This window comes from Prunus avium, chromosome 2 (assembly GCF_965620075.1).
Source record: "Prunus avium chromosome 2, drPruAviu1.hap1.1, whole genome shotgun sequence".
NCBI classification, from domain to species: Eukaryota; Viridiplantae; Streptophyta; class Magnoliopsida; order Rosales; family Rosaceae; genus Prunus; species Prunus avium.
The window spans coordinates 4,835,552-4,907,640 of NC_142285.1; the positions used below are offsets into that span (position 1 = coordinate 4,835,552).

The 72,089-nt window shown below is 36.9% G+C and overlaps 3 protein-coding genes and 1 long non-coding RNA gene across 6 annotated transcripts; 2 read left to right on the plus strand and 2 right to left on the minus strand.

The window, feature by feature from the left end:
- Positions 1 to 1,099: 1,099 nt before the first annotated feature.
- LOC148296319 (uncharacterized) lies at positions 1,100 to 3,620 on the minus strand. 2 transcript variants are annotated; one of them, XR_015833539.1, is made up of 3 exons: positions 2,369 to 3,620; positions 2,186 to 2,264; positions 1,100 to 1,939 (listed from the first exon to the last, which is right to left on the minus strand). It is a non-coding gene; the product is annotated as an uncharacterized LOC148296319 (long non-coding RNA). The 2 variants fall into 2 exon arrangements; XR_015833540.1 differs by having other exon boundaries at positions 1,100 to 1,434; positions 2,369 to 3,606.
- Positions 3,621 to 4,926: 1,306 nt separating this feature from the next.
- On the minus strand, positions 4,927 to 9,404 carry IMP4 (Ribosomal RNA processing Brix domain protein). Of its 2 annotated transcripts, none has more exons than XR_002528791.2 (9): positions 9,147 to 9,404; positions 8,937 to 9,020; positions 8,633 to 8,742; positions 8,450 to 8,500; positions 7,279 to 7,422; positions 6,607 to 6,696; positions 6,067 to 6,173; positions 5,719 to 5,819; positions 4,927 to 5,348 (listed from the first exon to the last, which is right to left on the minus strand). XR_002528791.2 is itself a non-coding variant. In XM_021975050.2 (9 exons), exons 1-9 carry the CDS (start codon positions 9,256 to 9,258, stop codon positions 5,250 to 5,252), a joined length of 882 nt encoding a protein of 293 aa, XP_021830742.1. In that variant the 5' UTR covers positions 9,259 to 9,402; the 3' UTR covers positions 4,927 to 5,249. The 2 variants fall into 2 exon arrangements, 1 of the variants encoding a protein (XP_021830742.1); XM_021975050.2 differs by having other exon boundaries at positions 5,719 to 5,803; positions 9,147 to 9,402.
- A 10,112-nt stretch (positions 9,405 to 19,516) lies between these two features.
- LOC148296320 (protein LEAD-SENSITIVE 1-like) lies at positions 19,517 to 26,933 on the plus strand. The gene is made up of 4 exons (XM_088248479.1): positions 19,517 to 19,565; positions 19,842 to 19,935; positions 25,857 to 26,102; positions 26,876 to 26,933. Exons 1-4 carry the CDS (start codon positions 19,517 to 19,519, stop codon positions 26,931 to 26,933), a joined length of 447 nt encoding a protein of 148 aa, XP_088104605.1.
- A 7,775-nt stretch (positions 26,934 to 34,708) lies between these two features.
- LOC110768782 (protein LEAD-SENSITIVE 1-like) lies at positions 34,709 to 35,725 on the plus strand. Its single transcript, XM_021972635.2, has 2 exons — positions 34,709 to 34,895; positions 35,146 to 35,725. Exons 1-2 carry the CDS (start codon positions 34,808 to 34,810, stop codon positions 35,628 to 35,630), a joined length of 573 nt encoding a protein of 190 aa, XP_021828327.1. The 5' UTR covers positions 34,709 to 34,807; the 3' UTR covers positions 35,631 to 35,725.
- Positions 35,726 to 72,089: the final 36,364 nt, after the last annotated feature.

Consider the following 72,089-nt stretch of genomic DNA (forward strand, 5'->3'; position numbering starts at 1 on the left):
ATTGAGGAAGGATAATATGTAAAATGATGAACATGTTGTGAGAAATTATGTAAGAATGAGGTAGGTATTTATACAAAAAAAATTAGGAATTTTTTAGAAATTTTTTTCAAAATCATTTTTTTCAAATTAAAAAAAAAAATTGGTTGGCATCACCTAAATGCTAGGTGACGTTAGCTAGGCCCCATCCAAATATTTAGCCCGGGAGTGGCCAAAGGGCCACATGTGGCTCTCAATTTAGGAATTGGCCCTATGTGTAGCCGTCCCTATTTTTGTTACCCTTTGTGTAGCCCACTCTTGGAGATGGGTTTTGGGGATTTAGGGCTATAATTTAGAAATTGGCCCTCACTTAGAGATGGCCTCATAAACCAAAAAGGCATACAAAGACTAGCACGAATACAGTGGCCTGGTTAAAACATTCCAAGGAAAACTACATGGGACAAATCAAAAGGTAGGAAAGAGTACTACACATGCCATGGACTAACAAGAGAGTCTGACACAGGTCACTTTGGACTACAAAGAACTCGAAATAAACAGACAAAACACAACACAACTCTAAGCCCCGTGAAGAGCAACCACGACGACGTAATATTGTCAAAGAAAACCTCCTATGCACGCATAGTTCGAGGTACAGAACAACGTGTCGTGATCGTCAGAACATAGCGACCATAAATACTAAATACCAACTCCTCGAATCTTAATCTAGACCCATACTCGATAGGGCAAGGGGATCAAGATTGGCCTCTAGCTTTATTGGATGCCAAGCCCACAAACATTCCAGCGAGCACATCAAGGAGACTTGGGAGACCCCTCCAGGATGGTCTCCTTTGCCTTATCAACAAAACCTAGAACGCAAATTCGACACTCACTAGAAAAACTAGTGAGCACAAGTCTCCAGAAAGATTGCTCAAGAACAGTAAGGACTTGATCACCACTTAGTTCCCTAGCCCTCATCACAGAAAAAATAGACAAACTCGTACAGGTAGGTACAGAGACAGTGCCGGTCCTGAATTTTTCAGGGCCCAGGGCAAAAGTAAAAATTAGGCCCTATATATATTTAAACTTAGTGATAACTCTCTTATTTTTCAACCAAGATCTAATCTGTCCATCGATTCAAACTTCAATATATTAAAATTTAGAATAAAAGGCTACAATGTATAAACAAGATAAATACTTATAACAATTCAATAAGTTCTTTTTCATCCAGCAAAATAAGTTCTTTTTCATCCACCAACAAGCAACCAACCAAAAGAAAAAAATTCTCTACATGCTGAATAGCCTAAGCAAAATAACATCAATCTATATGAAACCCTTTTGCATCCTTAGCAACCAGCAAAACAAAAATGTCTTTACATTCTCAATAGCCAAAGCAAAGTGCAGCAGCCTACTTGAATCTCTTTGCATCCTCAGCAACCAGCAAAATATCAACATCACCACCTGCAAGATAAGGTGAAAAACAACAAAATCACAACTGAAAAGGTATTATGTAAATGATTTTCTTCTTGCATTTTGAGAAGCAAAATCCTCAATGATGCTTTCAAATTCAAGCTTTTCTAACATCTCCTTTTCAATGGATAAGATTGCTAGCCCATTTAGCCTTTCTTGTGACATGGTAGACCTCAAGTAAGATTTCAATAATTTTAATTTAGAAAAGCTTCTTTCTGCAGATGCTACAGTCACAGGTACAGTCAATAGTATTCTATAGGCAATCAAAACATTTGGAAAACAATCCATATCTTTTACAAACTCTACAATTTCAAGTGTTGTGTTTACTGCTGATGGTAAAAGATATTGCAGCACCTGTAACTCTGAAAACAAATCACTTGCATCAACATCAGAAGACTCACCATTTCTTAAAGTAGTTTCAAGCTTCAGACAACAATTTTTCAATTCCTCATCACCCAATGAAGTTAACTCCTACAATTTCTTCAACATGATTTTGCTGCTCAGATTCATTGACTAAATCTTCAGTTGAGTTATCAAGTGAACTATTTGTTTTGTTTTGAAAAAATTTATCCAGAGCACCCTTTTGAGATTGAGTTAAATCTTCTCTCTGTCTTTTTTTTTTTCTTTTCTGACTTCCAGATGGGTGTTTCTTAGGGAACATTGTTACACCGAAAACAGAAACAATACAAGGAAAGCCAATGCAATTTTAATACTTCAAAGAATAAATAAAAAACAACATAACCTGGAATTTGAGAAACCCCCTTTGAGAAATCGCTCTCCACATAAACAAATTTGCAATCAATTAGAGCTTAAAAGAATCCCTGCAAAGAGAATATGTAATTTCATGAGTTCACAAATCTACAAACAAACAAAAAAAAATCATATTTCCCTTTTCATTTGATATATCAAATCATAAAAAAATTACCTTCAATTGATAAAAGCCCACACTTTGGATTTTGGAATCTCCCCAATCTACCAACAGAAAAATTAATTTAGGGATTCACAACTTTGTAACTTGTAGGAGAGAGGCTTAGATGAGATGAGATGAAGGGGATTCACAACTTTGTAACTTGTAGGAGAGAGAGAGGCTTAGATGAAATGAAGGGGATTCAAAATTCTGTAGAGGAAGAGGAAGAATAAGAAGAAGAATAAGAAGCACCAGCAAAAGCGACGAACTGGAGGAGTAGAACAGATGCAACGTTCTTCTTCTTGAGGAGTGGAACAGATGTTCTTCTTGAGCAGTGGAATGGAACAGATGCAAATGTTCTTTTTCTTGAGCAGTGGAATGGAATAGATCCAAATATTCTTCTTCTTGAAGAGTGAAACAGACCATCGTTGGTCTTTTTTTTTCTTTTCAAAATATTAAATTAGTTAATAGTTATAATAATCTAATATAATACTTACTAAAAAAAAAAATTTTGGGCCCCTCTGAATATTGGGCCCAGGGCGATCGCACTGTTTGCCCCTGGCCAGGGCCGGGCCTGTACAGAGATGACACCCAACAACCAGAAACTACACAACGCAATTCCTTCAACAAAGACGGCGTCCGCACCCCGCCACATCCTTCCAAAAGTTACCCTTTGAGTCACAGCCATGGGCAGAAGCCCCAGACCTGATACAGGTGCAGCAGTCGTGGCTGGGCATCTAAATGGAGAGGTCGCGTCAAGAATGATCATGGCAAAGGCAGCCTCTGGAAGTGCCAACGATGACCCAATCCAAACCCAAAGGCAAGTGGAACGACAGAGAACGCAGTGACGATGCGAGTATAGTGAACCCAAATCAACCTAGAAATAATTGATCGAACCACCGCCGCCTCGAAACCAAAAGGACCAGACGATGTCACCGCCTCGAAGCCAAAAAGGACCAGGCGACACGCAAAGGAAACTACCACTCGAGAACGGAGAGAAAGACAGGAACGAGATCGACGCAATTAGAAGTAACGCATTGGACGACGGTGACGACTGGACGTGGAAGGGAAAAAACCCTAGAAATATCGCATGGCTCTCCTCGCTAGCGAGAGAGCGACAACCTGAAGAAAAGAAAAAAGCAATTTAAAATATGGTTTTCTCCATGTTTACAAGTGTTCTACAAATGTTAGAGTTTATGGCATTTTTCAATTTTTAATTAGGAGTAAATTGGGTTTCAATTTTAAGGATGATGTGTTAAGTTTAAATCTCTCAGATTAAGTTTTAATGAGGTGGCGTGTACATGACAAAAAAATCAAGCAGATCATGGCAGATAAAATTAGAGCAAAGGATTCGTATCCAACTTAAATAAGGACATTATACATAATAGGTAACAATAAAAAATCCAATTAAGGGGATCATTTAGTACATACTTTTGTGGAGAATTAAAGACTTTCATAGAATTAAAAACTCTAATGAGGGTATCCAAAAAGTTAATGACTTTTAAAGAATTTGTTAAGTAAATAACTTTTGTAGACTTTCAAGGCTAATTGGAGATGTCAAAAATCTGGTCAACTCACTAGTGACTTAAAGCATCTCCAATAGCCTCTTCAACCACTTTGGGATGCTTAAATAGGTGAGTCATATCATAAAAAATCTCTTTAACAGCCTTGTCAAACTCAGTTATCAAAGTTGCAACCACTTTCTCTCTCTTTAGGACTGGTAAGTTGAGTTTGGCTCTTCAAAACATTTAATTTTACTTTGGAAAAACAAAACCTATTTTGAAAATGTTAAAAACATGTTTTTTTATATATAATAAATACATAGACATTTTTAACATGGTTTCATATTTTTCATTCTTTTTCCTGATATTCCATTAATTGAATTGAAGAGTCTGTTGGAGCAAAAGTTATTCAAGTAGCAAATCAACATTTTCAAATTGCCACATAAGCCAACACACTTTAATTTGAAAGGTTTAATTTGCTACTACTATTGGAGATGCTCTTATAGTGACATCACAATGGGAAGCTAAACAGGCAAAAGCCTTCTCCAACGTTTATGTATGTCACATACTCACCTCCTCCAACCTCTCATCACTCGAGTCTTCCTTCGCTCTATGAGCGCCTTTATTCTAGGCAGCAAGCCAGCGTTGCAATCCCCATCTTTGGAGAAATCAATGACTTTAGCAAACCTGTTATAATTTCCCGAATATATCCATCTTTTTTATTTTTTATTTTTAAAGACATTTCTATTAAGAGAGGCGATAGTATGCTAAACTCACACATACTACACGGATACTAGGACTTGATCTTAGGACCTTGCCTGAGGAAGTAAATACTTCAAACCACTACACTAGTGGATCCTTGCCGAATATCTCCATCTTAAGTCCACAAATAAAGTCATGTCAAGCAAAGGGCGTTTGGTAACACATTGAAAGCACACTACGAAAATGAAAGTTAGTCTTATTGTAAAACATAGGTGATATGGGTATTCGAATGCATGATCTCAACTGCTGGGGTAACTGCCATTTTTTCGTTTTAATTAAAGAAAAAAGAAATATAACAAAATCATTTAGAGATGAAGAAGAAAAGAGTGAATGCAGATAAAATTAAGACAACTTTTTACAACTGTTTTCAGCTTTTAGTTTCAGAACCTTGTGTTATTTCTACACAACGGCCCTCATCTGTTTCTTTTAATTTAAAAGAAGCACAAAAACAAATGAAAATTACTAACATACCCTAGTTTCGAAGAAATCGGGAAAATAGTCACACTGAAGAAAAATCAGAAAAAGATTAAGAGGCTGGATAGTCTGATGATTGTATCAATGAGCCCAAAAGAGGTCAGCTGGTTGAATCATACAAAGGACTAGTTACCAAAATTGTAGGTAAAAATAGTAGTTTATCAATCCCCCATAAACTTCTGTTTCTTGGCTGTGTTCATGTATGGTCTGATAACCCATTCAGTCTGGGCTTCATTCTGATCCACTGTTCCTAACTTAATCTGCAACACAAAAGCAAAGAAGGTATAAACAAGTGTGAACTATTAAACAGTCTACTAGTCATAAACACAGAAATACCTCAAATAATTAAACACAACTTTTTTTTTGGGACCTTTCCTATTGGGAGGGGCGATAACATACTAAACTCACACACACTACATAGATGCTAGGACTCGAACCTAGGACCTTCCCCGAGGGAGCAATTGCTCCAAACCACTACACTAGTGGATCCTTTGCAAACACAATTTTTTAACTGTTATCCAGAGAACATCAACCACATCCACCATGTGAATGCAAAACAAAGCACAAGTGATATCATTGCAACACACAAATTTCTCAGAATGAAGATAAAATGAAGGGTGAAGTACTAACCTTAAAAAGCCTCAATTCAAACCGAGGACCAACCTCCTTCAGCTCAACAGATTTAGGGCCTCCGTGCTTCTCATAAGTATGATGCCTGTATGTTCTTCAAACTGTCAATGGGAAATGAAAGCAATGCATGTGCACTTATTTGTCTAAACAGAAATATCATGGCAATGTAAATGTTGGTCAATAAATAATAATAATAATAATAATAAATAGGTCGAACATGCCTTTCAAATTTAACGTCTCTTTTTGCTTTCCTAGGAGTCTTAGGAGTCAAAGCCTAAGAATATGGCTATCCCTTGTAAGCAAATTTATTTGGGTCTGATAGTTACAGATATGTGACAAACAACCAACCTGAATGAAATGTAGTCAGACTGATTGGCGAAAGTGATTATGCGTTTCGTGTCCTGCTTTGGCACTGGAAAGAGATGCTTTAAAATATTTGCTGTCCTCTCACCCAACTATTAACAATCAAGAAAAGAATATTATATATATAATAAAACACTGAATACGAAATTGATAGGGGCAACTCAAAAATATGGAGTGATATAATTTTACATAAGATTAAGATGTGTAGCAGGAGTATAGGAATTAGAAAAAATAAGAATGATTATTACAGGGAAAGCAACCAAGTGGGATACCATGTGCTTCCAACAGTGAAACACCTCCATGATTTTAATAGGTGGTAGGTAAGTCATAAATAACTGCAACTGGTTTCTTCGGAAAATAATTACAATTAATGATCCTGATCTCTAAAATGTTCTGTCAACCATGTCCCAGGGGTTATATATTTTTATTAGATCATTGGTTCTAATATATCTTGGCATAATATACAGAGTAAACTGAGTAAATTGAGCAAACAATACGCTGAAATCTTTAATTGAGGTATGATACCTTAGTCGTGAAATTGTTGAGAATCAAATGTGGATAAACCTGAGGCATCGTTCCCATGGTTTTCTTATCTTTGATGTCATGTCTTGTAACCTAGAAGTGAAATACTATTAGCTGAATGCCCATATTAATAAGTCAAAGCATAGATCCAGTAGGCATGAAAAGTTCTCAAAAGCAATGTCATGAAAAAAAAAACATTAATTAATTCATAAAAAATGATTTAATTTCAATGTTCTTCATGATTGGCATTCTACAATTATCACGGTCAATCCGTCTATATTTCTTTGCACTAGGAAGCTACTGCTTTTATTTTTATTTTTTTATTATATCACGTTCTGTCATCAACCAGACATTTTATAAGCATAATCTACCCTTGAAAATCACAAATTTGAAGACCCAAACCCATCTCTTTTCAAAGAGTTGTTTCCAGTAACCAAAAAATTTCCAATTCCTGACAGCAATAAAACTAAACCCTTTCTAGCCTAATTCAAACCTTTAGACCTTGTGTGCCTTTCACTGTTTATAATTGTATCCTTTCCTCACTTTTTCCTAAGTTTTGCTGCTGAAGATCCCTAGAAATTTACTGTTGTCTGGATTTCTTTTCTGCTGTACTACATCAGTCTTAATACCAAGATGCTTGTCCTACATTAACGTAAAGATTATCACACTACTTACCACATTGAGTAGTTGAAAATAAGCTGTTGGACCAAAAGGAAGGTGGCTTATAATCAAGCCATCTGGTACACCACGATGCTCATGAACCAACACAACATCTGTAAAATCGTGTGCACGGCAAGTTTCAATGATTTCAGAAATAACCTGCAGGATTTGAAAGAAAGAAAGAAATAAATGTATGCTCTACTATGTAAAAGGAGCAAAGCTTCAGAGCCAGGCAGGTATGTCCTTAAATTTGAAAGGTTGTCAGGAGGTACCAACTCTTTCGATTAATACATTGCAAGAATAAGAAAAAGACGAAAATATCAAAAAGAACCTAAGCAGTTACTTATATTCTGGAGTAAAGGGTTCAATCTATATATAAATTGTAACACAACAATTGATAAACAATGTAAAACACAAAAAATCACACACAAGATTTAACATACTGAATACACAGAAAACATCTTCCAATAACTCAATGTCAGGCAATGCATGGTTGATTCATAAGAAGGGATCAAACAGCATGACGCAGAAAAATATATATATTGCAAATAAGTTCAGAGTAGAGGTCCATCTATTTTCTCGTGTCAGCAATTAGATTGAAATGACATAGCTTTTGATGGAGTCAAGAATTCGTTAATGGTTAGAAGGCTCTTTGAGTGGGAAAAAATGATCTCCATCTTTTTATCCTCTTTCAGATTTTCTATTTTCCTTATCTTATTTTTTCTTTTTATCTTTATTTTTATCTCAAAGCTAAGATATTATCTACTGACATTCCGGAATTATGAACAAAATGGGAAATATTAGCTTATACAAGTGTTCTTACCAGATGTGCAGCAATTAAAAGAGCGTAACTAAGTGGCCTTAGCCAGCTACCAATCTTATTTTCCTATGCTTGTACACAATGTTTTAGCTAGTCCGCAGTCCACACTAACTGTAACTAATTCAGGATCTTGCAAATGAAAAGCTAAATACTTTTTCCAAGTATCTTTATCATACAAAGGTGTACTGCATATTTCTGGATTTAAATTGATCTCTTATATCTCAGATCTTCAGATAAGAACACTAATAACAAAACTTGGAAACTACCGTGCAGTCCAAATGCATCATGAAGCAACTTTGGATTTAAGTATAACCAAAAAGAGAGGAAAACATAAGTAGAAAAAGATAGGAAAAATGGTGCACCAACCTGGCCACCACGATTCATTTGTTGTGCATTGGGAAAAACAAGTTTCAGTTCCTGCAACAACGGTGTCATTGAACCATAATCAATAATCAACGCCAGCCTTGCATGATACCCACCAAAGTGAACACGAGAAGTGCAGCTAGGTGAAAAAATTGTATGATACGAAAATAAAGAAGCTATGCCAACCTTTGCAAATTGTATCAGCGGAGCACTCGGATCCCTGGAAGTAGTTAGTAAAATTTTGGGGTCCCTCTGTGATGCGTTTGCATACTCATCATCAATATGTGACCTTGGCACTAGGATTCAGAAACAAAAATCATGAAGAATCAACAGCATAATCAATTGAAAAACTAAAACACCTTCAAACTTCAAAGTATCGTCCAGAATATGATAAATTACCAAACACACAAGAAATTTAGCACTTTGATATATAAACAAGAACTTTCACAAATAATTTATCATTCACTAAAGAACTTCCATAGACCCATACCGGCAGTGTTTTCGTCCTCCAGATCAATTTCTTGACGAAGGGCAGCTTCCTCATTTCGAAGCTCAGTGGGTATTGGTTTTCCCTCTGCAAGAAAACAAAATGTCCCAAAATTGTTAGCAATTCACTGACCCAACACAGAAACTTCAACTTAGAAATGAAGAAAACATGCACAAACATATGCATCTATAGAGTATGAGAGAGAGGGCGAACCTTCTAGAGCTTCTCTGATCTTGCGCTTCTTCTCATAGAGCAACCGTTGTTTGCCTTCTAAGCTCTTTCTGTACAAGTACTCCCTCGTTAACCTAATTTTCCGGCGCAGCATACTTGCTCTCTGTAACAGAACCTAGAGGGAGAAAGTAGGGTTTAGATGATGCCCAGTGAGATAGTCTCTTGACTATTGGTGTGAGCCTGTGACTGGGGCCTGGAATTGAGAGAGACAGAGAGAGGAGGGAGAACGAAGGGAGAGAGTAGGGGTTTAGGGCTTTGAAGGGTAAGCATGTAATTACACAAAAGAGATCACCTTTTTTGGGGGTCAAAATCCAATTTAATTTTGGGAGTTTCACTAAAACACCTAAAACACTTTATAAACACACCCAAAATCCATCATTACACACACTTAAAACCCATTTATAAACACACCCAAAAAATATACAATTGTTCATTTTGGGGTTAATTTTAGGTGTGTTTCTATGTTTAAATAGTGTTTGAGTTTTTTTATATATACATGTCTAGGGATTGAGTTTATTTATAAATTTGTATTTAATTTTTTCTTATGTTAAATACATAAAAGGCCAAGGTCCAGAGTCCAGCCCATTAAGAACACAAAAAATAACAACAATGCAATTTTTTCTTCCGTAATTTGAGGACAATTTCGATTTTTTTTTCCAAAATGATTTCAAATCACATTATGTTTTAATTAATATTTATTTAGTGGAGAATTAGTATTTAAATATTTTGATTAATATCATAAATTACTTAATAAATAGTAATTAATTTTCTTGAATATTTTTGTGGAATTTAAAATTATTTTTCATTTCAGATATTATTTTTAAAATAGTTTCAATTATTTAAAAATCCTAGAAAATTATTTTAGTATTCCTAAAATGGATTTTAACTTCCAAACCCTAAATCCAAGTCTCAAACCCAAAATCATAGCTTCCGAACTTGTTCCAAAACCATTCACAAGCCTCGAACACTAACCCTAAACTGTATAGGGCACTTAGGACTCAATTAGGCTTAAATATTCACGTAACTCGACCTAGGGCTTTACAATTAAGGTTTCGATCTCAATCATAGGTTAGTACGACGTAACTCAATCTTGAGTCCTATTTTTTGCACTTTTGAAATATTAGTCTTTATTAAGCACATTGTAATAAAGTGTTGCACTTGCTACATTATGTTGAGGTTCAGCTCCAATGGTAACTATAACAATGGTTTTATATTATGATCAACCTCATGATTCCATATGTTAATCAGAACAAATCTTTTACAGAAATGGTTATACATGTGTGTCATCTGCTCCAACCAAAAAAAAAAAGGTATCGCCGCTCGGTTATATTTTTAAAGCATTTGAATATTTTAACAGTATAGCTGTGCGACTGTACTCTTTAAATATCGAATATTTTAACAGTGTAGCCAAGTGGCTATACTCTTTCAATATATTCGAATATTTTAAAAGTATAGCCGAGCGCCTACACTATTTAAAAAAAAGGGGCCAAATCTTTTCTTGTTAAGTTTAATATTTATAATTAATTAATATCTTATCCTTACTTAATTACTTTAATTAGTAACTAGCCTCTCCACACGCGCTTCCGCGCTTGTGAGAGGCTTTTTTAAAAATTTAAAAATTTATTTTAGAATTAAAAAAGATAATAGGTAGTTGAGTTCCATAAAAATAGGATCCATTATCTGATTTTTCTTTTATTTTTAATTTTTTTAAAATATGAAAAAGTGTGAATTTACCATATTATCCTCATTTAATTAATAATTTCGATTCTTAATATTTGCATTAACCAAGGGCATTTTCTGGTATTTTGAATGTTTCACCATTCTCTGCCTTTTCCTTTATATATATAGATTATGTTTTAATTATTAATTATTTAATAAATAATTAGTATTTAAATATTTTAGTTAATTTCATAAATTACTTGATAAATTGTAATCAATTATTTGAAATTATTTTGTGGACTTTTTGTTTAAATGTTTTTATTAAAAAAAAAAATTAGTTTTTAAAGTTTCATATTTTTAATTAAATAAGATATTATCCTTATTTAATTACTTTAATTAATAATTATATTTTAATTATTATTTATTTAGTGAATAATAAATATTTTAATATTTTAATTAATTTTCTTAAATAATTTGTGGAACTTAAAATTATTTTAATTTCAGATATTATTTTATAAATAGTTTCAATTATTTAAAAAATCCTAGAAATTTGTTTTAGTACTCCTAAAATGGATTTTAGCCTCCAAACCCTAAATCCAAGTCTCAAACCAAAAATCATCGCTTCCAAACTTGTTCCAAGACCGTTCACAATCCTCGAATTCTAACCCTAAATCTATTGTATAGGGTACTTCGGACTCGATTAGGCATGGATATTTATGTAACTCGACCTAGGGCTTTACGATTAAGGTTTCGATCTCAAACTTGGGTTAGTACGACGTAACTCAATCGTGGGTTCTATTTTTCCTTCGCACTTTTGAAATATTAGTGTTTATTAAGCACATTGTAATTAATTGTTGCAATTACTACATTATGTTGAGGTTCATCTCCAATGGTAACTATAACAATGGTTTTAGATTATGTTCAATCTCATGATTCCATATGTTTTTTTTTATGATTTATGTGTTAATTAGAACAAATCTTTTACATAAGCAGTTATACCTGTGTGTCATCTGCTCCAACCAAAAGAAAAAAGGAAAAGTCTAGCCGCGCGGCTAGACGTTTAAAATATTTGAATATTTTAACAGTATTCTTAAGAAAATAAACAAGAGAATATTTTGCTGAATACTTTGTTATATTCAATAAGCAATTCGTACAAGGTATATATACAGGAGTGAAGCTTCATCACGTCAGCCTTTTAAGGCTAAATAATCGTGATCCACTATCTGTGGGATTCTACTAATCTATTCTAGGAAACTAGATATATTACAATAATATATTACAATATAATTCTTAATACTCCCCCTCAAGTTGGAGAGTGAATATCATGAAGTCCCAACTTGTTACGTAGTGTCACAAATTGATCCTTCCCCAAAGCCTTCGTGAAAACATCTGCCAACTGGAAGTGTGTAGATACGTGCAATGGGCTAATTACTCCAGCTTGCAGTTTTTCTCGAACTATGTGATAGCCTATTTCAATGTGCTTTGTACGTTCATGAAAAACAGGATTTCGCCACAATATACAAAGCGGCTTGGTTATCACAGTATAATGGTGCAGGAGCTAATTGTGGAACTCTTAAATTTTCCAATACATATCGCAACCAAGTTAACTCCAAGCATGTATTTTCCATAGCTCGATATTCGGCTTTTGCTGATGATCTAGAAACATTGGTTTGTTTCTTGAATTTCCATGATATCAGAGAATTTCCAAGAAAAACATGATAACCTGTAACTGACCTTCTTGTGGCACGACAACCACCCCAATCTGAATCACAAAATGCTCTTAAGGCAAGATTGTTGGTAGCAGAGAATAAGAGACCTTGACCAGGATTACCTTTGACATATTTGAGGATCCGTATGGCAGCATCCCAATGTGGTTTTCGAGGCTCATGCATGAATTGACTTAGTGTCCGAACATAATAAACTATATCAGGTCTGGTGACAGTAAGATAAATCAATCTTCCAACCAATCTTCTATACTTAGTTGGGTCATTCAACAATGCTCCATCTGTGGGGGTGAGCTTCAACTTCTGTTCCATGGGAAACTACTTTGGGCGTGCTCCTGAAAGTCCTAAATCTTGTAGAATATCTAGTGTGTATTTTATTTATGACATGAAAATGCCTTTCTTGGAACGTGAGAATTCAATGCCCAAAAAATATTTTAAATCACCCAGATCTTTGATGCGGAAGCATTTAAGAAGAAACGTTTTGAGACGTTCAATCTCTTGGAGATTATTTCATGTGAGGAGTCACAACTACAAAAAACGAAATAGACGACGGGGATCCACCGTCGTTGTAATGCTTTGAAAACCGTCGTTAAATCGACCGCCATCTTTTTGGGTGTCAAACTACTACAGCTTTTCACCATCGTTGTTTATCTGTAAAGACGACGGTTTTTAAAGAAAATCGTCGTTGTTTAGAGGTAAAGATCTTTAATTATAGGATGAAAGACGACGGTTTTATTAAAAACCATCGTGTATTGTAGGTTAAGATAACGGGTTTTTATGAAAACCGTCGTGTATTGTAGGTTAAGATGACGGTTTTTTATGAAAACCGTCATCTTTACATATAATAGAAGACCCTTTTTTTTAAAAACCGTCATCTTTACATATAATAGACGACCCTTTTTATAAAAACCGTCGTTAATTATCTGAAAAGCCAACAGTTGGTTTATAAAAACCGTCGTTAATTATCTATAAAGACCATGATTTATTATGAAAACCGTCGTCTAATAAGTTCCCAAACGGCTACATTTTAGTTCTTTTTTATTTCATATGATGCTATACAACTATTTTAACTGGAAAACCAACCATAATTCTTTCATAAAACTTGAAGATTCAATAGTTATTACATAGTTAACCAATCTTTATTCTACAACAAACATAATTCCTACCAATTAAGTAGTACAATCTTTTCCTAACAAGACCTACGTACTCCTAATCCAAGCCTTCCTCATCCAAACAGACAAATGATGCACAATTGAAGTCTCCTCCATCATCCCTGTAAATAAATCAAAATGACAAAGAGAGAAAAAAAGCTAAGATTATAAACATATAAAATTTGGTGGAAGAGAAATTTTACCATTGGACCATATTTCCATAGAAAACTTGTAAAATGAGCATAAAATAGACCATCGAGAACCTGCAAAAGGAAAAATATATAAAGAAAATGATGGTGAAAAGAGAAGGTAACAAATTTTCAACAACAAAAAAACATACGACTCACATAGAAAACCTACAAAAGAAAAAGTTATAAATCTGAAAGCTTCCTCCTTATCTCCTGAGAACCAAATCAGAAAATCTAAAAAGAAACCATAAATAATAAAAAAAATATGTAAACAAACCAGACAAATCAAGAGAGACAAAATTTGAAATCAGGGAGACAAAGAACATACGAGAAACGCAAAGAGACTAATCCAAAATTCACTAGCAAGATATAGAAGGGTATTGAGAGATTAGGTCACTTTCAAATCAAACCTTTCATGAGGGTGTTTTAGAGAGCTCAGGAGGGCTTCAAGGAGGAAGAGATAAGGTTTTCAGAGACGGGGGAAAATCTGAAAATTTGTCGAGCGCGAATTCACTTAAGCAGCCTTTTTTTAGCGTGTTTTAAAAGACGACAATTGTTAATGAGAGATAAGGTTTTCAAAGACGGGGGAAAAAATTTGTCGAGCGCGAATTCACTTGAGCGGCCTTTTTTTAGCGTGTTTTAAAAGACGACAATTGTTAATGAGAGATAAGGTTTTCAAAGACGGGGGAAAATTTGAAAATTTGTCGAGCGCGAATTCACTTAAGCGGCCTTTTTTTAGCGTGTTTTAAAAGACGACGCTTGTTAATGAGAGATAAGGTTTTTAAAGACGGGGGAAAATTTGAAAATTTGTCGAGCGCGAATTCACTTAAGGGGCCTTTTTTTAGCGTGTTTTAAAAGACGACGCTTTTTAAAAAAAACCGTCATCTTTACATATAATAGACGACCCTTTTTAAAAAAAAAACGGTCATCTTTACTTCATAATAGACGACCCTTTTTTTTAAAAAAAAACCGTCATCTATTACATATAATAGACAACCATTTTTTTAAAAACACCGTCGTCTTTACATATAATAGACAACCCTTTTTTTTTAAAAAAAAACGTCATCTTTACTTCATAATAGACGACCCTTTTTATAAAAAAAACTGTCATCTATTACATATAATAGACGACCCTTTTTAAAAAAAACCGTCATCTTTACTTCACAATAGACGACCCTTTTTAAAAAAAAACCGTCATCTTTACATATAATAGACGACCCGTTTTTTAAAAAAAAAACCGTCATCTTTACTTCACAATAGACAACCCTTTTTTTAAAAAAATCGCCATCTTTACATATAAGAGCATCCACAGTGCGGGGGTGTAAATTCGGGGGTGTAAAGTGATCGGTTCATAATTGTATATCATTTTGTACCCTCTAGCTTATGATTTGGTTATGTTTTTGAGTTAAACTTGTGCTTTTAATCCTTTTTGTGTTTATCTTTCAGTTCATTGAGCTTTAGGTAATAATGATGGCTTTAGAGAGCATAATTCATGCAATTCAAGCATGTTAAGGCCTAATTTGGATGAATGGATGAAGAGCTTAAAGAAAAACTCATTTTGGCTACAGCCCCCTGCCAGTCCAGTTCCGTAGGTCATATTGCAAGCTTTGTTTCAACAACCTACATAGCTCGAATGAGGCCACATTCTTCATGAAAGTTGTTCCAATTGGTGTGTACTATAACATATCCAAAATTCAGCCCCATTGGATAAATCTGGAGTCCGTTACCTAGCAAACACAGAACCATGCTCAGGATGGATCTTATCAGCGCGGAAAATGAGTTAGCAATTTGTTTCGGCCTTAACTTCTTCCTCCGACCTTGGATTAGCCCAAATAACATATGGCTGGAAAGAAGACATTCTGAACTTCAATTTAGAGTGCTTAAAGTCCTAATTTGATTAAGGGAAGCCCAAGTTGTAAGCCCTTGAAGTTGCTGGTCATGCTGACCTCAGCATGTGCTGGTTGGATGCTTGGTCATGGTGACATGAAGATGAGCTAGGGCTGCTGGTGGGATCTATTGGTGAAGTGCATCAACCAATTCAAGATTTTCTAATACAAGTGCATCACCCAATTTAGATTTTCTAATACAAGTGCATCAACCATTTCAGATTTTATAAAACAAGTGTTGTATGCATTAGCCATATTGAATTCAGATTTTCACTTCCCCTAGGCCTATAAATAGGGAAGTTCTCTAAGCTTGTAAACACACCCCAAGGGGGGGAGCTCTCAAACACTTCTCTAGAGCTCCCTTCCCTTCTCTCCCTCAAATTCTCTTAGTTTCTCTTTCTAGTTTTCAATTGTTATAATGAGATCTTTGTGCTGAAATTTTCCTTTAAGTCTTTCCAAGTTCTACTTTAATTTTCATTGTTATGTAAATTCTTTTCTTTAGTTTCAAGTTTGATTAGTTTCCAAGTTTCAATTATGATTTTTGTTCTTATTCATTATGCTTATAAGTTAATATGCTAGTTTGAATGATTGATCACCATTTAGGCTTGCATGTTAGCTATCTTGGTTTGAATTAAGAGTATACACCATGCTTTAATTCGAATTGAACTATGAATAGGAAGAGTATGTATGGACATTCGACAACAGGGATTAGATACATGCTTGGTTGTTTAAATTGTTCTTCTATGCTTAATGGGTTCCTAATGCTTAATTTTAGGTTAGACAACAAATGATCAAATTAGGGAATTAGGAACACAAGGTTATGACCACACACCATGGCTTAATCATACATTAGCTAGAATCAACCCGTTAATCTAATTGAACTTGGGAACTTATCTACTTGAGTTAGTTATTTTCTTTCTTCCTTGTTTTATTTATTTCCTTTCTTTTTCATTTCTGTTTTGTGTAGGGAAAATGAATTGGATCATTCAATCACCAATCCTCGTGGGATCGACCTCGCACTTACATACGCTATACTACCGAACGGCTCGTGCACTTGCGAGTATCACAAGTTGAGGATGCAACTGAATCCATTTTGGTGCAGCTGTATCTACGCAACATAAAGCCACTTTTACATCCCCTTTACACCTCCGGGGGGTGTAAATATGTTTTTTGCTCCAGTGGGGGGGTGTAAATTCGGGGGTGTAGCCATGGGTCCCAGCCTTTTATGTTGACTTTTCTTCATTTTTCTTCTCTTTTCTCGGGTGGGTCCCACCTGCAAGGGATGTAAAAATGGATGTAAATATACATTTTATTTTACATCCCCATGGTGGTGATGTATATTTACATCCATTTACATCTCACCATTGGAGACGATTCCGGTGACTCGGGGTGTATATTTAACATACACCCCCCCACTGTGGATGCTCTAATAGACGACCCTTTTAAAAAAAAAAAAACTGTCATCTTTACTTCACAATAGACGACCCTTTTTTTAAAAAACCGTCATCTTTACATATAATAGATGACCCTTTTAAAAAAAAAAACTATCATCTTTACTTCACAATAGACGACCCTTCTTTAAAAAAAACCGTCATCTTTACATATAATAGATGACAGTTCTTTCAAAACAACCATGTCTTTACCAAAAAAAGGACACTTGATTTTTAAAAGACGACGCTTGTCATACCTGCTGTCGTTGTTTTTTGGTCAGATTTTAACTCTGAAGAAAACCTTTTTAATAAGACGACACTTTTTTATTTGTGTGCGTCGTTATAAAAAAATATTCAACAGTACCTCCGTTTTTTAGTTGTTTAAGTCACTTATCCATGACGTTTTTTTGTTACCGTCGTCTTTTTAAACACAACGACGGTTTTTTCTTCTACCGTCGTTTTTTTATGGTCGTCTTTTTCACTTTTTGTAGTAGTGAGTATGTCGTCAACGTAGATAAGAACTACAGTAAAGGAAGTACCTTGAGCTTTGGTGAAAAGAGAATAATCATCCTTTGATTGTTGATAACCACCTTTCTGAATGGTATCTAAAAAGGTAGAGAACCAGTTTCTGGATGCTTGTTTGAGTCCATAGAGAGACTTGTTGAGCCGACATACAACGTTCTCCCCCTGTCGGCGAATCCTAACTTGTTCTTGGCTATGAGGGCATGAATCATTGATTGACTCCATGATGAATAATTGGCACCATTTAATTTTTCCGGAACGAGCATATGACCAAGATGATCTAAATGATGAAAAAAATATGGATTTGATGAATCCATACTGGAGTTGGAGTTGGAATGATTGTTTGTATTTTGTGTTTTTGGTTGTGCGGCTGGTGATTCGTTGCTTGCCATGGAGGCGGTGTTTGAAAGTTTGCTAGGGTTTGGAGAGGACTAGAAAATCAGGCACCAAGATGCTCTGATACCATCTTAAGAAAATAAACATGAGAATATTTTACTGAATACTTTGTTATATTCAATAAGCAATTCGTACAAGGTATATATACAGGAGTGAAGCTTCATCACGTCAGCCTTTTAAGGCTAAATAATCGTGATCCACTATTTGTGGGATTCTACTAATCTATTCTAGGAAACTAGATATATTACAATAATATATTACAATATAATTCTTAATAAGTATAGCCACGGCTATACACTTACAATATATTTGAATATTATAAGAGTATAGCCTCTTTAAATCAATAAATAAATAAATAATGGGCCTAGGCTCCCGCGTTTGAGAGTCAATTTGGTCATTTTCTTTTTGTGTTATTTTTCTTGTGGTCGTCGTTTGATTCTCAACTTATCATGATTGTCGTCTCATAACTCAAAAGGATGCTGCAGCTCAAAAGGGCATAAAAGGGAATATTTGTCGAGGCAGATGGACAATCTACCCAATCCTTGCAGCTTTAAAGGAAAAGAGTAGACGGTTTGGTACTTGCTCCTGGAAGTGGATTCCGAGGAGAGCCAACAGAGCAGCGGATGCTGCAGCTCAAGTAGCAAAGCGGAGAATGTGCGATGAAGTCTGGCTCAACAGACCCCCATCCTCCCTGGTGTTTGTTCTACAAAGTGATGGTCTTCCTTGTCCTCCACAAAACTAATTTTTAGTTTGACCAGTTAGGAGCTGACGCTCGTCTTCTGAGGCGGCGTCCTAGGTTGTTTTTCCTACCTGGTTGGTGACTTTTGTTGCTTTTTTGGTTTCAGTCTGGAGTGGTAGGCGTGTGTGCCTCCTCCTTTAGTCCCCTGGGGTGTTTAAGTTGTTAACCCAGGTTTTAGCTTTGCCTGGTGCTTTTTTTGGTTGTTTTGGGCAGTGGCCCTCTCTTTCCCTTTCGTAATTGAAAGTGTGTTTCGACAAAAAAAAAAAAAAAAAAACTCAAAAAATTGTTTCCAACAAGGCCGGCGTAGAGATGTCAACGTTAGACCAGTTCCTAAATAATAAATATTCTGTATGTTAGAACTTGAAGAACAAGGATCTCAAATGGGCCAAATTAATAAACACAATTCAAATAAAAGAAGGTGGCTATAGCTGTAAGAAACTCCAATGCGAGTTGGAATGAAATTGAAGAAAATAAAAAATAAACTTCAACGAGTAGAGTGGCAATATATATTCTACACTACATAATACAATGTCTTGCGAGGTTGATTATGAATGGCTAACTGAGGAATAAGAATTCCTGAACTCTCAATAGATCTAAATTACGAGAAGAATTAGAAAAGCTATTGAAAAGATCGAAAATATATATCGAGGAGGGATGATGGATCACATCCATACTTACAGAAAACTGCATACATGCTCCCACCATGGTGAGTGAGTCAAAGACACGCACAAGTACTCGTTAATTAGCTTGTTTTTCTGAAATTAATTAACCTCCTTAGTTTGAGTCATTATTAATCAGATGGTTACAGAAAATTGCACACTTATATATAATCAATTTCATGTATATAGTAGTACATGTGGGTTGGGCCAGTTGGCTAAGGTAGTGTGCCCGCCCTTCCTTGCACTTAGTTCTATCCCCTTCCCGTGCATTAGAATATCAATTTGTGAAAAAAACAAAAATTAATGCATATGGTGCATTGTAGGTATATTTGTTGGTGGAGATAGGGTGATTCATTTCACACAAACAGATGAAGCAAGTAGTAGTAGAAGATTGAAGCAAGAGCGTCAATGCGAAAAGTGTGGGCACAACCTAAACTCGAGACGGGGAGTACTGAAAATCTAGGGGTGAACACGGGTCGGGTCGGGTCGGGTTTAGGCCCAAACCGGGTCATGTCGGCAGGCCCATTGGGCAAACCGTACACCTCATTTTTAGGCCCAATTTCGAATGAGTTCGAAACCCGAATAAGTCGGGTCGGGTCGGGTCGGTGGAGGTTTCTGCCGAGGCCCAAAAAGACCAACAGCTGAAGGTGGTTTTTTTAAAAAAAATTTCCATGCCCATTTTTTTTTGGTCAAATTTCCAGGCCCATTCAAGTTTAGGACTCCTGTATATTTTCCAGATTCTGTACTTCTGCATAATTTTAGCACATATCATTCTAATACAAATAAAAACCTGAAAATCATCATCCATCACATGTCCAAATTCACAGAAATATATATTACAGACCAAGCAAATTGTGAGAGTAATCTCAATCACAATTTGCATACTTGCAAAGTTAAAAACCTAAGAAAATCATCATCCATCACACATGTCCAAATTCATAGAAATTATTACAAACCATAATAGAAAATCAAATCAAAACAAGTAAATTTCCATTACATATAGAAATAAAATTCCATGAGTTTCATACTCCTCATATCATATCAAATCAGCACCTCTGCATAAAGAAAAAAAACACAGTTAATAAATATATGAATTAATAAGACATAAAGAAACTATAAATTTTGATTAATGTAGAAAAGAAAGAAAACCTTTTTCCACTTTTTCCAAAGCTTGGTAGAAATCTAACTCATCCATTGCGGGTTCTTTGTAGTAGCTAAACTCCTCCGCCCTTAACCAATCACTACAACAAATCAATGCCTCCACGGTTTTTGGAGTTAACGAACTCCTAAAGGGATCTACAACTCTCTTTCCCGTGCTAAAAGAACATTCCGAAGCCACGGTTGATGATTGGACAGCAAATACATCTTTTGCAACATTGGAAAGTATTGGATATTTTGGAGCATTCTCCTTCCACCAATCAAGTAATTTGAACTCATCATTGGTAAGATTCACGGGAGGTTCCAATAAGTATTTATCAATCTCATTTCTTATCTCAACAACATCCTTATCTTTCCTTGACTTCAAAAACTTTTGTAACCTTGATGACTTAGTAACATCATTGTTCAAAACCGATGATCCTTCACCTTCTACATTACCATGAAATACTTGGGCAGCAGCTGGATTTTGCTTTCTATAATAATCATACAAAGAATGTAATAGTGTCTTGATCTCCAATGACATGTCATTAACCCCACTTTCATCGGAAACCAAGTCACCCAAGCAAAATGTCACATATTCCATTTTATATCGAGGATCTAGAATAACCGCCACAAAGAATAACTTGTTGATGTTATTAACATTCCCCCAATATTTATCAAACTTTCTCTTCATCATTGTTGCTATTTTGCACATAACAACATCATCAACATTCATCATAGCATCTATCTCCTCCAAAAAAGAACATATCTCATGGATTGGGGCATTAGAAGACACGGTTTTAGAGGCACTAAATCTCAAAGTAGCATCATAAAACTTCTTCAAAAATTTGACAAATACCTTCACATTTTCCCAATCCAACAATGTTGGAGGCCCCACTCTTTTCTTCTTTTCCTTACCATGAACTTCATACTCCTCAAAGTACCCCAAAAAGTTTGTGTCATCCTCCTCCATCCTCTCAAAACCCTTTTGGAGCTTCAAAGCACTCTCCAACATCATGTAAGTTGAATTCCATCTTGTGCACACATCTAAAGGAATCATGGTTTTTGTGTCAACCTTTTCCATCTCCAAACAAGCCCTAAACTTCTCTAACCGTTGAGATGACCCCCTAATGTACTTAGCACAATTACGAATACTCTCAATAGATTGATGAATTTCTTTCATTCCATCGGTTACAATCAAGTTAGTAATATGTGCACAACACCTCACATGCAACAAACTACCATCACATATGAGTGAATTCCACTTTTCTAATCTCTTCTTCATGTAGCTAATACATCCATCATTGGAGGAGGCATTATCAACCGATATGGTGAAGACTTTGTCTATCCCCCATCCATTCAAACATGACTCTACTAGCCTACCAATTGTATCCCCCTTATGATTAGGAATAACACAAAAGTTAATGATTCTCTTATGCAACACCCAATCATCATCAATGAAGTGGGCCGTGAGAACCATGTAATTGATGTTTTGAATGGAAGTCCAAGTGTCGGTGGTAAGGGACACCCTTTGTGAATTATGTGTTAAGACACTCTTGATTTTAGCTTTCTCCTCTTGATAGAGATTCCACACATCTCTAGCAATTGTCGTACGAGATGGCAAATCAAATCTAGGTTGTGCCTCCTTCATAAATTCACGAAACCCAATCCCCTCCACATGACTAAACGGAAGCTCATCCCGAATAATCATCTTGACACATGCAATTCTACATCTCTCTTTACTAAATGCATGTGCTATTAAGTTACCCCCTTTCTCTTGACCCTCAAATGAAAGGACTTTTTGTTTTTTCTCATGTCTCAATGGAGAACTCTTACATTGACTTCTCAAATGGTGCCACAAAGTGGATGTGCCATTCTTTTTACCATCACATGCATAGTCCTTTTTACAGTACTTGCATATGCATCTAGGGTCACTACTACCATCCTCACACTTCATCTTTGTGAAATGATCCCAAACCCCCGAAGCATTCTTAGCAGCCCTTCTTTTTCCTAAAGTGCTAGGAGTTGATTGTGGAGGGGCTGATTGTGGAGGGACAGATTGTGGAAGGTCTGGTGGTGGTGGTGGTGGTGGTGGTGGGTCAGTTGAAACAGGGGTTTCAGATTGTCCTTCCATGAAAATAATACCCTACGCAAATACACATTTTTGTCAACTACTGAAATTGCTAGTTCATGATATTAGTAAACTACAATTCTATTCCTATAAACTACAAATAAAGTAGCAACCAAAATTAACAACTAAACCAAGAACCAAAAAAACTCTGAGATTTACCAGAAATCAAATAAAGCAGCAGCCAAAAATAACAACTAAACCAAGAACACATTTTTGTCAACTACTGAAATTGCTAGTTCATGATATTAGTAAACTACAATTCTATTTCTGTAAACTACAAATAAAGCAGCAGCCAAAAATAACAACTAACAAGAACCAAAAAAACTCAGAGATTTACCAGAAATCAAAGCACAACCAGCAGCCAAAAATAACAACTAAACCAAGAGCAATTAGAGTCCAGCATCTATAAATGAAAATTTTAAAGTTTAAGCTCATCCTTTTCACTACACAGAAAAAAGAAACAGATCTGCCACACAGAACGAAACCTATATTATGCTCTATCATCGAAACCAGTACACATACATGAGCCTGGCAATTTTCAAAGTCAAATAAGCATAAAACATCAAATAAAAGACAAATATGCAGAAACCTAAAAATCAAGAAAGACCCATGAATTTATGAAGAGCATACTCAGAATGTCAAACAACCAGGTTTTGCAAATATGGGAGAGAGCGAGAGAGCGGCTTTTCTACTCAGAAATAAACACAGCAAGCCAATCCTTTTTCCTTAGCCTTCAAATCAATTCTGTCCAGACAAAATATATATACAAGTCAGACAAAATAAATAGAATTATCAGAAATCAACCAAAATCCCTAAATTTTGAATTAGGGTTTCAACATTTTAATACCTCAAACCAACAAAAATCGAGCGAGGGAGACGAGAGTGAGAGCGGGTGAGAGACAGAGTGAGTGACTGAGAGAGATCAGGTGAGAAATCTGGAAAAACAAAAGAGGCAGAGGCGTGAGAGAGTGGGTGACAGAGAGAGAGAGCCACGAAGAAGAAGAGAGACACGAAGAAGAAGAGAGGCGAGCGTGGAAGAAGAAGTCGACGATTTGGTTTGGGGAGAGAAGGTTGAGTGAGAGGTAGATCTGGTGTTAGGGTTTGGCGACTCGAAGAAGAACAGAGACTCGAAGAAGAAGAGAGGCAGCGCAGAGAGCGAAGTGAAAAATTTTTTTGACCGGCTGAAATGTTAGGGTTTCGCGAGCAATCGGGTGTGGGAAGGCTTACGCTTGGGATAAAATGGACGAATCAGCCGCTGCCATGTGTATTATTTTATAAAAAAATAATATAATTAAAATAGTTCGGTCCGGTCCGATTTTCGCCGATTTGAAGGAAATTAAACCGGTTCAGCCCGGTTCCTAGCCGGTTTTTTTTACCGGTTCTTGCATTTTTAACTATAAAAACCGAACCAAACCACTTAAAGCGGTCCGGTTCGGGCGGTTTGGTCGGGTTTTCGCTAATAATGCCCACCCCTATGAAAATATGTGTTGATTGCTTTCCTGAAAGGCCACAGACTTATTCAATTCAAATATGAATTCGTCTCTCCTGATCACTTCGACTTTAAACAAAAAGGAACTTGCACTACGGAGAGTTGTTGTTCATGAGATGTGTTTATACCCTATATGATCGACCAATGAGAAGATCACACGTGGAAAATAAGAGGCCATCAGTAGGGGAGTGTTCGGCACCCCTTATTGCCGAAAGCAACACAAGACCCCTTGCCTATCATTTCTTGCTGGGACGCGTGGAGCCACTACAGGCAATATCCACAGTCCCACATCGAAGTTTCACTCAAATTGCACACCTCCCATGACTTATAAAAGTAGGCACAAGTCCCAAAAAGGAGGTAACTGAGACTTTCGGCCATTACGCTGTCCAGATTATTATTCACTCCGTACTTATTCACATTAGGATATTGACAATCGGATTCCATGATCTAATAATGTGAATAAGGAGTATTGACATAAGAGAAAGATTCAATTGCACGGTCATTCCAATTTGAATAGGTTCTTTCACAACGTCTCATTTAGCTCGAATAACCGTGACTTGCTGCTATGCGACAACTATGGTTTGTCGATGTCCAAAAAAGTTTTCAATTGACCTTTATTAATAAGAAGAATTAAATTATGGAATTTAATTCGTATATATCTCTAAGGAGTTGAGTCAACCCACTACCTTGCTAAAGAGAACCTACGAATCTGCATACCCAAAGAATGTGATTAGAGGTACAAATGAGGAGAAATGAAATGAGGAGACACAAGTCAATGGTTGATAATCAAATGTCAAAGTCAACGGTCAAAAGTCCATTTTGACCGGAGCAATTGACCAAAGTCAAATAGTTTAACCGGGTCAGTTAAGTAAGACTATAATTATAATTTAATAGTTAAATTATAATTAAAAGATTAATTATGGAATTAATATTGACATATAGAAATATTGGATTGAGCTTTTAAATATGATTTAAAAGGAAATGGACAAAATAGCCCAAAAGGCTATTGGGCCCAAGGGATAAGTGACATATGATGACATGACCCATGGACCAAATGAAGCCCCAAATACTCACTCAATTGCCTTTTGTGCTGTCCTATATAAACTAAGTGTTGGAGAAAACCTAGATAAGGTTTTTGGTTTCCTACTTTGGTTGATGAGTGATCATCTTTGTATCTCATCTTTCATAAACCAAAAATTGGTCCAATCAAGAAGTAGACTAGCATCCATACTTCTTGATTGCATTCTCTTCATCTCTTGGAGCATTTGGTGTGGTGAGGTAAAGGACTCCAATCTTGGAGCCTTAAGGTGAAGGAGTCAAAATCAAGAAAAACAAAAAGGCATTTCCAACAAAGGTGTTCATTCTTGAGAAATCAAGAAAAGGTCATCAAGGGTAAAGATCTATTTCCTTTTTCCCTTTTCTATTTGTGTTCAAAGAGACTAGGCTAAGATACTTGGTTTAAAATGAAAAAGGTTTAGCTCAACTAGTATAAACAAAATGAATTCGTCATTTAAAATGTTTTTGTTGTATAGGTTGTGGCTAAAGTTCATTTCCTAAGCATTAGATGTATGTTTCCTTCAGATGTAACTATGTAAATTGTGCCAATGACATTTTCAGCAGAGAGGGACTTGGGTTTGGTCAATATGACTTGCTTATAAATAATTGCGAGGATTTTGCAAGTTACTGCAAAAGAGGTACACGCCTGAGCAAGCAGGCTATGCAGGCAATGTCTGGTGGGGTTAACGTTACAAATGCAAATGCATCAACTATATGCGAAATAATTCTGCTACATTCCTTAGTCCTGCTACACCTACATCCAGTTCCGAGGTTGCTTCTTCTTTTGCTTCCAAGGCTTTTTCTTCATTACATATTCCTTCCTCACCCATATAAATATACTTGTTCAAGCAACCTTTTCTATCAATTTCTTCAAATGGGGCATCCTTCTTTCTTTTTTTTTTTTTTTTTTTTTTTTTTTTTTGAGAATAAGATTTCATTCATAAACCAAAAAGGTATACAAAGACTGGCAGGAGTACAATGGCCTCATTAAAACATTCCTAGAATGCACAAGCCGTAAAGCCCAAGAAAAAAACCTAGACGCCGACCACCTATAAACCCCCAACATGTAGCACCAGCACCTCCTGAAGCCTCTCCTGTTGTAGCCCTCATCGCCAAGCCACCAAACCACCGGAGAACTAACAAGTGAGGGACTCGACCAAAAAGGCCTCTGCACACTGATAGGATTTTTAGTACCTGCGCAAAGAGGGTTAAAATCACTGAAAATACTTGCAAGTATACAAGGCTATTGTAGTATAGATGCTCATGCAAGGTCGTTGTCCCCAAAGATTGTTTGACTAATTTGTAATTAAACTAACTCTTAATTAATAACTAAAATAGATTTTATCAAAGATGTGAAATTTATGAAGTTGAAAAGATTAACTTGACAATAAAAGAAATCTAAAAAGTTGGGAGGTAATAATAGCAGAGAATAAAAACGTTTTTAAAATTAACAATATAGAGAGAAACTAGGGTTTAGCCGTCACCGTCACAATCCTATGCAACTCTATCAATTACTTATGAATTTCCACATATTTGCTTTGAAGGTTTGGTTTTCCTAATGTATATTCTCCTTGTGATGTTCAAGCGAAAACGTATATCTAACATGCAATCCGTCTGTGATGCTCAGATCAAATATAAACATGCAAGACTCATTAAGCTTTGTGAAAACCCTTTGAAAAACCATGCAACCCTTAAGAGCGTGATGTTCGCCTTAAGTGAACTTACAACTACTAATCACAAGAAGCCCTCCTCAATTTCAGGGTGATGTTCCAACAGAAATTGCATCAAATTACTTGTCTAAATATCCTAATGGTGACCAGTCATTAAAATAGATAGATAGTTTTAATCGTAGTGATTAATAATTCAAAGCAAGCATGCATCCATTCATAAGCAAATTAATAAAATTACATATTCATGCTAAGGCTTATGGCCTCACCCTAGCAATAGGAATTAGTTACGCATAATCATAACTAAAATCCAAGAAAATATCATTCGAATGAATAAGAATAAAAACACCTAGAAGTAGAAGCACTTCAAAAACCCTAACCAAAGTCGTGTTCAAAAGCCAAAAGAGAAGTCCCAAAGTTGCTGTGAAAAATAACTTAAATACCTCCTAAAATCCAGCTACCCAATCCCCACAAGGAAACTAGGTTAAAATAAAATAATACTAGGATATACAATCCAAATTGGATTAGGAGAATTTGCCCACAATCTGCCCAGTCACGTTTTGGGCTCCAATCTCCTCCGAATCTGGCCCAAAATAGCTTGTTTTAAAGATAAAAACATTATGAACATATCTCCAGAAGGCCACGAACCCATCTGAGATCATCTTGGGCTCCAAAAACGCAATAAAAGCCCAAATCGTCACTATTCCAGCACCGCGCACTGCTCCTTTATTTTATTGCCAGAGAATAACTGCTTGGTAGAAAAATCTGAAATCTAGATATGATCAAGCTAAGTGACTCACGAACGTCCTCCAACTGGAATTACTCCAAAATTCGTCCATTTGATTATGTTTTGCTCCAGAGGAAATCGAAAGTCCTATATTGGAAATATAATTCAAAGTATCAAAATTCTTCCAAAATATTAACTAAAATATACTAAGAATATGGTTAAATATATAATATAAAATATGCCCATCACACACCAACAAAACCGACCGAAACAAGGAGCAAGAGTAGCACGAGTGATGCCGCAAGGACGTTGGGGCCCAGATACATCAAGGAAGGAGCGCCATGAGCCAACATTGGAGAACTACAAGACTAAAAAAACCCTAGTAGTGAGGTTTTGAAACTATTTTCCCACGGCTATCCTCAAGTACAAGAGAGCGACCTTTCAAATGGGGCGTATTTAGTCTTTAAAATTATTTGTATCACATTTACTAACCGCCTCTCTAATACAAGTGGGCCTAACCCTTGTAACTCCTCCCCAAACCTATATTAGAGAAGTGATGAGTAATGACGTGAGTTAATGTGTAACAAGACCACTTATTAATTACATATGTACAATTTTCAATCAACAATTTTTATAGTTTTATTTTATGTTTTAGGGTTGTTTTCATATAAGTGGTCCATGAGGTTTACGAAATTATCACCTTCGATTCTTTAGTTTTTGTTGTTGTTGTTGTTGACATTATTGGTCCTCAAGGTTACTCCCAAGGACTAAAATATCGATAATATAGACGAAATATTGCCGATATTATCGTTTTTCGGGTATAGCATATTTTGGAACATATCCATACACATATCTTATAATTATCGATAATATCAGAAAATATTGATGTCGATAATTTCTCACACGCTTCAACAACATTTGGCCAAAATATCGCAATAATATCAATAATATTGAGATGATGAAGTGTAATTATCGATATTATTGCCTTATAGGAACTCTATGTGGTACTAAGTCACTCATGTATCATACCAAGCAATATATAAAGTATAAAATATTGTAGTAAATCATTATAAATAAATGAATATGGTGTGTTTAATCTTCTTTCATTAATTATTACATATTTCTACACTCACAGTGTTTGTTAGCTCACTGTATAATCAAGTTAACTTAGTTAAACTTATCATGCAATGTATTTCCTTCCAAATTTTTTTGAGATAAAGTAATAGATAATTGACTAAATAAACATCCTTCAAAGTTTCAATAAAAATTTCCAAGTTTTTCTTACAATTTCCATGGTTTTTATTCATTTGTAATTAATATGGATAATTTCTCGATATTTTATAGAAATTTCGTGTTTTTGGACCACCGATATTTTCAAAACTATGGATATTTTTAAATCTTGGTTACGCCTGACTTCAAGTTAATTCCTGCCGTGAGGTTCTTTCAAAATTTTTGTTTAATTGCTAATGTATAGGGCCTTGAGTTTTAAATTCCAATGAAGTGGTTCAAGTTGGTTCCTCACCAATATCAACTCCTACCATCTTTCTCCTGTCGATTGTCAACTTGTCATGATTGGTCATTTCATAAACCAAAATATTGAAAGAAAGCAACATTATTAGATTTTTTTTTTAAAATTATTTAGTTGAATATTTCAACCAAGTGAGACTCTTGTCCAATAGTACTGGCTCGTTTACTCTTTCTCACTAATTAAGCAATTTAAAATGCAATGAACTTGGCCAATTGATCCACCAACTTAATTAATTAGAAAATCGAGAGCATGGTGGTGATTTAATTGAATAACAACTAAGATAGTTGAAGGATTTTTAAAACATAAGGATCAATGTAATTGGCCAAATCAGTAACAACATGGACAAAACAAAGATCCCAACAAAACATCGGTCAAGGGGGCAAAGTGGGTCATTTTAACTTTAAGAAGGTTTAGTGGGAATTGACCAATATTTCAGAGGGCACTGTAGCACTCAAGCATTTAATTAATAAGAAAATGATTGTGTCAAGTTGTAAGAAACTTCAACGAGGTTGACATGCAATTTTTTTATAAAAAATAAAACAAACAAACAAACTTCACAATGAGTGGACGCATGATATTCAATACTAAGTACATATATGTGAACTCGAGGGAGGGTACGATGCAGCACAGACCTTAGTACAGCCTAACCTGGGCTACAGCCCGGGGGCTTTTATTTTTTCTCAGCTTAAATTAACATTTAGCCCGGCTGCAAGAAGAAAGAATAGAGAGATGGAGCAGACGGAGAGAGAGAAAGAAAAGAAGAAGAGAGGAAGAAGGAAAAAGAATAAAGAGAGAGAGAGAGAGAGAGAGAGAGAGAGAGAGAGAGAGAGAGAGGGTACGCATGCAGCACGGACCTTAGTACAGCCTAACCTGGGCTACAGCCCGGGGGCTTTTATTTTTTCTCAGCTTAAATTAACATTTAGCCCGGCTGCAAGAAGAAAGAACAGAGAGATGGAGCAGACGGAGAGAGAGAAAGAAAAGAAGAAGAGAGGAAGAAGGAAAAAGAATAAAGAGAGAGAGAGAGAGAGAGAGAGAGAGAGAGAGAGAGAGAGAGAGGAAAAAAGAAAAAAAAGGAGAGGGAGAGATTAAAAAAGAGAGAGACGAGAAAATAGAATAGAAAAGAGAGAGGGGGAGATATGTGTTGGAATGAGATGTGTTTTTATTTTGTCAGGTACACCGCCCAACAAAATGTGATGTTTTTATTTTATTTTTACTTTCTTTTTTAACTTCATTTCCTTGTAAGTATCTTTCCTTTTTTTTCTTTCTTTGTTTCCCTTTAATCCCTTCCAAATATTTCAACAATATTATCAATAATTCCAACATTTTCTCTGTTTCAAATGTCGTATAATAACAAAAAGTTCTAAATATGATCAAGAAAATATACTAAAAAAAGAGTGCTTACAAAAAATAAAAATATAACAAATAAGGGCTTATAATTTACCCAAAAAAAATTTAGCCACCCCTGTGGGTTACCTCTAGTTTTTAGTTCCTACAATCTGTTGTCCAAGCCTAAAAATCTACGATGAATCCCATGCATACATTCAAAGAGAAGAATTCGATCGAATGCTGCTGAATTAACGTATTGAGAGAGAGAGAGAGAGAGAGAGAGAGAGAGAGAGAGAGGATTCTTGTCAAACAGGACTTCTCTTCTAGGGAGGTGCTCCAGCCAGGAGATCACATCTATTCTTACAGACAAAGGGCATACATACTCCCACCATGGTGAGTATATATGTATTTGTTTTCTGAAAATTAATTTCTTACGTAGGTGATCAGATTCATGATATCGTTATCTCAAGAAAATAAATAAGATTTTAAGTTTAATTAAGTAATTGCTGAGTTAGATTCTAGTTATCGGGTTTTATTTTTAGCTAGAGAAAATAAGGCGATAAGTTACATGTAAGAAAAAATTTATTTGAAGGAGAAAAGCCAAATTTATTATATATTTTATGATAATATATAATAGGGGCTCTTAGATATAGGTCCAATTTTACAAATATATTATGAATGCAGGACTAGAGTTGTTACCTTTTAATTCCAGTCCACAAGACTAGGTGTTTAGGCACCTAAGCAAACAGTATGTCCACAATTTTTAATGTAATTACAATTGCTGCCACTGTGTAGAAACGGAAAGTATAGACAGATCGACAAATCACAGAATTTATGTTTCCTCAAAACGTCATGCTCCTTCCAAGCAAATTTTCTCTGATTTCTTGGTTCTTTAATGGAGAGATTTTTGCGTTTCTATGTATGATTCACTATTATTTTAGCAAATTTCCTCTGCCACTAAACGTCAGTTGCTGCCTGTTCTACAGGTAAATTGTATGATTGGGGTTCCTACTTTTCTATTACGCTTAGTTCCTGATACATACCAATGCCATAGGTAGGAGAACGATTGTATGATTTGGCGTCAGTTGCATTATAACGATTGTTTCAAAAAGGAACAGAAAACAAAGATGAACTGGTTTCTTCATCTTTTTCCTATGGTATAGGTAGAGGACCCCAACTATCTTTTCATGTTTCCATCATTCCAGCCTCCAGGTAGAAAACACGTTGGTAATTCATGTTTCTGGGATATAGGTATATAGATCATATTCAGTTATAGGTAAACACAGTATCCATAGATATTCAACGTCTTGTTTTATTTATTTGTTAACAAAAAGGCAAAAAAGACACCAAAGCCAACTGAAAATTAGAAAGATAAAGTTGATAACAAAGTGTTTCATTTTCAACAAAATACCTATATCTGTGTTACAGGTAAATTGACCTGCTGGTGGCAATTGGTTACCTATACGGCAGGTATTAAACCCAAATGTATCTATCAGAAAATAATCCCATAAAAACAAAATGTACTTATGATATTGGTGAATGTATTCCAATACAGGTAAATATACATGTGCTATAGGTACATGTGTAGAAGGTTACCTAAACAACAGGTATTAAACCCAATTAAGAAGTATAAAATAGACATTTGCTAATTTTGCCGTTTGTTGTTGCTGAGGATTTTTGCCATTACTTACCTAATTTATATCTTAGGGGTAAATTTGGAACCACAACATAAATAAAAAATATATAAAATATAAAATATAAAATTCATAAATTAAAAAAGGTAACTAATCCTATATGGCACAAATGTCAAAGGACTTGAATTACTAACAGTAAGTGTGTGGATTGCACCCAAATTCTATCATAAGAATTGGACTTATACCGAATTATTTATATATAATATTGCATGCATGCATGCAGGTATATATGTTGGGAAAGGTTGGGTGATACATTTCACTCCAACATGTGAACCAGTGATTCGTTTCACTGCAACAGATGAACCAGTAACTACTAGTTGCAGACGCTGCGGACACGACCCAAACAAAAAAGGGGGAGTGCTGAAAACCTGCATTGATTGCTTCTTGAAAGGCCACGGCCTTCATCGCTTCGAATACAATGTCTCTCTCACCGGCGGTATTGCCAATGGCGCTGATATGGCGCATCTTTATATGGAGGGCAGGATCCTTGACAATGCACGCTTGATCTTACAGAGTTTGCTGGAGTCCGGTTTCCATTCTGTCCCTCAGGAGCCGATCGGTGTATCGGTAACAAATCATCAAAATACATTTGGTAACGAATTGAAAGCAAATACTATTAATTTGAATAAATACTCAAAAACGGAGTATCGCCGAGCGGCTATACTATTAATTTGAAAAAATATTAAAACACATACAATAGCCACACGACTCTACTATTAATATCAATAAATATTTAAAAAAACGCAGTATAGCCGACCGGCTATACTATTAATTTGTATAAATATTAAAAACGGAGTATAGCCGATTTGAAAAACAATTTAAAAACACGGGGTATAGCCGTGTGGCTACACTATTAATTTTTTTTTAAAAGTTTAAAACACGGAGTATAGCCGCACGGCCATACCACTAATTTGAATAAGAATTTTTAAAAAAGGGAGTATAGCCGCACGGCTGTACTATCAATTTGAATAAATATAAAAAAAAAGGCATTATAGCCGCTTAATTTCAATATATATTAAAAAAAGGCAGTATAGCCGCTCGGCTATACGATTAATTTGAATAAATATTAAAACACATCGTATAGCCGAACGGCGGTACTATTAATTTCAATAAATATTTTAAAACGCAGTATAGGCGACCGGCTATACTTATAATTGGAATAAATCTTAAAACACATAGTATAGCCGAAGGGCTGGACTATTAATTTCAAAAATATTAAAAACACGGAGTATAGCCTAATTTGAATAAATATTAAATCACGGAGTATAGCCACACGGCAGTACTATGAATTTCAAACAATATTAATAAACACGCAGTATAACTGCACGACTAGACTATTAATTTGAATAAATATTAAAAAAACTTAGTATAGCAGCGCGGCTATACTATTATTGATATTATCACCTTATAGGAACTCTAAGTGGTACCAAGTTACTTATGTCTCTTACCATGCAATATATAAAGTGTAAAATATTGTAGTAAATCATTATGGCGTGTTTAATCTTTTTTCATTAATTATTACATATTTCTACACTCGCAGTGTTTGTCAGCTCATTGTATAATCAACTTAAATTAGTTAAACCCATCACAAATTTTTGTGTGATAAAGTAATAGATAATTGACTAAATAAACATCATCCAAAGTTTCAATAAAAATTTCCATGGTTTTTATTCATTTTTAATTAATATTTTCATAGAAATTTCATGTTTTGGGACCACTGATATTTTCAAAACCATGGATACTTTTAGATCTTGGTTACCCCCGACTTCAAGTTAATTCCTGCCGTGAGGTTCTTTCAAAATTTTTGTTTAATTGCTATTGTATATGGGCTTGAGTTTTAAATTCCGATGAAGTGGTTCAAGTTGGTTCCTCACCAATATCAACTCCTACCATCTTTCTCCTGTCGATTCTCAACTTGTCATGATTCATGATTGGTCATTTCATAAATCAAAATATTGAAAGAAAGCAACATTATTAGAATTTTTATTTATTATTATTTAGTTGAATATTTTCAACCAAGTGAGACTCTTGTCCAATAGTACTGGCTCGTTGAGTCTTTCTCACTAATTAAGCAATTTAAAATGCAATGAACTTGGCCAATTGATCCATCAACTTAATTAATTAGAAACTCGAGAGCATGGTGGTGATTTAATTGAATAACAACCAACATAGTCGAAGGATTATTAAGACATAAGGATCAATGTAATTGGCCAAATCAGTAACAACATGGACAAAACAAATATCCCAACAAAACACAAAAGCAAACAAAAATGAATTTAATTAATAAGAAAATGATTGTGTCAAGCTCTAAGAAACTTCAAAGAAGTTGACATGCAGTTTAAAAAAAAAAATAAAAAAAAATAAAACACGCAAACCAACTTCACAATGAGTGGCCGCACGATATTCAATACTAAGTATATATATGTGAACTCGAGGGAGGGTATGATGAATCCCATGCATACATTCAAAGAGAAGAATTCGATCGAATGCTGCTGAATTAACGTATTGAGAGAGAGAGAGAGAGAGCGAGAGAGATGAGCCTCTTGTCAAACAGGATTCCTAGGGAGGAGCTCCAGCCAGGAGATCACATCTATTCTTACAGAATAGGGTTCTCCCATCATGGTGAGTATATATGTATTTGTTTTCTGAAAGTTAATTTGATACGTTAGTGATCAGATAGATGATATTGTTATCTCAAGAAAATAAATAAGATTTTAAGTTTAATTAAGTAATTGCTGAGTTGGATTCTAGTTATCGAGTTTTATTTATAGCTAGAGAAAATAAGGTGATGGGTTACACATAAGAAAATTTTTATGGAAAAGCCAAATTTACTATACATTTTATGATAATAATATTGCATGCATGCACTCAGGTATATATGTTGGGGAAGGTTGGGTGATTCATTTCACTCCAACATGTAAATCAGTGATTCGTTTCAGTGCAACATATGAACCAGTAACTACTAGCTGCAGACGCTGCGGACACGACCCAAACAAAAAAGGGGGAGTGCTGAAAACCTGCATTGATTGCTTCTTGAAAGGCGACGGCCTTCATCGCTTCGAATACAATGTCTCTCTCAGCTACGTCATTCTCAAACAGGATGGCACTTGCAGTACCTGGAGTTGCTATCCAAGTGACGAAACTGTACGTCTTGCCACTGAGATTTTCAAGAAAGATGAGGTTGATGGGACGGGGTTTGGTGAATACGATTTGTTGAGTAACAACTGCGAAACCTTCGCAAGTTATTGCAAAACAGGCAAGCGCTTGAGCCGGCAGGTTATCCAGGCAATAGCTAGTGTGGGTTTTCCATCCGCATATGGTCTTCTTCTTTCCGCGGCAGCCTCTTTACTTACTTAAGTCTTTTTCGTCATGATTCTGTGTTAGGGTTGATAAATGCTAGAGGAGCATTAGTGTGTATTTGTTGTGTGCTCAATAAATTTAGTCAGAATAAAATAAATGTTGAGAATTAATGACTAACTCACTGCCCTTTTAAGATCTTGTTGTTGATGGACTTTGGACAAAGAACTCAATGATGGATGAGTCTTACACACACACACAGAAATTAACCAAGCACAAATGACACAAGTGTTTATAGAGGTTCAGCAAATTGCCTACATCCTCTTTGGTGATCACCTTGAGAAATTTCACTAATGAAGATAGGTTACAACTTTGGTTTACAAAGGAAACCCCCTTAGAACACTACCCTCACAATCTGTTTCTCTCACACCCTTGCTCAACACCTTGATACACTTAGAGAACTCTCTTGCTCTCCCCTTTGTTTTTCTGAACACACAACTAAAACTTCAGCTCTAACTCAACTTGGAATACCAGCTTCTTCCACTTACAATTATTCAACTTGTTTTCTCCTCTTGTGTTATCTTACTTCACCCCATTTCCTACACAAGCCAATAGACAAGAGATAAGATATCAGCTTGTCCTCCACGTTCTTCCCTTTAGTCACCACTTAGACTAAATGTCAGATCAAGTAGGTAAATAGAATCCAACTCAGCCACCTCCCACTTACACCAGAAAATGGAGAGTGATATCTTTGAAATAAGATAACCAATTAGCCATGAGTGCTCTCCCAACTATCCAGCAGGTAGTCAACGTTCATTTAACTCAGAAGTGACCCACTAAGCCTCTGAAATCTTGTGGAAAGCGATAGCCATTGAAAACACTGTTGAAAACGCGTAAGAAATCGTCACAGCACGACTGGGACGACCGGTCGCCAGGAACTGGCGACCGGTCGCTTTTGGTTTTTCCTCCAGACCTTGAATCTGCTTCTAAACGACCGGTCGCAAATGCTAAGCGACCGGTCGCTAGCTTCCTGCGACCGGTCGCAAAGAACTGGCGACCGGTCGCTCGTTGATGTTGCTCCAGACTTCGAATCTGCTTCAAAACGACCGGTCGCAAATGCCTAGCGACCGGTCGCTTTTAGGCAGATTCAAAATCTTCCTTTCAGCGCCAAAACCAACCTTGTATCCTTAGGTGAGCCATTTTCCCAACAATCTCCACCATGGCGAGCCTAATACTCCTTGTGGACATCATTGCCTTCTAGGACATCTGTAATGTCTTGAGAATCGTCCTAATAACTCTCAAGAACTCCACCTCAATCTTTAGCATGTAACAAGATTGAGCAAGCTCAAACAATGCTTGAACTTAGCTGTTGTGACTGGCTTTGTTAGGCAATCTGAAGCGTTCTCATTTGTATGAACCTTCATTATTGTGATGTCTCCATCATTCACCCAATCCCTTATCCGGTGGTATCTCACATCAATGTGTTTGGACCTCCCATGGAACACTTGATTCTTCACTAAGCAAATAGCACTTTGACTGTCACTTAGAATCACCACCAAGTCTTGAGCTATCCCGAATTCCTTTGCCAATCTCTTCAGCCATACCGCTTCTTTTGAAGCTTCCGTTAACGCCATATACTCCGCTTCCGTAGTAGACAAGGCACTAACCGATTGTAACACTGCTCTCCAACTAATCGGTCCTCCACCACAAGTGAAGACATATCCTGTGGTGGATCTCCTCTTGTCTAAATCTCCTGCATAATCAGAATCTACATACCCCGACACACATGCATTTCCTTGTTGTCTTTCAAACAATATCCCAAGCCTTTTGGTGCCCTTCAAGTACCTGAGAATCCATTTTGCTGCTGTCCAATGTTGCCTTCCAGGATTCGCCATATACCTTGACACCACACTAACGGCTTGGGCTAAGTCGGGGCGTGTGCACACCATTGCATACATGAGACACCCTACCAAGCTTGCATATGGAACTTTACTCATTTCCTCCTTCTCCACATTCGTAGAAGGACATTCTTTTGCACTTAACTTAAAATGCTCCGCCAAAGGAGTAGACACCGGTTTGCAATCCATCATATTAAACCTTTCAAGTACCTTGGAAATATACTTGCTTTGTGACAGCCACAACTTGCCTTCCTTTCTGTCTCTCCTTATCTCCATTCCTAGGATCTTTTGTGCAGCACCAAGATCCTTCATGTCAAACTCCCTTCCAAGTAATGTCTTCAAATTCTGGATTTTTGACATGTCCTTACATGCAATTAGCATGTCATCAACATAAAGAAGTAAAAGGATGAAGTTACCATCCTTGAATGCATGAGAGTACACACAACAATCAGATTCACATCTTCTATACCCAATCTTCATCATGTAAGAATCGAAGCACTTGTTCCACTGCCTTGGAGATTGCTTCAGTCCATACAAAGACTTCTTCAACCTGCAAACCAGATTTTCCTTCCCTGCTTCAATGAACCCTTGAGGTTGGCTCATGTAGATGTCTTCCTCCAATTCACCATGAAGGAAAGCAGTCTTCACATCCATTTGCTCCACCTCCATGTCCTCTTGTGCTACTATGGAGAGTAGTAGTCGTATAGAAGTATGTTTCACCACCGGAGAGAAGATTTCATCATAATCAACTCCCTCCTTTTGCAAGAATCCTTTTGCCACCAACCGAGCTTTGAATAAGGTGGCACCCTTCTCATGCATTTCTTCTTTCTTCCTAAACACCCATTTGCAGCCAATAACCTTGCGACCTTTGGGTTTAGGAACTAACTCCCAAACTGAGTTTTGGTGTAGAGATTCCATCTCTTGCATCATAGCTTCCATCCAACTTTCCCGTTCCTTGTTCTCAACAGCTTCTTGGAACGTGGTTGGTTCTTCTTCACTAGCATTTAGGGCATAGTGAACTGCATCCATCTCCCATCCAAACCTTTGAGGTGGTTTGATGGTTCTCTTGGGCCTGGACCGAGCTATAGATGATGGCTCCACCTGTTCTTGAGCCTCTTCTTCTTCTTGAGTGTGTTGTTGATGCTGCCCAGCTTCTTCCTCTTCAATGTCGGACTCCACCTCCTCCTGAACGTCTTCAGTTGGCTGTTTCTGAGTAGTCTTTCTTGACACCTTCTTGAGTGGAACTTCAAAGGTTGTTTCTTTCTCAACAACATCCTCCTTTGCCTCTGAATTCTTGACTTTGTTCATAGGTATGGTCTTCTCATCAAACACAACATTTCTGCTGAGTATCTTCTTGTGGTTCACTGGATCCCACAGCTTGTAGCCCTTCACACCACTCTCAAATCCAATGAAAATACATTCAAGAGACTTTGGCTTCAACTTGGATCTTTCATCACTAGGAATAAGTGCATATGCACTGCACCCAAACACCTTAAGATTCGAATAATCGATTGACCTTTTAGACCATACCTCCTCTGCACACTTGAACTCAAGATTTCTTGAAGGCGATCGGTTAACCAAATAGGCAGCGTGGTTAACCGTTTCTGCCCAAAAAGATTCGGGCAACCCTGCATGAATTCTCATACATCTCTCACGCTCCATGAGAGTTCGGTTCATCCTCTCCGCAGCTCCATTTTGTTGGGGTGTCTTCTTCACGGTAAAGTGCCTCTTAATGCCTTCACTTTTGCAAAACTCAAGGAACTTGCTGTCCTTATATTCACCACCATTGTCACTCTTTAGGATCTTGATCTTTCTTCCGGTTAGGTTCTCTACTTCCGCCTTCCACTCTTTGAATTTGGTGAAGACCTCAGATTTCTCCTTCATGAAGTAGACCCAAACCTTCCTGGAAAAATCATCCAAGAAAGTCACAAAATAGCGAGCTCCACCCTTCGATTTAACCGGTGATGGCCCCCATACATCCGTGTGAATATAATCTAGCACACCCGTGCTTTCTTCCTCTTTGTTTCGCTGCTTGAAAGCTATTTTTGATTGCTTTCCCATGGTACAAAATCTGCAGAACTCAAGCTTGCAACTTTGAACACCTTTCAACAATTTTCTGTTGTGTAGTTCCTGCATGCCCCTCTCACTCATGTGCCCTAGCCTCAAATGCCAAAGCTGAGTTTCATCTTCCGAGTCCTTGCTTGTAGATACAGCTGCTCCACCTATGATTGTTGTACCACACAACCTATATAGACAATTAGGTTGAATCTCACCCTTCATAATCACAAGTGAACCTTTTGAGACTATGAGTTTCCCTCCATTTGCTTTGAATGAATAACCATTCTTATCAAGAGTTCCAAGGGAAATGAGATTCTTACGCAACTTTGGAATGTGCCTTACCATTCCAAGCGTCCTAACAGCCCCATCATGCATCTTTACCTTGATTGTACCGGTTCCTTTGACTCTACACATTGAGCCATCCCCCATCATCACTTCACTGCTATCTTCTTTCTCATACGTGTCAAACCACTCCTTGTTTGAGCACATATGATATGAGCATCCGGAATCCAAAATCCAATCGGAAGAGGAACACCTTGAAGAATTAGTCAATGCATTTGTTTTAACATTGCTATTAACACACAAAAGCTCACCATCACTTTCCGTGACATCCTCCGCTGTGTTTGCTGCATTCTTCCCTTTGTTCTTCTTCTCCTTCCATATGGGGCAATTCTTTTTCCAATGCTCCTTTGACCCACACTCGAAACAACCATCTTTCGCCTTGGATTTGGACCTTCCTCTATTGCCTTTCTTGCCTTCACGCCTCTTTGAACGACCTCTCTCTCCGGTCTTTGCAACTAGACCTTCACCTTGAGAGTTTTCTCCCGAACGTTGAGTCATCCTATGGTGTGTCATGATGTCTTGCACCACAGGCTCAAAATCAAGAGTAACCTTTCCGAACATAAGAGTGGTTCGGAAGTGTTTATAGGACGAAGGTAAGGATGTCAACAACATGAGAGCCTTATCCTCCGGACTATAATTCACATCCATTCTCTGCAAGTCAGCAACACATCTATTGAAACTACTTAGATGTTCCATTAGATTTCCTCCCTCTTCCATCTTAAGATTCAGGAGTTCTTCCTTGAGGAAGAGTTTGTTGGACAACGATTTCCCTGCAAACATCTCTTCGAGCTTCTCCCATGTTTGCTTCGCTGTATCCTTTATCACGTTGATGAGCACCTCATCGGAGAGATAGTTTTCGATAGCTCCTCTGGCTAACTCGTCAAGAACTCCCCACTCATCATCCGTCATGCTTGCTGGCTTCTTCTCCTTGCCAACCAACACTACATGGAGCTGTTGTTGTGTAAGAGCTGACTTCATCCTTCGTTGCCAAAGAGTGAAGTTCTCCTTCCCTGTGAAAGGCTTTAACTCCACCTTCATACTTGCTGCCTGTGGTGGCTTCATATGCTGTGAACTGCTACCACTCTCAGCTTCCATGTCACTTGCCATCTTCAACACACTAGCACTCCAAGAGAAGAACTAGCTCCAGCTGCCAAACACAGCTCTGATACCACTTGTTGAGAATTAATGACTAACTCACTGCCCTTTTAAGATCTTGTTGTTGATGGACTTTGGACAAAGAACTCAATGATGGATGAGTCTTACACACACACACAGAAATTAACCAAGCACAAATGACACAAGTGTTTATAGAGGTTCAGCAAATTGCCTACATCCTCTTTGGTGATCACCTTGAGAAATTTCACTAATGAAGATAGGTTACAACTTTGGTTTACAAAGGAAACCCCCTTAGAACACTACCCTCACAATCTGTTTCTCTCACACCCTTGCTCAACACCTTGATACACTTAGAGAACTCTCTTGCTCTCCCCTTTGTTTTTCTGAACACACAACTAAAACTTCAGCTCTAACTCAACTTGGAATACCAGCTTCTTCCACTTACAATTATTCAACTTGTTTTCTCCTCTTGTGTTATCTTACTTCACCCCATTTCCTACACAAGCCAATAGACAAGAGATAAGATATCAGCTTGTCCTCCACGTTCTTCCCTTTAGTCACCACTTAGACTAAATGTCAGATCAAGTAGGTAAATAGAATCCAACTCAGCCACCTCCCACTTACACCAGAAAATGGAGAGTGATATCTTTGAAATAAGATAACCAATTAGCCATGAGTGCTCTCCCAACTATCCAGCAGGTAGTCAACGTTCATTTAACTCAGAAGTGACCCACTAAGCCTCTGAAATCTTGTGGAAAGCGATAGCCATTGAAAACACTGTTGAAAACGCGTAAGAAATCGTCACAGCACGACTGGGACGACCGGTCGCCAGGAACTGGCGACCGGTCGCTTTTGGTTTTTCCTCCAGACCTTGAATCTGCTTCTAAACGACCGGTCGCAAATGCTAAGCGACCGGTCGCTAGCTTCCTGCGACCGGTCGCAAAGAACTGGCGACCGGTCGCTCGTTGATGTTGCTCCAGACTTCGAATCTGCTTCAAAACGACCGGTCGCAAATGCCTAGCGACCGGTCGCTTTTAGGCAGATTCAAAATCTTCCTTTCAGCGCCAAAACCAACCTTGTATCCTTAGGTGAGCCATTTTCCCAACAATAAATTCCACATGTAATGATGTTATTAATAGGCCACCATGAAGTTGGTCCTGAGACTTGTCAAAGATCCAAGCATTGTTCTTAGTTGAAGTAGACAATTTCTTTCAGTTTCAATAATGAGGACGGCTTTAGCCTCGATCAAATTGTATCTTGTACTTCCTATATATATGCAATAAATTAATACAATTCTACTAATTGCGTGTGTTTCAAAGTTAATGTGGATAATTGCATATTTGGCATTATGACTGCTTTGTATTTTCTCATGTTTCATCACTAATTACTATCGCTTTTTCTCAACAACAAAAAAAGGTTAACGTGGATCCAAATAATATGTCTCTCATCAGTGGCACAGTGGTTTTCTAAAAGTTAATTGGATGGGTTTTTTCTGTTGACGGCGCACCATGGTGGAGGCTGCGACGCAGAGGCTATAGCTGCTTCGGAGGGGATGCGGTTGCAGGGGTGTGTTTTTAAGGGTGATTCTTTGCCGGTATTGCCAATGCTATTGGCGCTGATATGGCGCATCTTTATATGGAGGGCAGGATCCTGGACAATGCACGCTTGATCTTACAGAGTTTGCTGGAGTCCGGTTTCCATTCTGTCCCTCAGGAGCCAAACGGTGTATCGGTAACAAATCATCAAAATACATTTGGTAACGAATTGAAAGCAAATATTACTTACGAAACTGAAAAGTAGTCTTATTGTAAAACATTTACAGCCCTAATAATAATGACAGCATATAATCCTATAAATTAATTGTTTTCCTCAGTGCTACAGTTGGGATTCTGTCAACATATAATATAAATTAATATTCCCAGGTTCTTCCGAGTCAGTGTTGTCAAAAAGGGCACGTATTTCCTTGTTCAAATGGGATAAGAACCTTGTTTCACTACCATAACTAGTGCTTTAAGGAAGAACCCTTTTCAAATGGGATAAGATAAGAACCTTGTTTCACTACCAACAAATAAGTAGTGCTCTAGACATACACCCATCATTCTATAAATCTATGTGTAAAACCCAATTTCAAACTTAAATGACCAGTAAGATATAAGAGGTCATAGTATTCCTATGTTTTTACATCCTTGCCATCAGACTTCATATTTTATTTATAATTTAGTTCAAGTATTTCATTAACTGTCATAATTGTAATTAAAACTCCATATTAATAGCATATCAATCACCCATTTCTTTTGGTTGCCATTCTCTCTAACATATCGCCCCCTAAAATTGCAAACCAAAAAAAAATTACATATCCAATAACGTACATATGAAAAATATAAATATAAATATATACGTTATAAAAATATAGGTATATTATTTACGATTTTTTTTTTAAAAAAAAATAGGTCCGTTACTTTGTAATTGAAATTTTAGTACATTTTTCATAAATTAAAAATAGGTACACAATAATTTATAGAAAATAGGTGCGTTGTATAATTGAAATTTATGGACATTTTTTTATAAATTAAAAATAGGTACATTATTTAGAAGAAAAAAATAACTTCATTATACTAGGTAAATTGTTTTACTAGGTATACATTATTTTTAAAAAATAGGTAAATTATTTAGAGAAAAAAATAGATACAAAATTTAGCGAAAAACTAGGTTCATTATACTAGGTAAATTGTTTTACTAGGTACATTATTAGAGAAAAAAGGATAGGTACATTATAAGAGGTAAATTGTTTTACTAGGTATACATTATTAAAAAAAATAGGTAAATTATTTGGAGAAAAAAATAGATACAAAATTTAGCGAAAAAATAGGTTCATTATACCAGGTAAATTGTTTTACTAGGTACATTATTAGAGAAAAAAGGATAGGTACATTATAAGAGGTAAATTGTTTTACTAGGTATACATTATTTAAAAAAATAGGTAAATTATTTGGAGAAAAAAATAGATACAAAATTTAGCGAAAAAATAGGTTCATTATACTAGGTAAATTGTTTTACTAGGTATATTAGTAGAGAAAAAAACATAGACACATTATTTCGAGAGAAAAAATAGGTTCATTTAAAAAAATTGTTTTCATAAAACAAACAATAAAAAGATGATCAAATTATTTTTCATAAAATAAGTAATAGGTGCTTTATTTAGATTAAAAAAAAAGGTACATTATGTAGAGAGAAAAAATAGATTCATTTAAAAAAATGTTTAAAAAAAACAATAAATAGATTATCAAATTATTTTACAACATAATTAAAATGTACACTATTATTCATAAAACTATAATAAAATAGATTACTAGTTGTATAATTCATAAAAGGAAAACAACATTAATTCCTAAATTTAATATTGAATTTAAATGACTAATACGTTAAATAGATTACTAGTCGTAATTCATAAAAGGAAAATAACATTAATTCAAAAATAGATTACTAGTCGTAAAATAGATTACTAATAATTAATGTTGAATTTAATATTTAATTTCAAATAAGTTTCTAAATTAATTTCTACATCCATTACAACCATTTGGAGATTTTTCCAAATTCAACGTGTGTCATTAGTTACATTCCCCCCATAACAGATTAACTTATAAATAGGGGTAGTTTTGGAATCCGAAAAATACAATAAATTAGATTTTAAGTTATATTAGGTAACTTGCTTAGTTGGATCATAGTCATCGGGTATTATTTGAAAAAATTGGGTATTTTAAATAGAAAACTAAAGGAAAGGGTTGTAGGTGATTTAAAATGAATTTTATGGGTCTAAGCTCAATTTACTATAATATAAATTAATATTCCCAGGTTCTTCCGAGTTAGTGTTGTCAAAAAGTGCACGTATTTCCTTGTTCAAATGGGATAACTAGTGCTTTAAGGAAGAACCCTTTTCAAATGGGATAAGATAAGAACCTTGTTTCACTACCAACAAATAAGTAGTGCTTTAGGAATTTTCCTTCAGATAAGAACCTTGTTCTTTCCAAAGCCTTTGGACCAGAAGGTTGATAAATGGAGCATTTCAGCTTTTGCGTGTGCTTGACAAGATTCCTATAATCGTTTTCCTGGTTTTTTTTTTTTTTTAAGGGGCCAACGGGTGGCGAACCGCGGTCGGACCTTTCCTTCCGGGATCCGGAGAGGGGCTACGATTCCCATTAATCGTTTTCAATGGGGCCAAGAAATACCACATTTGTGTACTATAGATTCACTATATGATGTATGAACTATAGCTTGTACTAGTGATGTCAATTACAAATTTTATCTTCTTAGATGTTGATATTGTTTATACATCTCTTAGTGGTATTAATTAAAATGAGGTACAAAGTCAAATGAGACCTACATCCATTTACTTTATCATGAAGCTTTGCTCCATCGATCTCTTTGTCTTTGTTAACAACTCGTAAGTTTGATTAACTAATCTGGTTGGGTTGTGATTCTCCAAAAGGGGATGTACTAGAGTTATATCGGTTAAATAGATCTACAATTCTTATTCTTCTTTTATCTCTATCAAATAGGGAGACGAGTTTTAACAAGGGATCTCTTTACATCCTCTAGCTAGTAAAGTTTAGATCTCAAGTTTTTACAACAAAAAATTGATATTAGAAAGAATAACAAACTCTTTCGCATGAACCCATATTGTAATAACCTCAAAAATAGAATTTTGTTGTTATTAATGTTCCGAAAAATAATATACGATGAATAGTAATTATGGGCAATTTTTGAAGTTAATTATGGGTAAAAAAATTTGAAGCTCCGAGTGCTAACGTCATCGATGATGTCAGCCCCCCGAGTTTTGGATTTGGGGCTGGACTTGCCCTCGGGCCAGCCCGTCTTCGTGGCCCCCACATGGAACTCGGGCCAGCCTTAGTTGCGGGAACCCATTTTTCACCCAAAACCCCCCAGCCCGAGTCCAAAACGCTTTGCTGGACTTGCTCTAAGGGGAGAGTAGTCTTTTTTTTATAGGTGAGGGGGAGTCTCCATCTCTTGTAGTTTTCCGATGTGAGACTCCTGGTTGCTCGGTTAGTCACGGTACCAACACTTCCTATATATATATATGCAATTAATTAATCACAAATCTACTAAATGCGTGTTTAAAAGTTAATGTGGATCCAAATAACGTCTCTCTCATCAGTGGCACAATGGTGTTCTAAAAGTTAATTGGATGGGTTTTTTCTGTTGACGGCGCACCATGGTGGAGGCTGCGACGCAGAGGCTATAGCTGCTTTCGAGGGGGTGTGTTTTTAAGGGTGATTCTTTGCCGGTATTGCCAATGCTATTGGCGCTGATATGGCGCATTTTTATATGGAGAGCAGGATCCTGGACAATACACGCTTGATCTTAAAGAGATTGCTGGAGTCCGGTTTCCATTCTGTCCCTCAGGAGCCGAATGGTGTATCTGTAACAAATCATCAAAATACATTTGGTAACGAATTGAAAGCAAATATTACTTACGAAACTGAAAAGTAGTCTTATTGTAAAACATTTACAGCCCTAATAATAATGACAGCATATAATCCTATAAATTAATTGTTTTCCTCAGTGCTACAGTTGGGATTCTGTCAACATATAATTGTCCAATATAAGTCCATACAATTTCTATTTCCTAGACATATACCCATCATTCTATAAATCTATGTGTAAAACCCAATGTCAAACTTAAATGACTAGTAGAATATAAGAGGTCATAGTATTCCTATGTTTTTACATCCTTGCCATCAGACTATTCATATTTTATTTATAATTTATTCCAAGCATTTCATTAACTGCCATAATTGTAATTAAAACTCCCTATTAATAGCATATCAATCACCCCATTTCTTTTGGTTGCCATTCCCTCTAACATATTGCCCCCTAAAATTGCAAACCAATAATGTACATATGAAAAATATAAATATAAATATATACGTATAAAAATATAGGTATATTATTTACCAAAAAAAATTAACAAAAATAGGTCAGTTACTTTGTAATTGAAATTTTCGTACATTTTTCATAAATTAAAAATAGGTACACAATAATTTATAGAAAATAGGTACGTTGTATAATTGAAATTAATGCACATTTTTTATAAATTAAAAATAGGTACATTATTTAGAAGAAAAAAATAAGTTCATTATACTAGGTAAATTGTTTTACTAGGTATACATTATTAGAGAAAAAAAATAGGTACATTATTTAGAGAAAAAAATAGACACAAAATTTAGCAAAAAAATAGGTTCATTATACTAGGTAAATTGTTTTACTAGGTACATTATTATAGCTAAAAAGTAGGTACATTATTTAGAGAGAAAAAATAGGTTCATTTAAAAAAAAATTATTTTCATAAAACAAACAATAAAAATATGATCAAATTATTTTTCATAAAAACAAGTAATAGGTGCTTTATTTAGAGAAAAAAAAATAGGTACATTATTTAGAGAAAAAATAGGTTCATTAAAAAAATGTTTTAAAAAAAACAATAAATAGATTATCAAATTACTTTTCAACATAATTAGAATGTACACTATTATTCATAAAACTATAATAAAATAGAATACTAGTCGTATAATTCATAAAAGGAAAACAACATTAATTCCTAAATTTAATATTGAATTTAAATTACTAATACGTTAAATAGATTACTAGTCATAATTCATAAAAGGAAAACAACATTTATTCAAAAATAGATTACTAGTCGTAAAATAGATTACTAATACTTTAATGTGGAATTTAATATTTAATTTCAAATAAGTTTCTAAATTAATTCCTACATCCATTACAACTATTTGGATATCTTTCCAAATTCAACGTGTGTCATTAGTTACACCACTCCCTCCTCCCCCTCATAACACATTAACTTATAAATAGGGGTAGTTTTGGAATCCGAAAAATACAATAAATCATATTTTAAGTTATATTAGGTAACTTGCTTAGTTGGATCCTAGTCATCGGGTATTATTTGAAAAAAATTGGGTATTTTAAATAGAAAACTAAAGAAAAGGGTTGTAGGTGATTTAAAATGAATTTTATGGGTCTAAAAGTGCACGTATTTCCTTGTTCAAATGGGATAAGAACCTTGTTTCACTACCATAACTAATGCTTTAAGGAAGAACCCTTTTCAAATGGGATAAGATAAGAACCTTGTTTCACTACCAACAAATAAGTAGTGCTTTAGGAATTTTCCTTCAGATAAGAACCTTGTTCTTTCCAAAGCCTTTGGACCAGAAGGTTGATAAATGGAGCATTTCAGCTTTTGCGTGTGCTTAACAAGATTCCTATAATCGTTTTCCTGTTTTTTTTGGTTTTTTTTAAAAGTAAAGGGCCAACGGGTGGCGAACCGCGGTCGGACCTTTCCTTCTTGGACCCGGAGAGGGGCTACGATTCCCATTAATCGTTTTCAAATGGGGCCAAGAAATACCACATTTGTGTACTATAGATTCACTATATGATGTATGAACTATAACTTGTACTAGTGATGTCAATTACAAATTTTATCTTCTTAGATGTTGATATTGTATATACATCTCTTAGTGGTATTAATTAAAATGAGGTACAAAGTCAAATGAGACCTACATCCATTTACTTTATCCATTTACTTTATCATGAAGCTTTGCTCCATCGATCTCTTTGTCTTTGTTAACAACTCGTAAGTTTGATTAACTAATCTGGTTGGGTTGTGATTCTCCAAAAGGGGATGGACTAGAGTTATATCAGTTAAATATATCTACAATTCTTATTCTTCTTTTATCTCTATCAAATAGGGAGAGGAGTTTTAACAAGGGATCTCTTTACATCCTCTAGCTAGTACAGTTTAGATCTCAAGTTGCTTGTGCCTAATAAATCTCGGTCGTAAAAGTGGACCGAAGGGACTTCCTCTCGGCCCTAGCATCTGCCCACAAGCCAAACGCGACAGCTCGTTTTTTTTTGTTTTCTTTCATAAAACAAAAATGAGCTGTGAAGGCAAAACTTTCACGGCCTCGGTATTATCTGCCGAGGCCCAAGGGAGTGATAATTCCTCAAATGCTCGGCCAGAGCAAGAAAGTCAAGTGGCGTCAGGGTCCCACGCTCCATTCAACGAAGTGACACCTCTGACTATAGCAGAAGACCCACGTCACGTAAGAGTGTGTAATGTGCAGGAGGAGAGAGAGGAAGTGATTGAAGTAAGAATATGGCGAGTAAAATCAGGGATTAGGTGTGAAAATCTTACAACTTGAAAGATTAAGTCACCAACCATCAGACCCAAGCATTAAATGCTCCTCCAAGGCCCAAGACGCAAAACCCACGACCAGGGCGGCGGTCGGGATTTATGGGGTCACACCACCATGCTTCACGTTCCCAAAGGCCGATTTGACTACCCACTAGCTCATATCAACCCCACCATGCTTCACGTTCCCAAATGTCGACTCGACTGCCCACTAGCTCAGATCAACCTTATCATCCAGATTTTCAGCCTTGTTGTTTCTCCGGGACTTCTCCTATAAATACTAGGCTCCAACTACGTTTAAAGGGTTCAACACCAAACACAAGCCTCCCACGGAGCAAATTATATTTTCCTGTCATTTATCTTCTGTCATTTATTTCCTTGTAATGCACTTTCAATATCTTTACTTGCTTTCTTAGGAGTAGTGATAGCTTGTAGGAAAATCCATTCATCAATATATCAAACGACCCTTGATTTTCAAGGCGCCGGAGCACCATCTTTGTTACTCTTTCGTCCATCTCATATATCATACGACCGTTGTTATTTAGCAACGCGCCGGAGCACCATCTAAATATCCACCAGAAACACTACCACTAACGGCCTTGTAGCTTAGGCCGTGAACCTGACGGCCGAGACCAGTTCCTCTTTCGGCCACAATCGTTTGATTAGAAGTCAAACTCAAACAGGCGCACAAACTCAACCATTTATTCAATCATATCACCCTCAAACGCACGGTAGACCTTGCTGGCACGTCCGCGCACAACCGCACCGCACCAAAGAAGGAAGTCACGTGTTGACGCAGATCCCCTCGGCCCGGAGCGACAGGCCGTGAGATTTGCGGAACCAACAAAAGTTTTTACAACAAAAAATTGATATTAGAAAGAATAACAAACTCTTTCGCATGAACCCATATTGTAATAACCTCAAAAATAGAATTTTGTTGTTATTAATGTTCCGAAAAATAATATACGATGAATTGTAATTATGGGCAATTTTTGAAGTTGATTTGTTGTGAAAATAATGGATTTGGGGATGGTTTTACCCATATCCGCCGCACTGCAAACGGAGTGGCTCATCGTTTAGCACGCTTTGCTTCACATATCGGCTCTACTACTACTTGGTTTGAAGAAGTACTAGATTTAATTATCGATGCTCTGTATAAGGATTGTAACAAGTAATTTTTTACGGGAATGATCCTTTTCCCGCTTGCGGTTGAGAAGTAGGCTACTTCGGTAGACCGACGACCACTACGCCCTTACATGTAGAGATGCTCACTTAATCCTCTAGGACATAACCCATTTTCTTTGTACTTGTTTTTATCCTGATTATTCAATAAATCTCTATCGCCTTCGGATGAAAAAAAAAAAAAAAAAAGCTTGTTTAATCTCGGTATGTGACCCATCCAAGTTCTAATCGGTCACGCCACGCCTTGACATGACCTTCGTCTCCTCGCTTCCCAGAACGCCATAGCCAGCCATCACCCACTTGCAGATTGCAAATTTGCAAATTATAATGGAGGTATTGTAGCTTAGCATCAAGAAATCTGGAAATAGAGGAAGTGAAGAATGAAGAAGATAAAAATGTTTGAGAAATTAAAGACATTCACTATAACAAAAAAATCAGTAGTGACCAATTCCCTATAATGGTCACAAATACAGTGACAATTCCCTATAATGGTCACAAATACAGTGAATTTAATGACTAATAATACTATATGGTCAGTTTCAATATTGAAACTGCCTCTTGCCCCTCTTCGCTTCTTGGCTCTTGGGTTTGGCGTTTAGCATCATGACTCATATCCTTTCTTTTGTTGATTTCATACATCATATTAGTATTTTTTTTCCTTCATCTGCTTCAGAATTTCTGTTTAATAATTTTGTTAAAGTGGAAGATTGGTTTGAGTCTTCTATTAGAATAATTGACACAGCCTATTAATGTTGCTTCTTCTCCTTCATGGGTTCCAAGGACCTCTCTTCTCACAATTTATTGGGTTTTAATAAGTTACAGTTGGAAATTGTTGCGATAATAATGTAATCAGTAGGGAATTAGGACCTGTATGTGAGGAGGATGATTGACCCTGTAGCTTCGTGCCGCCCCGCGGACATCTCGTATTCATACTGTTCTTTGTATCCTTACTGAAAAAAAGGACCTGTATTCTCTCCATTGAAACCCAGCCTGGCATCGTCAATCATCCTCATCACATATCATCGTCAATCATCATCGCAAATCATCATCAATCATCATCGTCGTCGCCAATCATCGCCAATCATCATCATCGCGCCATACCCATCGTCAATCATCATCAACGCATCATCATCGAAACCCAGAATTCAATCAGACTCTGACCGGAACCCGATCAGACTCTGACCGGAACCCGATCAGACTCTGACCGGAACCCGACCACGCTGCTGCTCGAACCCTTGCTCCGTCGCACTCTGAACCAGATCGTGACCATATCGCAGATCGCCCCTTCGCCCCTTCGAAGCTTGTCGTATCTTCAAACCAGATCGCGTAACCCATGCCACCAGCGAGTTGCACTAGCCTTCAGCCTCCGAACCCAGATTCTATCTCCATATCGTACTGTTTGTACCATATTTAGAAAATGGGCTAAAGATGGTTTTATTTCTCAAATAAGATTACATTAAATCCAAGCCCAATATTTTTCTTTTAAGAACAACGAAAAGGGCCTTTTTGGATTTGGGCCAACAAGGGGCGAAACTCTCTCAAAGGCCCATAGTACGAAAAGATCCCAGTTTTAGTCCACACAAAGGTCTAAAATATCGATGGTATCGGTAGTTCAAATATATGGAAATTTCGATAGAAATATCGGGATATTATCAATATCGAAAAAGTTGAATAAAAACCACGGAAATTGTGAGAAAAACTTGGAAATTTTTATTGAAACTTTAGAGGATGTTTATTTAGTCAATTATCTATTAGTTTATCACAGAAAATTGGAAGGAAATGCATTGGATGATAGGTTTAACTGATTTAAGCTGATTATATAGCGAGCTGACAAACACTGTGAGTGTAGAAAATATGTAGTAGTTAATGAAAGAAGATTAAACACCTCATAATAATTTATATACAATTATTTACTACAGTATTTTAAACTTTACACATTGCATGGTAAGATTCATGAGTGACTTAGTACCACATAGAGTTTCTATTTGCATATTATCACAAAAACATAAGCAATATGGTGATTAAGGAGTTGAAGGAATGGAATGGCAGGGGTTCGAATCCCCTTTGTGTGTGTGCTTTGTGTTTTTTTTTTTCCCTTTTTTTCCATTACATCGATATTTTCAATATTATAGTGATATTTTGACAAAATATTGTTGAAGTGTAAGTGAAATTATCGACATCGATATTTTCCGATATTATCAATATTTATATGATATGTGTATGGATACGTTCCGAAATATCCGTGACTCAAAAAAACGATAATATTCTCGACATTTCATCGATATTATCGATATTTTAGACTATGGTCCATAGTAACGTTAAGAAAATAGGTAACCATTACCCATTGACCCACGTGAGGGTCTGAAAAAGGGTTATCACCATTAATAACAACTTGACCACCATCTCTCCCAGCAAGAAAGCAAGCTGGATAATAGAAGCCAGAACCAGAAGGAGCCGTTCTACGAAATGCGTGTTTAAAAGTTAATGTGGATCCAAATAACGTCTCTCTCATCAGTGGCACAGTGGTATTCTAAAAGTTAATTGGATGGGTTTTTTCTGTTGACGGCGCACCATGGTGGAGGCTGCGACGCAGAGGCTATAGCTGCTTTGGGAGGGATACGGTTTTCTGTGAGACTTCAATTGCAGGGGTGTGTTTTTAAGGATGATTCTTTGCCTGTATTGCCAATGCTATTGGCGCTGATATGGAGCATTTTTATATGTAGGGGCAGGATCCTGGACAATGCACGCTTGCTCTTAGTTTACCTGAGTCCAGATTCCATTATGTCCCTCGGGAGCCGAATGGTGTATCGGTAACAAATCATCAAAATACATTTGGTAACGAATTGAAAGCAAATATTACTTACGAAACTGAAAAGTAGTCTTATTGTAAAACATTTACAGCCCGTTACATAATTTTCATAGCTTTCGTGTTAATCAAAGAAATAAGAAATACAACAAATTTGTTAAGAGATGAAGAAAAATAGTGAATGCATATAAAATTAAGACAAAAAACTATTTACAACTGTTTACAGTTTTTAGTTATAAAAAAACCATGTGTTGTCTACTTCACTGCTCTCATCTCTTTCTTTAATTTAGAAGAATAAATTTTGAAAAAAGCAAAAACATTACTAAACACCCCCTAAATTTCAGAGATATCGGGAAAATAGTCGCTTGTATCAATCAACCCAAAAGAGGTCAGCTGGTTGAATCATACAAAGGACTAGTTACCAAAATTGTAACTGAAAATTCTATTTATCAATCCCCCATAAACTTCTGTTTCTTGGCTGTGTTCATGCATGGTCTGAAGACCCATTCAGTCTGGGCTTCATTCTGATCCACCGTTCCTAACTTTATCTACAACACCAAAGCAAAGAAAGTGTAAACAAGTATGAAATATTAACAGTCTACTCGTCATTGACAAAAAAAATATATCAAGTAACTAAACATAATTTTTTAACTGTTATCCAGAGAACATCAATCACATCCATCATGTGAATGCAATGAAGTGCAAGTGATATCACTGCAACAAGCACAAATTTCTCAGAATGAAGATAAAGTGAAGGGCGAAGTACGAAACTTATAAAGCCTCAATTCAAACCGAGGACCAATCTCCTTCAGCTCAATGGATTTAGGGCCTCCGTGCTTCTCATAGGTATGATGCCTGTATGTTCTTCAAATTGTTAATGGGAAATGAAAGGGGAACACTTCAGAGGATAAATCTCACAGTATAAGAAATATAATGAATAAAATTGCTAGAGCAGCTAACTGAAGAAATGCTTAAATCCCCGATAGGAAAAAAGTGAAAAAAAAATAAAAAGAAGAGACAAAGAGTCTCCTAATTATTATTCAAGAACAGCCCCATATGTACCAATACGTGCATATAATGGAACTTATCGCAAATGTGCTAGAAGAGCAATAGAGCACATCCATGTACAAAATCCAAACCAATCATCCATCTAAGGTTAGAATGCTCAGCACTTCAAAGGTCAAACTTTTTTTCTCCACTCATATAAGAGCAATGCCTATTGAATAAAGAATAATTGACTGTCCATGATTCTAAACATTCCGTAGCGGTGTAGGTATTAGGACCCCAATGTAATATGATGGTGTCAGTATAGTGGTGTCTTTAGATAACATTAGTTTATTGTAGTGTTATCATAGTGTCGGTCTTGTACAACTCAAAAGCTCTTTTGATATTCTAATCCTCCCATATAAAACCATCACCTTGTAAACATGTAAGACTCACTGATTTGAATAAAAGAAAACAGTTTTCGAAGTACTCTCTTTCATGGTATCAAGAGCCTAAGACTTACTGTCCCTCCTTTCATAATTTTTTTTTCTCGACTTCCTATCATGGCTTCTTCGACTTCTATTGCTTCCCTTTCTGATTCTTATTTCTCAAGTGTTTCCCACTTCATCTCTGTAAAGCTTGACCGCAACAACTATTCTTGTTGGCTTGCTCAGATTGTTCCGGTCCTTCGAAGCCGAAAACTTATGTCCTTTGTTGATGGCTCCAGCTCCTGCCCACCAACCACTATTTCTAGATCTTCCTCCAAAGAAGGTGACGCTCCATCTTCACCTGTTCCTGATCCTGAATATGATGAATGGATTCAAAAAGATCAGCTTGTGTTGTCTTGGATAAATGGCTCTCTCCACTCTTCTGTTCTCTCAACTGTTTCTCGTCTCTCTACTGCTCGTGACACGTGGTTGTCCATTGAGAAGCGTTTTGCCTCCACCATTCCTCATCGTCTTTTATTCTTGTAAAGTGAACTTCATAACACTCTTCGTGGTGATTCTTCTGTCCAAGAGTTCTTGGATCGTATCAAATCTATTGCCGATGATCTAAGATAGGCGGGTGAATCAGTTTCTGAGTCTCTTCTTGTCTCTCTTATTTTAAAGAATGTTGGCCCGATGTATGAAACTGTGGTTTCTGCTGTCCTTTCCCGAGGGACGCCGATTACATATGATGAACTTGAGGTTCTACTTCTCTCTGCTGAAAAGCGCCTCCAGTCCGCTTATGTTCCAGCAGCTACTTCTGGCGTCTCTGCTTTGGTGGCTTCCAGAAGTCGTGGCAGTGGCCACCATGGTGATTCTCCTTCTAATAGTCGCGGGTCTTTCTCTACCGCTCGCGGTGGTGGCCGTTGTGGTGGCTATACTCTTGGTAGTTGTGGATCGTTCCAGTTTGGCAATGGTCGTGGTGGTTTTTCTCTCAATGGTCATGATGGATTTTTTCAACCACGATATGGAGCTTCAGGGATTCTCAGTCAAGTCCCTTCTCAAGGTGTTCGTGATTCTTCTTACTAGAACGAGAGACACCACGCTGCTTTTTCGAACTCCATGAAATCAAGTTGTTACCAAGAAAAATACAATACCCACCAATAGACCGTCGATCATCCGAATCACCCGCATAATCCGCATCAGAGTAAGCAAGTGGATGAAGTGAACTAGGTTGATAGAACAAACCATGAGTGATTGTGCCATTGAGGTACCGAAGAATGCGTTTGACGGCAATTCAATGAATAGTAGTGGGACGATGCATAAACTGACAAACTTGGTTGACTGCAAACGCAATATTAGGACGAGTGAGAGTCAAGTACTGAAGGGCACCAACAACACTCCGATATTCAATAGCATTAGGAAGAGGATCACCATCCGTAATGCTGAAACGTTTACTTGAAATAGCTGGCGTCGACACTGGTTTGGCTTCATGCATCTTTGTACGCTTAAGGATATCAACAATATACTTGGATTGAGTAAGTGATAAACCGTGAGAATTTTGAGTTAATTCCATACCCAGAAAATAGTGAGCTGGCCCAAGATCTTTCATAGAGAATAGACGACCCAAATCCAAAATCAAAGAGGTGATACTAGTAGTATCATTACCAGTAACCAAAATATCATCAACATAAATTAAAAGATAAATGCGAACTGAGCCATGAATGTAGACAAAAAGAGATAAGTCATCAAGCGAAGCCCGGAAGCCCAATTGAAGAAGATGAGTAGAGAAACAATGAAACCAAGCACGCGGAGCCTGTTTTAAATCGTATAAAGAACGACGAAGCTTTCACACATCATGCGGATGGGTTGGATCGACAAAACCAACTGGTTGGCGCATATAAACCTCTTCAGTAAGATATCCATGAAGAAATGAATTTTGCACATCTAGTTGACGAATGGGCCAATGAAACTGAACAAAAAGAGCTACCACAAGACAGATAGTTGAATATTCACAACGGGGCTAAAAGTCTCCCCATAATCTAGGCCCGCTTGTTGATGAAACCCATTAGCCACTAAACGTGCTTTATACCGCTGAATGGAGCCATCTGAATTCCGTTTTATACGAAAAACCCATTTACTTGGTAGAACATTCATGTGACGTTGATATGAGACCAAATCCCAAGTTCCAGCACGAAGAAGTGCATTAAACTCATCAGACATTGCCAAACGCCACTCAGGAAGCTTATGAGCCTGTGAAAAGGATGTTGGCTCAACAGATTCATTAGTAAGAGAATCGAGTAAGGCATGATTAGCATATTTAGGATTAGGTTTATAAATACCAGTCTTAGCACGAGTCACCATGGAATGAGTTGTAGAATCACTCACTAAGGGCAAAGACGAAGAGGATGTACTTGGTAAACGTGGTTCAGACACAAGGTTGGTGATAGAAGAGGTTATTGGGGGAGAAAAAGCAATTTGACGATGTGGATTTCGAACATAGGTGCGGAGAGTACTTTTTGGAGTGGTTGGGCTGGTCATTTCGGATTGGGTTGGAGGAGAGAGAGTGGGAAAAGTAGCAGGAGAGGATTGTGTTGGAAAAGGACAGGCTAAAGATGGTTGAACTTCTGATAAGATGACTGAAAACCTAGGACTTTAGTTGGAAGTCGATTAATTAAATAAACTGCAGTATGCATGGCCTCAACCCAATAGGATGGAGGCATTGATGCATGAGCCAAAAGGGTAAGACCTGTATCCACTATGTGCTTGTGTTTGCGTTCTGCTAGACCATTCTGTTCAGGAGTGTGAGGACAAGATTTACGATGAAAAATGCCATGATTATCAAAGAACTGTTTAAATTGATAACTGGTATATTCCCCACCACCATCAGATTGACAGGTTTTAATTTTAGTGGAGAACATATTTTCAACAAGAGTTTTAAATGTGACAAAATGAGAGAACTTCATATTTTAATTTCATGGGAAAAATCCAAGAATATCTAGAAAAATCATCGACAAATAAAACATAATAGCTAAAACCAGAAATAGATTTATTAGAGGAACTCCACACATCGGAATGGATAAGTTCCAATGGTGAAGTAGAAACAGACATTGAAGAACTAAAAGGTAATTTAACACTTTTACCAAGTGGACACGAATGACAAACATAATTACAAAGGACTTTCGTACCAGACAATGGCAACTTATTATGGGAAATTAAAAATTGCAAAGTGGGAGAAGCTGGATGACCAAGATGAGAATGCCACACAGAACTATCAACGCGAAGACCTAGCAAAGCAACACGATTTGGAAAAATGTGAAAAGACGAGTTTGGTGAGAATTTTAAAGGATAGAGACCATTTTCACTCTTGCCCCAGAAAAGAATCCTCCTCGTCGCCAAAACCTGCACACAAAAATTGTCGGGATAAAAGGTAAAGACAATTATTATCTTTTGCAAATTTGTGAACTGACAGCAATGGCAAAGAAGCATTAGGGCAATGAAGAATATCTTTAAGTGCAAAACGAAACTTGTTATGAGAAAAAGAAGTATCGCCAACGGTATTAATTTTTAAACCTTGTCCAACAAGTACACTCGCGATGGTGTCGGAACCGCAATATGCCCTAGTATGTGAAAGATGACTCAAATCATTGGTGACATGTGCGTTTGCACTGGTATATGTAACCCAATTCTGAATACCAGGAGGAGGAGAATGATATGCAGCCATGCCCTGAAGTCGTTTGGGTGGGGCCCTGTTGTTATAAGGTAGAGGAAAACGAGATGGGCAATTTTTGGCGATGTGGCCAAAGCCTTGACATGAGTAACACTGGCGAACCTCAGAAGTAGACCCACCATAGGAAGAAGAAGAATCATGAACACCTTGAGAAGTGACTTGACCGAGAATCCCTGAAGCTCCATATCGTGACTGAAAAAATCCACCATGACCACTGAGAGAAAAACCACCACGACCATTGCCAAACTGGAACGATCCACGACTACCAAGAGTATAGCCACCACGATGGCCGCCACCGCGAGCGGTAGAGAAAGACCCGCGACTATTAGAAGGAGAATCACCACGATGGCCACTGCCACGACTTCTGGAAGCCACCAAAGTAGAGACGCCAGAAGTAGCTGCTGGAACATAAGCGGACTGGAGGCGCTTTTCAGCAGAGAGAAGTAGAACCTCAAGTTCATCATATGTAATCGGCGTCCCTCGAGAAAGGACAGTAGAAACCACAGTTTCATACATCGGGCCAACATTCTTTAAAATAAGAGAGACAAGAAGAGACTCATAAACTGATTCACCCGCCTGTCTTAGATCATCGGCAATAGATTTGACACGATCCAAGAACTCTTGGACAAAAGAATCACCACGAAGAGTGTTATGAAGTTCACTTTACAAGAATAAAAGACGATGAGGATTGGTGGAGGCAAAACACTTCTCAAGGGACAACCACGTGTCACGAGCAGTAGAGAGACGAGAAACAGTTGAGAGAACAGAAGAGTTGAGAGAGCCATTTATCCAAGACAACACAAGCTGATCTTTTTGAATCCATTCATCATATTCAGGATTAGGAACAGGTGAAGATGGAGCGTCACCTTCTTTGGAAGAAGATCTAGAAATGGTGGTTGGTGGGCAGGAGCTGGAGCCATCAACAAAGGACATAAGTTTTCGGCTTCGAAGGACCGGAACAATCTGAGCAAGCCAACAAGAATAGTTGTTTACAGAGATGAAGTGGGAAACACTTGAGAAATAAGAATCAGAAAGGGAAGCAGTAGAAGTCGAAGAAGCCATGATAGGAAGTCGAGAAAAAAAATTATGAAAGGAGGGAGAGTAAGTCTTAGGCTCTTGATACCATGAAAGAGAGTACTTCGAAAACTGTTTTCTCTTATTCAAATAAGTGAGTCTTACATGTTTACAAGGAGATGGTTTTATATGGGAGGATTAGAATATCAAAAGAGCTTTTGAGTTGTACAAGACCGACACTATGATAACACTACAATAAACTAATGTTATCTAAAGACACCACTATATTGACACCATCATATTACATTGGGGCCCTAATACCTACACCACTACGGAATGTTTAGAATCATGGACAGTCAATTATTCTTTATTGAAAACCAAAATTCCTACCCACCCACAAAAATTGAAAAAAACTGGTCACACAACTCAACCACCAATATTCCCAAAGTTAGGGGTGGGCATTATTACCGAAAACCCGACCGAACCATACCGCTTTAGGTGGTTCGGTTCGATTTTTATACTTCAAAAATCACAGAACTAGCAAAAAAATCGACCAAACCGGCTCTGAACCAGGTTGGACCAATTTTTATTCCCTTCAAACCGCTAAAAACCGGACCGGACCGAATATTTTTATTTTATTTTATTTAAAAAATACATGTGTCAGCAGATTATTCATCGAGTCTAAGCCATTCCATACTCCTTGCTACATCGGATTCGGAGAGAAACCCTAAACATTTCAAGGGCTTCGAAATTTTTTTGGTTCCGCCTCTTTCTTTCTTCTTCGTTCTTCCTCTCAGTCACTCTTTCTCTCTCGCCTCCTCTCTCAGTCTCTCGCCTCTGCCTCTCTCACTCTCTCAGACTCTCTCAAGATTTCACACGAATCATGATCTCTCAATCACTCTCTCTCTCTCTCACACCCGCTCTCTCTAAGTCACTCAGTCTCTCTCTCTCTCTCTCAATCGCTCTCGCTCGCCTCTTCCTCTCTCAGTCTCTCGTCTCTGCCTTTATTTGTTCTTCCTCTTAGTCACTCTCTCTGAGTCAGTCATTCTCTCTCTCACCGGCTCTCTCTTAGTCACTCTCGAATTAACTTATCCTCTCTCTCTCTCTCTCTCTCTCTGCCGCTTTCTCAGGTACTTTCTCTAAGTCTCTTAGTCCTTTTACTTTGTCAATCAAGAATTCTAAATAGTTCTAATAAAAGCCCATATTTGGAGGTTCCAGGTATTGTTTTTAACCTTTTCTAGTTTAATCTTTTAGGTGCTATTTGGGCATGATTTGTAGGTATTCGTTTAAAATTTTCTTATAAATTTCTTCGTTTATATTTGTATTACCCCAGATCTGAAGGAAGACAGACTTCTTCTCTGTAAGTCTTTTATTTCTTGTGTTTTTATGGATCTTGTTAATAATGACTTAGTTGCTTGGCTAAACGCTTATGTTTGTTAGCAAGTCATTTGGATTTATGCCGTTTATTGTTGATAGCAAGCTTGCTATTCACAATCTATTTTGTTGTTCTGCATTATCTGGTGGTACTTTTTGTTGTATGGTGCAAGTGGTTTTGGTCTACAATTGTTTCTTCTTTTCTTCATAACCGACCCAACCCGACCCGTGAACACCCCTAACCAAAGTACCTCTAACCGTAACCCTAATTACATTTTTTTTTTGTCAGTTCTAGATAATGGCTGCCACTGTCATGGTCGGCAGCATCTCTAACATGGAGGCAGCCACTATGTCAGGAGCTCTGCAATGGAAGATTGCAAACTACCCGGAAGCCAAACTGTGTGGCTTGTTTGAGGTTGAGTTGGGAACCTTGTGACCCGAACTTGACTCAGGCAAAGTAAGTCCAACTCAAGCTGGACTCGGTTCGACTAGCTTCACAAGCTCAACTGAACCCAAGCTTTATCTTGAACTCAAGCTCAATTTGAATCTTCTCAGGAATACAGTTTACAAAAATGAATCCCTACAATAAAAATCTTAAATCCATTCTCCAAGACTCCAGATAATACCATACATAACACCTCCACTTGTTTGTCTACATTAACTACATGAGCCTCAGGTCCAAATTTCTCACAAGCAAATCCCAGCACCAGAAAAGGCTGGATATGTGTAATGAGATGAACAACGTGCAACTAAAAGTAAATGGGAATGCATGACTATTATTATACACTGATCTGATTTTGACTTGCAGCTTGGTAATGCCCCCTAGAAATTTGGTGCAAAAGACTCAAAGATGCAATAACTACAGCTAGATTAGAAAATAAGTATCCTCTTTGGAAGCACAAGCAAAGCCCATCAGCCACAATCTAACAATAAACCTTTTTTTCTAAACACAAATGTCCACGGTAATGTAAAAGTTGGTCAATGAATAATAATAACAATAAGAATAACATGCCCTTTCAAAGTTAACGAGTATTTTAGCTTTCCTACAAGTCTTAGGAGTCAAAGCCTAAAAATATGGCTACAGATATGTGACAAACAACCAACCTGAATGAAATGCAGTCAAGACTGATTGGCAAAAGTGATTATGCGTTTCGTGTCCGGCTTTGACACTGGAAAGAGATGCTTTAAAATATTTGCTGTCCTCTCACCCGACTATTAACAATCAAGAAAAGAATACTATATATAATAAAATACTGAATAAGCCAGTAATTAAGAGGGGCAACTCAAAAAATATGGAGTGATAAACTTTTACATAAGATTAAGATGGGTAGCAGGAGTATAGGAATTAGAAAAACTAAGAATAATTATAACATGCAAAGCAACCAAGTGGGATACCATGGTGCTTCCAACAGTTTAACTCCATGAATTTCATAGATGGTAGGTAAGTCATAAATAACTGGAGCTGCTTATTTGGAAAATAGTTATAATTAATAATCCTGATCTCTAAACCGTTCTGTCAACCATGTCTCAGGAGTGATATTTTTTATTAGATCAATTGGGTCTAATATATCTTGGCATGATATATGGAGCAACATGAGCAAACAAGACGTTGAAATATTGAATTGAGATATGATACCTTAGTCGTGAAATTGTTGAGAATCAAATGTGGATAAACCTGAGGCATCGTTCCCACGGTTTTCTTATCTTTAATGTCATGTCTTGTAACCTACAAGTGAAATACTATTAGCTGAATGCCCATACTAATAAGTCAAAGCACAGATCCAGTACCGGCATGACAAATTCACAAAAGCAAGTCAGAAAAAGAACAGAAAAAAAGCAATCTTAAACTTAATTAGTTCATAAAATACGGTTTAATTTCAATGTTCATCATGATTGGCATTCTACAATCATCACTATCAACTCTTCCTTCTATATTTCTTTGCACTAGGAAGCTACCTGCTTTTTTATTTTGTTATTTTGTTTAAAACTATATCATGTTCTGCCATCAACCAGACTTTGTATAAGCACAATCTACCTTGAAAAGCACAAATTTGAAAACCGAAACTCAGCTCTTTCTCAAAATCTGTTTCCAGTAACCAAAAAACCTCTGATTCCTGACAGCAATACAACTAAACCCTTTCTGGCCCAATTCAAAACTTTAGACCTTGTGTGCCTCTCACTTTTTATAATTGTATGTCGTCCACACTTTTTCCCAAGTTTTACTGCTGAAGATACCTAGAAATTTGCTGTTGTCTGAATTTCTTTTCTGCTGTTCTATCAGTCAAAATACCAAGATACTTGCCCTACATTAATGTAAAGGTTATCACACTACTTACCACATTGAGTAGTTGAAAATAAGCCGTTGGACCAAAAGGAAGGTGGCTTATAATCAAGCCATCTGGTACACCACGATGCTCATGAACCAACACAACATCTGTAAAATCGTGTGCACAGCAAGTTTCAATGATTTCAGAAATAACCTGCAGGATTTGAAAGAATAAAAAAATTTAAATGTATGCTCTACTATGAAAAAGGAGCAAAGCTTCAGAGCCAGGCAGGTATGTCCTTAAATTTGAAAGGTTGTCAACAGGTACCAACTTTTTCGATTAACACATTGCAAGAATAAGAAAAACACGACAATATCAAAAAGAACTATAGCAGTTACACCTCAAAAAGGAGATAAAATCACACCATATTCTGGAGTAAAGGGGTCAAACTAGAAATAAATTGTAGCACAACAAATGATAAACAATAGAAAACACACAAAAAATCAAACACAATAATTAACATAGTGACTACACAGAAAACATCTTCCAATAACTCAATATTGGGCAACGCATGGTTGATTCATAAGAAGTGGTCAAACAACATCACATAGAAAATATATATATATATATATATATATATGTGCAAATAAGTGCAAATAAATTCAGAGTAGAGCTCCGTCTAATTTATTGTGTCAGCAGTCAGATTTAAACGACAGAGCTTTTGATGAGTCAAGTATTCTTTGAGAGGGAAAAAATTATCTCTATCTTTTATCCCCTTTCAGATTTTCTATTTTCCTTATCATTCAAAGGCTGTACTGCATATTTCTGGATTTAATTTGATCTCTTATATCTCAGATCTCCAGGTAAGAACACCAAAAACAAAACTTGGAAACAACCATGCAGTCCGAATGCATCATCAAGCAACTACAGATTTAAGTACAAGTTACAACCAAAAAGAGAGGAAAAAACTAAGCAGAAAAAGATAGGCAAAACGGTCCACCAACCTGGCCACCACAATTCATTTGTTGTGCGTTGGGAAAAACAAGTTTCAGTTCCTGCAACAACAGTGTCATTGAACAATAATCAATAATCAATAATCAAAACCAGCCTTGCATGATACCCACCAAAATGAACACAAGAAGTGCAGCTAGAAGAATAACATTATATGATGCGAAAAGAAAGAGGTTAGGCCAACCTTTGCAAATTGTATCAGTGAAGCACTCGGATCCCTGGAGGTAGTTAGCAAAATTTTGGGGTCTCTTTGTGTGTTTACATACTCATCATCAATATGTGACATTGGGACTAGGATTCAGAGATAAAAATCTTGAAGAATCAACAGCACACTCAAATGAAAAAACAAAAATTACACGTTCGAGCTTCAAACTACTGTCCAGAATATGATAAATTACCAAATACACAAGAACTTCAACATTATGATATATAAACATGAACTTTCACATATAAATTATCATATATCAAAGAATTTCCATAGACCCATACCGGCAGTGTTTTCGTCCTCCAAATCGATATCTTGACGAAGGGTGGCTTCCTCATTCCGAAGCTCAGTAGGTATTGGTTTTCCCTCTGCAAAAAACAAAATGTCCCAAAATTGTTGGCAATTCACTGACCCTAACACAAAACTCCAACTTAGGAATGAAGAAAACAAGTACAAAAGAGCCTTCTAGAGCTTCCCTGATCTTGCGCTTCTTCTCATAGAGCAACCGTTGTTTGCCTTCTAAGTTCTTTCCGTACTAGTACTCCCTCGTTAACCTCTTAATTTTTGGGGGCAGCATACTTGCTCTCTGTAACAGAACCTTATACGATGCCGTTTAGCAAGAGCAGCAGATTAGATGATGCCTAGTGAGATAGTCTCTTGCCTCTTCGTGTGAGCCTGTGACTGAGAAGGGAACCTTACAAAGCAACGAGAGAGAAGAACAGAGGGAAAAAAAAGTAGGAGTTTACCGCTTTGAAGGGTAAGCATGTAATTACACAAAATAGATCACCTTTTTGTGTGTGGAGAAATTATAGGATAGTAGTACGGTAGAAGGGATACTTGCCTCCTTCCCTCCCTGAGCATGTCCAGCAGCAGGGGTTGGGGGGGGCCTGGGGGCGGACTGGAGCAAAAACCCATTTCCAGCAACAAAATCCAGCCTGGGCAGAAGGTGGGACCCAGCGAACTGGACTGGCCCGAGGGCAAGGCGAGGCCCAGGTCCAAAACTCGGGCAATGAGATTAAATTTTTTTACCGTTGGCGCGTGCAAGACGTCATCGATGATGTCAGCCCTGCACTTCTCTAACGGTAATGGGCCACGTGTCGTCGTCTGGGTGCTCCGATTGTTATTTTCTCTCAAATCCAACGGCTTTCAATATTTTTGCAATAAAAATATGAAAAAAAATTCTGAAATTTTTTAAAAAAATTACCAAAAAATACTGGAATTTTTTTTCTATAAATACCTACAAATACTCTTCACTTTCAACACCAAATCCTCATACATTTCTTCTACTTCTACTATCATTCACTTTTTACTCAACATTTCATTCACTTTCTAGTTTTATTTTTCCATATAATCTTTATGGCTTCTTCTATCGATGGTGTTGGGGCATGGAGCACCATGGAAGATGTTTTGTTGTGTGAGTGTTGGGTCCAAATTTCTCATTGTCCCGTCACGGGCAATGAGATGAAATCAAATCATATGTGGAAAAAAATTCATCAGGAATTTTGTGAAAGGGCAATGGGTTCGACCCGTACGGAAATGACATTATCTAGTAGGTGGAAAATTCTTAATAAAGAGTTGGCGAAATGGAGAGATGCCTTGGCAAAAGCGATGAACAACCATAGAAGTGGGGAAAACCTTAGCAATAAGGTAAATTATTTGTAATTTTCGTTTTATTAATTTCTATGTCATATTAATTTTTATTTAAATGTTTCTTGCAATTTATATATTTTATTAATATTTCTTGTATTTCCAATATTTATTTAAATGTTTCTTGCAATATTTATATTTTGTTAATATTTATTGCATTTCTAATAAATTGTTAAAATTTCTTGCATTTCCATTTTTTTTTATACATGTTGCATTGACAATATTTTTTAAAGTTTGTTGCATTTCCATTATTTTTTTTTATAGATTATGCAAGCACAAATGTGGTTTGGTGCTACTAGGCAAGGCAAAAAAAGCTTCAATCATACCCAATGTTGGGAGGCAGTGAAGAATTGTAAGAGATTCCAAATTATTCTAACGGGTCCAGAGGTGGTGTTGAATGAAACGCCACTCCATGAGACACCGACAACGGATTCACCTATGGATTCCCCGATGAGTCAAGACTCACCTATCGAAAGGGAGCCTAGGCCTATTGGGAGGAAAGCGGCGAAGGCGAAGAGAGGGAGTAATTCTACCAAGAATGCATCTAAATTTTTGGAGGACATTTCAAAGCACCAAGCCATGAGGATTGAAATGGATATGAAACAACAAGAGCATGACATGGAAATTCAACTAGAATATGCAAAAGAAAGGGAGTATATACGCAAAGAAAAGGAGTATGTACGCCAAGAAAACATTGAAAAAAAGGATCGGGAAGAAGTCCCAAATTTCCAGCAGCATTTTTCTTTTGAACAAAATATTCATCATAATTGCAAATATCATGCATGATTTTATTGAACAAATGAGGTTGCATTCTATATCTTGCTCGAAAATGAACATCAGAGTACAGAGATTGTGGGATAAAATAATCTTCTAGAAGATTCTTACCCCGAGAATGTCTATGTCTGTCCACATTCGGGCGACGGCCTTCACGTGAACCACGGCGGCTCTGGTTTTCTTCCTCAAGCAAAGCCACTGCTATGCCAAGTTGCTCATCTAGTTCTCTTTGCACCCTCTTGCTTGTAGCTCTTCTACGCATTCTTTCTCTAGTTTCTCGCTCTTGTCTCTCCAAAACCTCTTCCATGTCTGCCATTGAGAATGGAGATTGAAATCTAAAATATGAGAAATGGAAATGTAGAGAAGATATGGAAATCTGAGAAATGGAAAATGTAGAGAAGATATGGTGTGGGAGGTATGAGGTGAGCCTCTGGTTTTATAGAATAATTTAGGCAGATAGAGATGACACGTGGTGCAATTTAAGAGGGTGAAAATCTTATATGAAATTTGAAATTTGAATTTTGAAATTTATCTGAATTTTGAATTTTGAAATTCGAAATTTATCTGAAATGTGAAACCGAAAATCTTATCTGATATGAATAGTATTGACACGTAGGAACCCAAAAATCTTACCCGAAAATATTATCCAAAATAATTGTTTAAGTAAAAAAAGTTGTGAAAAAAACAAAAAAATGAATAGTAGTTGCCATGGCAAGGGTTTGACTGCTGGAAACACACATAGCTAAAAAAGGCAAGGGCAACCACTATTCATGTGAATAGTGTCAGCCCTGGCAAGGGTTTGACTGCTGAAAATGCTCTTAGAGCGACTCCAGCGGTAAGCTGGGCCAGGGGCTGGGGGGGGGGGGGGGGGGGGAAGAAGAAAAATGAAGTTCCAGCGGTCAGCCCAAGCCCAGGCAGGGAGTGGGTCCCAGCAAGTCGGGCTGGCCCGAGGGTCAGTTCAACCCGAGGTCCAAAACGAGGGTTACTCTTAAGCAACTCCACACATTTGCCCTTAGAGCAACTCCACCCATTTGCCCTTAGTCATGGCAAGGGGGGGAGCTAGGGCAGCAACTATTCATGTGAATAGTGGTTGCCCATGCAAATAGTATATTTTGTGTTTCCACCCGTTGCCATGGCTAAGGGCAATTACTATTCAATTTTTTGTTTTTTTCACAAATTTTTTTACCTCAATAATTAATTCGGATAATATTTTCGGTAAAGAATTAATTTTGAGAATATTTCGGATAAGATTTCTTTTAATTATATTTTGTTTGATGTATTGAATGTGTTGAAAATTTTGTGTAGAAAATGAAAAATAATAGAAGGAGAAGAAATTATAAGAGGATTTTGTGTTGAAAATGAAGAAGAATGGTAGGTATTTATAGAAAAACAGTTCATAACTTTTGGGTGAATTTTTAAATAATTATTCGAATTTTTTTCACATTTTTTTTGTAGATTATTTTCAATTTTTTTTGTTATCTCAATCGGATAAAATTTTGGTATTTATAGAAAAAAAAAATCAGTAATTTTGTTTTTTAAAATTCAATTTTTTTTCATTTTTTTATTGCAAAAAAATTGGCTGCCATTGGATTGGAGAAAAAAATTTGATCGGAGAGCCCAGAGCGCGGCATGTGGACTTTAGCAGCATTGTAGCACGTGGAGCACTGTAGCGCATAGCACTGTAGCACGTGGAGCACTGTAGCGCGTACTGTAGCGCTAACATCGCGTATGACGTCATCCAACCCGCGAGTTGGACCTCGGGCTGAACTGGCCTTCGGGCCAGCCCGACTTGCTGGGACCCGCACCTTGCCCGGGCTTGGTCTCACCGCTGGAAGCTCCTTTTTTCGGTTTTCTCCCCCCAGCCTTGGGCTAGGCTCATGGCTGGAACTGCTCTTAGCCATGGCAAGAGGGGAGCTAGGGCAGCCACTATTCACGTGAATAGTGGTTGCCCTTGCAAATAGTATTTTTTGTTTCCACCCGTTGCCATGGCTAAGGGCAATTACTATTCATTTTTTATATTTTTTTCACAAATTTTTTTACCTCAATAATTAATTTGGATAATATTTTCGGATAAGATTTCCGGGTTCCTACGTGTCAAGACTATTCATAATTGGATAAAATTTCCGGATAAGATTTTTGGGTTCAAATTTCGGATGAATTTCAAAATTCAAATTTCGGATGAATTTCAAAATTCAAATTTCAGATGAATTTCAAAATTCAAGTTTCAGATGAATTTGGGTTCAAATTTCGGATGAATTTCAAATTTCAGATAAGTTTTCTTCCAATCAAATCAAGCCACGTGGCATCTCTATCTTGCCAAAATTTTCTATAAAACCAGAGGCTCAACTCATACCTCTCACACCACATGTTTCTATATTTTCATTTCTCATAGTTTAGAATTCATACTCCATTCATTCTCAATAGAAGATTTTAGGAGATGCTTGGAGAGGCAAGGGCGAGAAAGAAATGAGAGAAACCGTAGAGCAGATGAAATCAATGAGTTGCAGAGACAAGTCGATGAACAAGTTGTCATAGCAGTGGCTTTGCAAGATGAAGAGAACCAAGGTCGCCGCCGTGGTTCACAAGTCGGCCGCTGCCGGAATGTGGACAGACATAGGCATTCTCGAGGTAAGAATCTTTTGGAAGATTATTTTATCCCAACTTTTTTGTACTCTAATGTTGATTTTCAAAGGCGATTTAGAATGCAACCCCATTTGTTCAATAAAGTTATGCATGATATTTGCAATTATGATGCATACTTTGTTCAAAAGTGTGATGCTGCTGGGGTTTTGGGACTTCTTCCGGAGCAAAAGCTTACAGTTGTTATACGAATGTTGGCGTATGGAGCATCTGCTGATCAGGTGGATGAGGTTGCCCGGATGGGGAAGTCAACTACGTTGGAGGCTTTGGTAAGATTTTGTGATGCAGTTGAAACTCTGTACACTAGGGACTACCTGCGTAGACCTACGCCAAGGGACCTCCAACGGCTTCTACAAAAAGCCGAAGCTCAAGGATTTCCAGGAATGATTGGCAGCATCGACTGCATGCACTGGCAATGGAAGAATTGCCCAACTGCCTGGCAAGGTGATTACGGAAATAGAAAAGGCCAAAAAAGTATCATCCTTGAAGCCGTTGCTGGCTTCGACACATGGGTTTGGCATGCCTTCTTTGGAGTTGCTGGATCCCAAAATGACCTCAACGTTCTGGGTCAATCCCCGGTCTTCAACGAGTTTTGAGAGGCCAAGGCCCCAATATCACCTATCAAGTCAACAATACAGTCTACCATATGGGGTATTATCTAGCTGACGGCATCTACCCGAGGTGGACCACATTTGTCAAATCCATTCCGAATCCCCGATCCCAGAAGCAAAAATTATTTGCTACCTATCAAGAAAAATACAGGAAAGATGTCGAAAGGTGTTTTGGCATCCTTCAAGCTCGGTGGTTGATTATTCGAGGTGCAGCCCGTATGTTTGATGAGGAGGTCCTCAGAAGCATTATGATGACTTGCATCATCCTCCATAATATGATTGTGGAGGATGAGTATGATTATGAAGTTGCAGAGGTCTACGAATCGGATCCCATGAACACGGCCTTGACATGAATTTATGAAAGGCCCATGGGGCCAAGTGGAGAACCGTTTGAGCCGGACCCATTGGTTAGGGATGGTCGTTTCATGACCCATATGATAGATCGATATGTAGAGATGCAATCTTCGTATATTCATGAAAGGCGTCAACTTGACTTGATGGAGCATGGATGGGCGGTGAAAGGCAATGAAGATGAATGATGGAGCATAGATGCTTTGGTTATGTTTTATTTAGTTATGGTTTGGTTATGTTGTTTTTTATTTATTATGGTTTGGTTGTGGTTTGTTATTATTATTGTGCCTTGTTTGTAGTTTTTTTTATATTTTAATTATGTTTTGTTTGATGTATGGAATATGTTGAATAAAAAGGTCTTTTATTGAATGCTTTGTTTATTAAATAAAGAAATCCAATACAAGTCATTAAGAATTACTACTACTAAAATAAAAAATATGAATTACAACAACTTTAATAGAAAACATGAAAAATACAAATACATAAAAGGTATGCCAACTAATTTAATGGTTTTCATCATTTAACCAATCCGTGTTGCTAGGCCCATCATCTTGGAAAAGTCTTTTTCTTCTCATAACATCCCTGCGTTCTAGCTTCCAAAATTGTTTTGTTTCAGGGGACATATGGCTTGTATCCATCGCCATGGTTTCCCGATCCGTCTTCTCCCTATCTTTTTTGTGCAAATACTCCCTTTCTCGTGAAAACTCGGCTTGAATTGCCATCTCGTTATCTTGGCGTTTCTGCTCCATTTCAATTCTTATGGCATTCTGCCTTGCAATTTCCTCCAAAAACTTTGAATTATTATTGCTTGAATTACCCGCTTTCTTTGCCTTCGCAGCCTTTCGGCCAATGGGCCTCGGCTCCTTTTCGATGGGTGAGTCCCGACTCATAGGGGAATCAAGAGGTGAATCTGATGTCGTTGAATCACGAAGTGGCACCTCGTTTAACATAACGTTGGGACCCGTGGGAATAATTATGAAGCGTTTGCAATATTTCACCACCTCCCAACATTCATGATGGTTGAAACTTTTTTTGCCACCCCCGGTTGCACCGAACCACATCTGTGCTTGAATCATCTATTTAACAAAAAAAAGGAAATGCAAGAAATATTTAAAATATATTGGATATGCAAGTAACAAAAAAATAATAATGGAAATGCAATTAACCTTACAAATAAATTGGAAGTGCAAGAAATATTAAGAAACAATTGGAAATGCAAGAAATATTAACAACATATTGAAAATGCAAGAAATATTAACAACATATTGAAAATGCAAGAAATATTAACAAAATATTTAAATTGCAAGAAATATTAACAAAATATTGAAAATGCAATAAATATTTAAAATATATATATATTAGGGCATTAAACTTAATAAAACGAAAATTACAAAATACTTACCTCGTTAGTACGATTTTCCCCGCTTCTATAGTTGTCCATCGCTTTGGACAAGGCATCTCTCCATTTTCCCAACTCTTTATTGAGAATTTTCCACCTACTAGACAATGCCATTTCCGTACGAGTCGACCCCGGAATTTTTTCACAAAATTCGGCATGAATTTTTTTCACGTATGAAAAAATTTCATCTCATTGCCTGTCACGGGACAATGGCAAACTTGGAGTCAAGCCTCACACAAGGAAACATCTTCCATGGTGCTCCACGCCCCTCCGGTTTTGATAGAAGAAGCCATTAAAATAAGAAAAAAAAATACAAGGTGAAAGAGAGGAAAATGTTGAGTAAAGAGTGAATAATAGTAGAAATAGAATAAAATGTATGAGGATTGGTGTTGAAAGTGAAGGGTATTGATAGGTATTTATAGAAAAAAAAAAAAATCAGAATTTTCATAATTTTATTGCCA

What these genes read in the sequence shown, in the direction of transcription:
- LOC110768782 (XM_021972635.2), top strand. Translation starts at nt 34,808, where the DNA reads ATGAGCCTCTTGTCAAACAGGATTCCTAGGGAGGAGCTCCAGCCAGGA. An exon ending in AATAGGGTTCTCCCATCATG is followed by an intron (nt 34,896 to 35,145) that starts GTGAGTATATAT and finishes GCATGCACTCAG; the next exon opens with GTATATATGTTGGGGAAGGT.
- LOC148296320 (XM_088248479.1), top strand. Translation starts at nt 19,517, where the DNA reads ATGGATCACATCCATACTTACAGAAAACTGCATACATGCTCCCACCAT. An exon ending in CAAGAGCGTCAATGCGAAAA is followed by an intron (nt 19,936 to 25,856) that starts GTGTGGGCACAA and finishes TGTTTCCTTCAG; the next exon opens with ATGTAACTATGTAAATTGTG. An exon ending in CACCTACATCCAGTTCCGAG is followed by an intron (nt 26,103 to 26,875) that starts GTTGCTTCTTCT and finishes TTTGCTTTGAAG; the next exon opens with GTTTGGTTTTCCTAATGTAT.
- IMP4 (XM_021975050.2), bottom strand. Translation starts at nt 9,258, where the DNA reads ATGCTGCGCCGGAAAATTAGGTTAACGAGGGAGTACTTGTACAGAAAG. An exon ending in ATTTTCAACTACTCAATGTG is followed by an intron (nt 6,697 to 7,278) that starts GTAAGTAGTGTG and finishes TTTCACTTCTAG; the next exon opens with GTTACAAGACATGACATCAA. An exon ending in TTGAATTGAGGCTTTTTAAG is followed by an intron (nt 5,349 to 5,718) that starts GTTAGTACTTCA and finishes TTTGTGTTGCAG; the next exon opens with ATTAAGTTAGGAACAGTGGA.